Source organism: Onychostoma macrolepis, chromosome 20 (genome assembly GCF_012432095.1).
Source record: "Onychostoma macrolepis isolate SWU-2019 chromosome 20, ASM1243209v1, whole genome shotgun sequence".
NCBI classification, from domain to species: domain Eukaryota; kingdom Metazoa; phylum Chordata; class Actinopteri; order Cypriniformes; family Cyprinidae; genus Onychostoma; species Onychostoma macrolepis.
The window spans coordinates 12,055,941-12,128,029 of record NC_081174.1 but is presented as its reverse complement, the minus strand read 5'-3'; the positions used below and the strand labels follow the sequence as shown (position 1 = coordinate 12,128,029).

The window sequence follows — 72,089 nt, the reverse complement described above, 5'->3', positions numbered from 1 at the left end:
TCTCTGAAAAGGTTAGCGTCTTCTGCTAGAACCAATTACTCGTGAACGCTGCCGTTAACAGAGGCAATCATTAAAACATAACCTTCTGCATGCCAACATGTTTATACATTACGGGCTATTTTCAAATGATGGATCCAAATGTATCGTGTTTTCTTTTTGTGTGTGCGTGCGGGATCTCTGTAATAAAACAGAAACCAGGCACTATACCTCTTTTGGGAGCTCAATATTTACAGTCTTTTAAAAGGAACTGAGATGAAAGCCGGCATTGACCAAGCTTTCCTCGGGCCAGCATAGCAAATGTGGAAGGATCTGAATGCCCCCAGAGCACATGCGCTTTCAGGACAGCAGTTTGCGTGACAAAGGTCAAACCCATCTCATTTGAATAACAGTTTGCGCTGTGGGGCAGGATAGGAACTTTCAAAATGCTTTTTTAATAATGAGATACATGCAGTCCCATTGGAGATACTTTTATCTTTAACTCTGCTGATTAGAGAACCGGCACGCCGGTCAGGGTTTGGAAACAGAAGGCAAGAGCGCCCGTGGTCACAGCGACCTTAGAGGAGGTTACACAAGATGAGCACATGCACTACAAGCACTAGAACATGATTCGGTTTTTTTTCAAAGACGTTAGAGTTACAATTTATTTATAAAGGACATCATGTACTGAATCAAACTGGAAAGGGATCTCTGTAATTTGGCATTTCTTCAACTTTCTAAACATTGTTCAACTATGTTATATGAAGGTCACATTAAACTTGGCATGAAAATAATGAAAAATGATGATGTGCATGGATAAATCATTTATAATAAACACCGCAACATTCCATTGAAAGAAAATAAGAACTGTCAGTTTTGATTTCATGGTGGCTTTAGTGAATCTTGAAAAGTTTTTCATAGCTTCATAATTCATTTATACCATGTTTACTATTTTACCATTATCTGAGACTGTTAATCTTAAATCATGGTTGAACAACTAGGAATTATTAGGCGAGTAAAAATATTGTGAAATACATCAAATATTTTAATGATTGTCATGTGAATATCACTTCTTCTGATCTTTCTTAAAATAAATAAAAAATTGTCCAACATTTGTTTACCGTAATTTACCACACCAAACAAATCAGCCCACAATAAAGCATCTGAAAATAAGCAATGAATTAAAAAAAAAAAAGTAATAATAATAAAAAAATTAAAATAACAGGATATGCTAGCCATGCAATTAAAAAGGCAAAGGTTTTTTTTTCCATGTTAAAAATTCCTCCACAGAAAGCTATTAAATAAAAAAAATAAAAAAATTTGAGATGACAGGATAAATCATTTATTATAAAGACTGCAACAATCCGTAAAAATATAATCTGTCACCATCATTACCTCCACAGAACGTTATTAAAAATAAAACATAATTTGAGATGTCATGGACATGTTGATAAGTTATTAAATATAAAACATGACAGGATAAATCATTTATTACAAATATCATATATATATATATATATATATATATATATATATATATATATATATATATATATATATATATATATATATATACACACACACACACACAAGAATATATATAAAATGCAGCTATTTCATAAAAAAAATAAAATAATAAAAGAGAGAAAGAAATGTGCAAGTATGAATATATACTACTGGACATTATTAAACCAAAGGTACAATAGTGTAGAAGATTGTTGAAGAAACACTATATAAAAGATGCGATGGCAAAAATAATAAGAGTAATATGTAACTATGCTATTCAGGAATTCAGTTTTTATTACCAAGAGTGTTTGTTGTCTGTAAGTGGGTGCTTTGGAAGGTCAAGTGCTCTGGATGTGTGCATCACGAAAACAATTGAAATAATTTATTTGCAATATAATTATAGTATTATGAATATAATTAACTGAAGGAATTAATTAAGATTTCTTCGAGGAACCCCCGAGTTAGCTGAAAAACGTTCTGTAATTAGCTCTGTAATTTTTACCAAGGCTGTGGTTTTTTTTTTACCTGACCTCCTCAGGGAAAACTAGTCCCGTCCAAATACGGCTTATGCGTGATAAACACTTCCACCACATCAGGGTTGTGCGCTTTAAGCACTTTAGATGCACAAACTCACCCACATGCTCACATAAGCATATATTGACATCCACTTAGTCACTCCAATAAGTCATCAGGATATCAAGCAAATGAGTCTGAAACTTTTCTCCCCACTGTGAGATTTTGTGTGTGTGGTGCGTCAGATGGTAGCAGAACGGACGTGATTCCTGGACTGGACCCAGATGGCTGCTGGGTCAGGGAGGATACTCTCCAGATGGTCAGGTAAGACAGCACACACACGCTGCAAACTACAAAAAATATGAGGAACAAAACAAGCAACAGTGGCTAATTTCAGAAATTAGGACATTTAGAAGTATCAAACATCAGGCAATTAGACAGAAGCGAGTTTGAGTAGCATATTGTGACGTTAATGCACAGACGTACCATTAAACCTATCATCCGTGTCTAGCCCCCGGGCTCCTGTTGTGCTCTTCAGACATACTGTCTCCCAGCAGGAGATCCTCTGCTGTATTCTCCCCACAGCCAGATCTCCCATAATCACACTCTGAGCTCCAACCCCCAACACTCCGGCAAATGGTGTTTCACATTACCACAAAACAATACATCAGCTTATGTAATGATCTAGATTAGTGTCAAGACGGTGTTTCAAACCTAGTAGTCACTACACTGTGTACGGATCAGAGTGGGAAGCCTAGCATTCTTTCAAAACACAAGCAGCTGCCTTCTAAGACAGCATCCCACAAGTGACCGATTTAGTGTGCTTCATATACACTACCCTTCAAAATTTTGGGGCCAGTAAGAATTTTATTTTTTGACATTTTTTGGAAGTATTAATAATAAATTAATACTTTTATTCAGCAAGGACACATTAAATTGATCAAGTGACTGATAAATAGACAGGAAATAGAAGTATTTACTAAGACATGTTTCTTGAGCACCAAAATCAGTTTATTAGAATTATTTCTGAAGGATCATGCGACATTGAAGATTAATGATGCTGAAAATTCAGCTTTTCATCACAAGAATAAAATGACATGTTATAACATATTAAAATAGAAAACAGTTCTTTTAAATTGTAATAACATTTCACATTATTACCGTTTTTACTGTATTTTTTGTTCAAATAAATGCAGCCTTGTTCAGCACAAATGACTTGTTTCAGAAATATAATCTAACCAATCCCAAACTTTTGAACAATAGTGTAGACAGCAACCTTGCAGTTGGGATGGATACTTTTAAAATGTAATATACTACAGAACATAAAATGTAATTTGTAACATTTTAGTAATGGACAAAAAAATAACAAGCTTGATTTAAGGGTTTACATATATAGAACAGCAGCCCATCAGATCAGAGAGTATGTGGGCTGCTGTATCAAACATGAAACAAACTGGGTAAGTGCATAATCAAATTTATGAAAATTAAACGATTTTAACATTTAGAACAAATACTTGGTGACTGATACAATGTTTGCCATAGAACACTGGTTTGTCCACAGAGTTCACCGTTTCATTCTTTAAGTTTATTAAGATCTAATTAACTGTTGCTTTCATTATGGCTCCCACAAGAATGACATATGAATTCAAACCATTTTTTATACAATAAAAAAAAAAAAAAACATGCACTGGAGCTAATCATTGAGCTGTCAGCCATGAAGTAACAGAAATAAAAACCATTCAAAAAATAGAATTCCCATGTCATGGCTGGTTAGTACAGAATGTGAGCATTTCTTACATGAATGTCCTTTATGTTCTATTCTTGTGAAAACACCCAAGGCCGTGTTGAGAGCATAGACAAACCATATAATGTCCTGACTGGATTTATACTTCATTTGTCAATGTGCTTCTAAATGTTACGCTGTACTAATAGAAACATGCAATTATTCCTCTATGAACTCCTACACCAATTTGCCTGTAGGCCCGCCCATTTGTTTAAAAGCCCACCCAAACGCCCCTAATTTCATTTTGGTTGGTGATGTGTGAACTTGTGCGAGTGACTGTTGGTGCAGCAGTGGAAGGCGAGCGAGTGATGCTAAAACTAGCGGTGCAGAGAAGTGAAGGTATGCTCCATAATGCATGGTCCACCAACTACCCTCAGGGATTTGCTGCAAGATGGAGTCCAACTTCATTGTCTTCTAACTCAAATCCCAGTTTTCCAAAGCCCACAATCAAAAAGAGAGAAAACCCCTGGGGGCAACGAGAGAACAGAGATGGATAGTGTGAATGAAATAGAAAAGAGAAGGGAGCGGGAGATAGACAATGAAACATCGAGAAAGCAAATTCTATTAACCAGCGCTAATTAAAAGAGTTATTAGATAGTCGCACTGGTCTGTATTGAAGTATTAAATATTCAATGTCCTGACGTGTAGCTGGCTTGCTTCATTTTTTTGCTCATTTCTGTCTTTCATCGTCTGTGACAAGCTTCAGGGTGGGACTGAATGTGTCCATGTCTAGAGAGTGTTTCAGTCCTGAACCTGTAGTTTTGCTGTAGCTAGAGGCTTTTATAGAAGACAGGGTGGAATGAAAGCAACAAACACACTGCGTATAAACCCATAAACGCACATAGGCACACAAATCCAGACAGAAGAAAACTGTAACAGTGATTGTAATGTAATGTTGGAGCATTAAGACCCTCCTCCCCCGTATCTCAGTGGAATAACGCTATAGATAACATGACTAGAGGCTATACTCTAATAGAGAAAGAGAGAGAGACACACACACACACACACACACACACACACACGCAGGCACACACACACACACACACACACACACACACACGCACACACACACACACACACACACACACACACATTACAGCCAGGCTTTACTGGGCACTATTGTACCTTGAAATGAAGGATGAAGAAAAAGGAAAATGGTTGTGTGTGAGATTTTCATAAAGCCATGCATTTTCATTAACTGTTCAGGCATTTAGCAGTTCAAAAAAGATATTTAGATTCTCTTTTTGGTTCTACATAAATAGGAATTGCTGAAAGAAAAAGCATAGCCAACATGAAAAAAATAAAAAATAAAAAATGTTATGTGGGATGGTGGGCTTTACATAACATTATGGAGCTGTTATAGCCAACAGAGGCTAACAAACACATGCTCTCTAGCTAAACCTTGACTTCTTGGGTTGGCTATTCAGCTAGTTGACAGTAGCCATTGACTTTGGAAAAATACTATGGAAGTCAATGGCTACTGTTGGATGTTGGTTACCAACATTCTTCAAAATATCTTCTTTTGTGTTTAACAGAAGAAAGAAACTCATACAGGTTTGAAACAAGCGGAGGGTGAGTAAATGACAAATTTCATTTTTGGGTCAACTATCTTTTCAAGTGGTGTCACAGAAAAAAAATAAATAAATGCATTTTGGGGCCACCTGCCCTTTAAAGTCACGATCAAATGAAAGCAGCAACAGGTATTTTCTCCCATATTGTGATGTACATCTGAGTGAAAGAATATCAGAAAAGGTAAACATGTAGGTTGGGGACTTGGTTCTATCCATCAGCTGTTGATTGGATGGAGGCAGATCAGAATGCAAGCTTAACATCGATTGCTAGTGGTGGGGTTTAACAAACAAAATGATAGAAATAGTCTTGCCTACGTCATCAGAAAGAATATTGAGTTATGACATTTTATCAAAAAATAAATGCGTCAATGAACAATTCACAATAAGATAACATGCATTTAGAAAATAGATTAAATTTCATTTCATACTGACTTTAAGACATCAATGTAAACTGCCACTGCAATGATGGTTAACAATTTTGCATTGGAAATTATCAACAGCCCCTTGCTTATGCACATGGAACTGATGTCAACAAAGTCAAACCAGTATTCCTTAAATATATACAGTATCTCACAGAAGTGAGTACACCCCTCACATTTTTGTAAATATTTTATTATATCTTTTCATGTGACAACACTGAAGAAATTACACTTTGCTACAAGTAAAGTAGTGAGTGTACAGCTTGTATAACAGTGTAAATTTGCTGTCCCCTCAAAATAACTCAACACACAGCCATTAATGTCTAAACCTCTGGCCACAAAAGTGAGTACACCCCTAAGTGAAAATGTCCAAATTGGGCCCAATTAGCCATTTTCTCTCCCCGGTGTCATGTGACTCGTTAGTGTAACAAGGTCTCAGGTGTGAATGGGGAGCAGGTGTGTTAAATTTGGTGTTATCGCTCTCACTCTCCCATACTGGTCACTGGAAGTTCAACATGGCACCTCATGGCAAAGAACTCTCTGAGGATCTGAAAAAAAGAATTGTTGCTCTACATAAAGATGGAGTAGGCTATAAGAAGATTGGCAAGACCCTGAAACTGAGCTGTAGCACGGTGGCCAAGACCATACAGCTGTTTGACAGGACAGGTTCCACTCAGAACAGGCCTCGCCATGGTCGACCAAAGAAGTTGAGTGCATGTGCTCAGCATCATATCCAGAGGTTGTGTTTGGGAAATAGACGTATGAGTGCTGCCAGCATTGCTGCAGACGTTGAAGGGGTGGGAGGTCAGCCTGTCAGTGCTCAGACCATACGCCGCACACTGCATCAAATTGGTCTGCATGGCTGTCGTCCCAGAAGGAAGCCTCTTCTAAAGATGATGCACAAGGAAGCCCACAAACCGTTTGCTGAAGAAAAGCAGACTAAGGACATGGATTACTGGAACCATGTCCTGTGGTCTGATGAGACCAAGATAAACTTAATTGGTTCAGATGGTGTCAAGCGTGTGTGGCGGCAACAAGGTGAGGAGTACAAAGACAAGCGTGGCTTGCCTACAGTCAAGCATGGTGGTGGGAGTGTCATGGTCTGGGGCTGCATGAGTGCTGCCGGCACTGGGGAGCTACAGTTCATTGAGGGAACCGTGAATGCCAACATGTACTGTGACATACTGAAGCAGAGCATGATCCCCTCCCTTCGGAGACTGGGCCGCAGGGCAGTATTCCAACATGATAACGACCCCACAACCTTGCTAAAGAAGCTGAGGGTAAAGGTGATGGACTGGCCAAGCATGTCTCCAGACCTAAACCCTATTGAGCATCACTACTCACTTTTGTGGCCAGCAGTTTAGACATTAATGGCTGTGTGTTGAGTTATTTTGAGGGGACAGCAAATTTACACTGTTATACAAGCTGTACACTCACTACTTTACATTGTAGCAAAGTGTCATTTCTTCAGTGTTGTCACATGAAAAGATATAATAAAATATTTACAAAAATGTGAGGGGTATACTCCTGTGAGATACTGTATTTATAATTTATAGACTTTCTATGCTTTCATGATAGAGTCATCACAACATTTACGTTATGTTGTGAGGACAAATATATTCAAATGAAATCACAATGTGGGCAATTTCAAACATTTTTTTTTTTTTTTTGCAAAGCGAAAACAATAATGGTCCAATAATGATCCCTGGAGAGGGATTTTTGGGTTCTGAAACATTGTATGTTTTTATAACAAAAAGCCCACTTACACTAATAATAGTAATATTCTTATACTTTATTTTACTATATAATTTTATTTATAAGCATTTAAAAGGTTAACAGACCAATTTTATATTGAATACGGACAGAAACAGGCAACACGTCGATTATAGAGCAACAATTTTGGAAAAAGTTTTAATATTTGTAATTTATTTCTGTGATGGCAAAATCAATTAGCTGGTTTGCTGCTCAAAGAAAATTTCTTATCAATATTGTGCTGCTTAATATTTTTGTGGAAACTGATTTTTCAGGATGGGTATGAAAATTTTTTCAGGATTTTTTCAGTAACATCAAATTTTTAACATTATACAGTTTTAGTGTAGTGTAGAACTGTAGTGTATGTCAAAATATTATGAAATATTTGATTCCTCCTGACATGACCTAATCAAATGCTACAAATATAAAATTTTTGACATACACTGATAAGCTGTTTACAATAAAACCAAGAATGTGCATTAAGAAAGCAAACAGAGTACAGCTTTAAAGAGTGTAGTAATATAAAGAAGGTTAACAGAGTAGGACAGAGAAGAGGAAAACAACCAAGGAACAGAGAAAAAGACATGTCATAGGTAATGAAAAGAGACCATTTCTTAGCTAAAGCGGAGAAATGAGAGGAAAAAGGCACTAGGCGTGGGCACCAGCGCACATTAAGCATCTCTGGCTGAATTATTCAAACACACAGACAAACAAGCACTGTGAAATGTGTAGAACCACAAATATGCTCTTCAAAACACTGTCTTCACCTCAGCTGGAATAATAGCATCTGGGAATCTTTCTTGTCCGAAAGCAGAATCTGGCTTTAGAGGTGTAAAGCGGTATTCATGCTTTTGTACCGTGGTATATCCCTTTATAAAAGTCCATTATTCTCCAGGAGTATTCACAGACACAAGGCCTTTATTTCCGCTTGCTAGTTTGATGTAGGTCTGCTTTCTTTCCTTTCACTTGCTTTGGGTCTGCTTAATGTAATGCTTCCATTGCTGGATTATATCATTATGAGCAGTAAGCCACATTTCCCGACCCAGCAGTTTGCTGTAACATGCACACGCCATAAAATTATTCAGCTGTTCACACACACATTTATATGCGTGATGTGGTTACGGAGAGTAAAATTTTATACTGCTCAGAAGCTCTTTAATAGCTCAGTAAAGCGTAATGCGGTTTTCAGTTTTTAAATGCTTCTCTGAAATTCTTTATGAGGATTAAAAAGACACATATGAGACAATTTTGACATACAATATGAGTATAAAGATAGATAATTGTCTTAAAAAATGTCTTCCAAAACTATCAAGAGAAACATCCGAGTTCATACTGAAACCTAAATTTTGATTAAAGAATTCAGTATCTCACAAAACCTGAGCACTGTTTGAGATCACATCACAGATTGTGGGGTCAACATGACTCCAGGGGCCCGTTCTTCGTACATCGCTTATTACATCTGAGATTATTTGAAAGATTCCAGATCGTCTAATCTTGATAACTGATATCTGGCTAATTTGGTTCTTCAAACGAATTTGCGTATTAGATTAAAATATCTGGATTAAATTGTGTAAGATTACTGCGCGTTCTCGTGTTCCCCGAAAAGGGCAGATGTATCGATACTCGAAACCACGATCAGCAATGCACCGATTGGCTGGTGGCAAGACAGCAACGTAATGACATCATATCATTAAAAAAAAAACACCTGACGAAAGACTTGACAAATTTTTGGACTTTTATAAGGAAACAGCCAACCGAACAAAACTACATAAATGTTATAATAGATAAATGAAATGTGCACTGTTTTTAATTTATTTGTAAATAATCCCAATTATTTATATTCATGATTTCTAGCATTTGTACAGGCTTTACATTTTTATTTCAATTTTTGAAATTAGCAATTCATTTAATTTTATCTTTGAAGCAAATTTCTTATGTGACCGCATTAATTAAAGTTTCTTAGAGATCCAGTTATATGCATCTCCGCGCTCCATCAAGCCACTCCCATAATAGCTGTCACCACCGATTCAGATTAACTTTATAGCATGTGTGTTACTGTGCGTTCACACCAGACGCGACTTGCGCAAATAAATCGCGCTGTTCGCGCGTAGTTGGACGCTTGAACATTTTGAGTTTACTCGCTTCATTCGCGCCTGAAACTCACTTCACAACAGACGAAACAGCGAAATGGCTGACATGGATTTTGTTGACTCTTCCACTTCTTTCTGCACACTTCCTCTGAATAAACACATCAACTCAATATGTATATATATATATATATATATATATATATATATATGTATGTATAGCTCAAATTGAGTAAAGAGCGTTTTTTTTTACAACTTACCAGATTGTCCGACCTCCTCACTCACTTTCTTCCAAGCAATATCCTTTTTATTGCTGTTTCTGTAAAAGTACGATGATATCGTACAGCTCCGGCTATCCACATACAGCGACGATGATTTAGTCCTCCATTGTTGTCTCGGATTTCTGTCTCCGCTTGCTACGTCGTAATCACATCACTACTAGAGCAAGCTCCTGATTGGTTAACGAATATTCGCCAAAGATTTCAACTCGCCCGAAACACTCAATTTGCGCCGCAGGATGTCTATTCGCGTCTTTGCATTGACTTAACATGTAAATCACTCGCGCTTAAAGCTTCATGCGCTTCTGGTGTGAACGCACCATTAGTCTCCAATACAATTATAAAGTAATTATTTCATCACTAATAAATCTTTCAATGAGTAAAACTGGCTGTGTCTATAGTATTATAGACTACACAACATAATTATATTATTTTCAAATTCATTTTTTAAATTATTATTATTTTATATTTGGTCCCTGGACCAGTAGGGTACTCTTGTAATAAAGTAGCGGTGGCTAGGACAGATTTTAAGTATCAATTCTGCTTAAAAAGATGCAATCTAATCCTGTTTACATAAAATAAACCTGCTCCCAAGCAGGTTTAAGCTGAAGGACCTGTTGCTATGACAGCAAGTCTAAGTTATGACAGCAAGTTCAAAGAACCAAATGATCCAAGATCAAGCGAAATCGTCAACAATCAAATCCAGCTAACTGAGTTAGCGACGTACAAAGAACGGACCCCAGTTCATGTCTTGTAAAGTAAGAAAATTCATCATTAAGTTGTTAATTTAGTCCATACACCATAATAATGCTTCCTCCAGTGAGTAAACTGTCATCCTCTGACCTCAAAATCCACTGACATGTTTTTTAGAACTGTTTTGGACTGTTTCAGTGCTTAATCTGTGCATATTTCTCTCCTAATTCAGACTTTTCACTGGAGACAGCAATGTTATGGATAGAGGACTCATTTTAGCCAGAGATGTTAATTGATGGACTGGAGTCATGTGAATTATTGTGGTGTTTTTATCAGCTGTTTGGACTCTCATTCTGACGGCACCCATTCACTGCAGAGGATCCACCGGTGAGCGAGTAATGTAATGCTAAATTTCTCTAAATCTGTTCCTTAGAAGAAACAATCTCATCTATGTCTTGGATGGCTGGAGGGTGAGCAAATTTTCATTTTTGTAAACTATTCCTTGAGGAGAAAAACAAAAGAAATCTCATTTGTCATTTTCCTTCCAGTGTCCACAAGCATGCGGTTTAAGATATTCTGATGAAAGACTGATTTCAAGAAGCACCTAAACCACCTGACAACAGGCGGTATGATATATCATCAGAGGACATTTGTCTAATGTAGCCTCTTTTTGTGACACAGCATGGCAAAGTGCTCTGATTTACTTGGCATTTTAGCAGACTACATCCAAAACGGGACCAAATGCATTATGTGAATGACTCTCTCTTCCCCAGAGCTGTGGACAGACCCTGTCAGTACAATGATATAGCTGGCCCGATCTCCCTCTCATGTCCACTCACATCAGTACAGACAGGGAGAGAGAAGCTCTTGTTGACTCTTCAGGCCATTTCTGTGGACAACAAGCCAAAGTAACGTCCTGCATCATTCCCTTTGTCATGTGATCTTGAATGTCCGAGCATGGGGAAGTAACATCTATGCTGATATCCACAAATGTAATAAGATTTGAATCCCAAAATGAAGGGTACATTATGATTTCTAGTACATTATGAATCTACACATCAGTTCTGGACTGGATGTTTCAAATTAATCTGGTTCATTAATGTAGTAGATATGTGGGAGTGCTCAATCCTACTCACCAAACATGCTACCCTCCTAATTCAACCAGCATTTTTATTATTTTGTTACATGATGACTCTTTGTTATTATTTGTGAAATTGTACTAGCATTTTTTGGGTGAAAATTGTTTCAACACCAATCTTGCACAACATTTTTAATAAAAGTGAATGGAGACTGGGGTTGTCAAGGTACAAAAATGCATACAATCATTAAAATAATCCACGTGACTCATGTATTATATTTTAAGTATTTTGGAGCCATATGTCAAGTTTGTCTGAAAAAAGAGAGATAGTGTTTTTGCTAACTATTTTACAAAGTGGTGATTTGTATGTTTGGGGTGTAAGCAGATCATATGAAAACTGAGATTGTACAAATTTATGTGAATTCACCACAAGTTCACCAAAACATAAAATAACACATGAACTGATAGTGTTTTGGGATTTGTGTTGGAAGAGTTTGTTGGGATTTTCACAAAAATGGATTAGTGTTGGAAGAGTGTGTTGGGAGTGTGCTTTGAGAGGGTGTTGGATTTGTGACAGAACATTTTCCCTCTTTGATGGGTTACACCAGGTTTGACAACAAAATACAGTTTTGTGCTCTACAAAAAGAAATTCATATGTTTTGAAACCACATAAGAGTGAGTAAATGATAACAAAACTTTGATTAACCTTTTGAGATTGTTAATTTTGCCTTTCACAATGAATCATAAACAAACATTTTAGTTTGGATTACAGCATAAAGGAAAAACTGAGTCATACACACGCAAACTCATACTCAAATGCACACACTCACAATTGTGTGGGAGTGAGTTTGACCCTGACAGCAATGGCAAAGCAGGAATGTAAAAGGCAGAGTTAAGACCTCGGGAAAGAAACAGAGAGAAAGAGAAAGAGAGAGAGAGAGTGAGATGGGGGGGTGAGAGTTGTTCTCCCTGTATCAGTTGATCAATGTCATCTTCATCCTCCAGCCAGCACTAAGTCCTATTTTTAGAGCCTCAAACTCAAACTCCCCTTCACACACTCTTTCCCTTACATATGCAGTCCTCCCTTTCCCTTTACTGGTCCTTTTGTACAAATATACAGTTGTGCTCATAAATTTACATACCCCTTGCAGAATCCCCTTGTAGGATGGCTAACCCACTTGGTTAAAAATAGGAAAGAACATAAAAGAGTGTTCCTGCACTGATTTTCAGCACCACGCTAAAATAAACCATAGCCTATTTATGTTGTGTTGTGTTGTGAATGAGAGTATTCGTAGTCTGTATACAGTGTGGTACAGAAAACACCATCTACCGCAAAATAATCTCAAGAAACGACTTACTGTTGTGTCGTCCTCGGGGGCTGTACGCGTACATATTTTACGCGCTGAATAGTGTAGTTCGATTTACGTACACATTACTCTAATGAGCCGACCTTATTAATGAATCAATTAGGGAATCCTGACCCAACTCTCGAGACGATCACTTTTATGAGTCTGTATAACCTGATTCCCGTGATGACACATTTATTTAATTGTTCAAACGTCGACTTACCTGTTTAAATTAGTGTAATGACTTATTTTCTGAACTGAATCGATCACAGCGGTTCATCAACTGAATCGACACTTCATTCACTCACTGACAAGTTTTGTGGGCGGTGCTAGGTATGGGCTTCCGGGGCATAGCCTCGAATTTTGATTACTTTTTTTTTTTTTTGTCATTCACGTAATTTTTATGAAGTAAACTCATTCATAGCAGTACTTTGCTCTATAATTCATAAGTAACAAGTATTGCAGATAAAATGAGTAAATCATGCAACAAAGAATAGCTTACTCTGCTAACTTAAGAACAAAGATACAAATCGTCATGACTTCCGCATTTTTTTTGTAAACTGTTCTAAGACTTGATTGATTAAAAAAAGATCTCTGATTAAAAAAAATAAAATGTAAATTTAATGTAATTCTTTACAGATCTAAAATTTCACAACATAAATTTATGTTTAACATACAAGTAGGCCTATAATATTTAAGTATTTAATCAAAGGATGGCTCCCTATGCATCTGCAGAGGCGTGGGCTAAGCCTGTCCACTAAAGACATTTTTGTAGACATCTGCAATCTGTAAAAAAAAAAAGAAAGAAAACTGCATAAAAATGTACTGCCCAGAAGAAGCTGCTTAACATATATTTATAAGACAAAATAATAATAGGCCTACCAAGGGTATATGTAAAGTTTGTGGTGTATCTGAATATATCTGTTATGTCAAATAAGTTCCTTAGAGCAGTAGGCCTACTTCAATTTAGAATTTTTTTTGTATGATTCCTCTTACTTAAAACGTCCAAACAAAAAGATAAAAATTCTCCTACAGTGGGTATGTAAACATACAAACATAAATGTATAGGCCTATCTCATCCTCAAATTTTAAACCTCTTTCCTAGTAAATCCCTGCTGCACTCACTGCCTTTCCTTCTGTCTATTATTCACACACACACACACACACACACACACACACACACACACACACACACACACACACGTACCCCTTTGGTGTAACAAAGGATCAAGTGTTCCACTGGACTGCCCAGACCATTACTGACAAAACCAAGCACAAAAAAATTGAAACAAAGGACAGAGAAAGAGGGGGATAGAACATGGAGTATAAAAAGGAAATAGGAAACTCTAAATATAAAACACAGGAAGGAGTTTTATATGTACATATATACTGTACGTAGAGAGTGTGGAATGAAGGAGATAGCAGCACAGAGAAAAGCTTATTCCCCATCCTTCATGTGACCTTAAGCGACAAGACTTCCACTTTTTAGCTCTCTCATTCTCTGTCACACACAATGGGACATGGGGAGGCCAGGCTTTGATGTTGGCACAATAATCTTAGTCCCCGGAGAACGTTAGATAGAGAAGGCGGAGCAAAGGATAGCCCTGAAGGGAGTACAGAAAAACACAAGTTGGTGTGTGTGTGGACTGTAGACTGACTCAAATGATGGAGGCAGGCATGCACAGACCCAGATAATGACCCAGCTGCCAGTAATCACTTTTAAGGTCAAGGTATGCAGCGGCATTTCCTTTTTCCATTTAATGGAGCCCATTTAGCATGCATATATACAATTATCTCATTCCAAAACCTTGTGAGCTGCATACGTAGGCAGCATTTTAGGGCATCACAGACACACTTCAGACACAAAGGGTGTTCAAAATGTCGGCTAGTTAATTAAGATACCTAATTTTATCCACAGGCAGCAGTAGGGGATCCCATAATGCACTGCGAAAAATAATTTCAAAATGGTGGATAAGGCAAGAGAAATGTTATTTATAGATTAGTATTTTATTCAATACTGAAAAAATGTTCTGTGTAATGAAAAATGTATTATTTTACATGTAAATTAATGTATTTATTTTTGTTATCAGTTTGGTTCGTTGTTCAGTGTATAATGTTCTCAGGCGATAATTTAAAGCAGTTGTAGTAAAAATATATTTCATTGATATTTTAGTTATATTAGTTATATTTCAGTCAAACAAATTGTAATAAATGTTAAACCGCACTAATTTATCATTTCAGCTGAGACCAACAAATTTATATTATTTTACTTTATTGCAGTTTCAGATAAAACTGATTTTTTATTTTTTTTTGCTGTTTCAGCTGAATTATTGTGTGCTGAAATTTCAATGCATCACACATTTTTATGATTATAGGCTGAAATTTATTAAGAAAGCTTTTAGCTCAGCAACATACTAACATCAACTATTTAAATCAATTGCGAGTCTCCCATGTGGAGCGCTATTTGTGATTTGCTTGTCTAAATTGGTCACTAGTGAGGTCCCATGATGCTTTGGTTCCTGCCTTAGAAGCCAACTGACTACCTAGGGACTTGCTAGGTTTTGGAACAGAGCTAAAACACCAATGTAGCAAAAGAAAACCAACATATCAACATTTCCAAAATTAGACTTTTATTGGTCATTTGGGCTGCAATGGGTCATAATATCAACAAGTAATTGCAAACAGAGCCCACAGAACTCAGGACAGCCATCGTTCATTAAAAAGCTGTTAATCATCTTATGGCTGAGCCTCATGAGTGGACTGGCCTCGTACTTCCATCCTGCTCTTTTAATTGGCCCTCTTTGACGGCATCCAGTGATACACACACGCGCACACACACCAACACGGTTCTCTAACAGGCAGAGACGGTTATGATGAGGGCTTCGGTCCACCTTTACAGTTTAGTTCAAACATGAAGATCCCGAAGGATCGTGCATTTAGGAGTATGGCCTCGAACGTCAGTTGATCCATGAGAGTGGCCCGGGGGAGAAGACAATGGAAATGCAGAACGTAGCAGAGAAGAACAAAGGAAGCGGAAGGTCAAAACGGAATCCTTGACAAAGGACGTCAAGCCATGAAATCAGAGAACGAGGAAAATGGAAGGTCATTAACTGGGCCAAAAGGGCGAAGCCAAAAAGGAATGTTATGCATTATGAAAGGGGAGGAATGAAAGCAACAGGTATCTGGACCAAACTTCTGTCTCACTTATTCGCTTTAGTCTCCATTGAGGTGGGCATTTCTTTATTTGTGTGTAAATAAATTTCAGAAAGACTGTTTTATACGGAAAAGATAAAAACATGCAAAAATCCTTTTGTCTGTAGTCCAAATTATACATATACAAGTTCTTCGCGCCCTGTTCTTCTTCGTAGACTACATCAAAAGAGGAGAAACAAAACAAAAAACTATGTACACACCATTTAATTTACAGTGGAGTAAAAAATGAAAGAATACCAGGCATGAAAGAATACCAGGATGACTAAGGCAGATGACATTTGAAAAAAAACAGAACGTTTTCATTTGCAAAATACTAAATCACTTCAAAAAAAAACTGCAGAGAGAGAGAAAAATAAATGAACAAAACAAAAAGTTCTGCTACCAAATAATAACGCTCGTCTCCCATTTTGCAACCGGCTGCATAAGTTAACGTTTTGGTGGAAAAATGGTGAATATATATGTAAAAAAAGAGAAAACGCAACAAAAACGAGAAACTGAAATCTATTTTCTAGCATACTGTACAAAGCTGTTCTCTGTGTAGACGCTCTCACTCTTCCAAAGTCTTTGTTTTGATACGTGACGTGAACGAACAGCGTGACGGTGAGAAACGCAAACAGAAGCGTGTAGAAGCATCAACGTTATAAACAGGCTCACGACAAAAAAACACTCCAAAACTCTGAGCCACCAAAGCCATTGAACAGAAAAGCAACATCATCAGATCAAATGAACAAAGACCGAAAAAGAAAGGAAAATGTAAAAATGAAACCAAAAAAAAAAATGTACAAAAAGGCACGTAATATCCCAGTGCTTCTGTACTGTGAGATTCAAGTGTAACTTAGCATTCATTTAACGTTCTTTAAGCGTTCCTTCATACGTTTTGTACCGATGATCCTTCAAACTTAGGGCGAAAAAACCCTGGACTGAACCAAAACTAGGCAGATTTCCTTCATTAGACCCCCTCCGTCTACAACAGAGGGCCTCGGAGAGACCTGGTTTTGTTGCCATGGTGATCTTCCTTCCACTTTCTTGTCTCTTCGTTTCTCAGTCTTCATTCTCTGTCTCTCTAGGGTATATTGGTTTCTTCATTGTTTTGATTCTGCACACTGTCCACGTCCCGCGATTAAAAAAAAAGTGCCACACTGTTTTTTTGATGTTTTTTCTTTTAATTTTCCTCCTCCTCCAGATCCTCCTTCTCTTTCTGTGGTCCAGCGGTGATGGCGTAAGCTAGTCGTCGTTGCCTCCGTACATGTCGGCGAGTTTGCGGAAGCGAGGGCCCCAGTCGTTGAGGTAGTCATAGTCCTGGTCGCCTCCGCTGCTGGAGGAGTGAAGAGAGCTGAGCGATCCGGCCGTGGAGCCGCTGCCCTCGTAGTCGAACACCAGCAGGGAGTCATACGGAGGGGCCGTGGGATCGGTGTCGGCTGCCTTGAGACCCTGGTGGAACATGACGAGAACGGATGTGGTTTTAAAATAGACACATTTCAAACGTTGTCTAGTACAACTGTTTAAATTACTCATGTGGTATTGCTGTTTAAGCGCAGAGGGGGATGGGATGGAGAAAAAGAAGTAGGAACAAAAGAGGAGGAGGGGAGATGGGAGGAGAGGGAAACGGAGAAGGATTGGGGTCGCCGTGCAAACAGATGCTGGGCTCTGGAACAGGCTAAAGCGTTTATTTATAAGCGGCTGCATTCTGGAAACGGCACAGCTAAGCATAGTCTGAGCTCGCGCAATTAAACAATGAAACACTGAACGCTCTGTCAGCGCACTGGATGAGAAACAACTAAAGTGAGAAGAGGAAGGAAGGAAGGAGGAAGGAGTGACAATACAACTGAAACCCATTAAGTAAAAAGAGTGTGTGCGTCCTATGTTCCGTTTTGTAATATATGTGCGCAGGTGAATCTGAAAATTTGAATGAACACAAAGACTGTGTACTTCTTTAGCCAAAAAAGTCAATGTGTTGAACACTCAACGGTCATTGCGGTCGCTTTTCTTACTAAGTGCAGCATTTCGGACACAAATTTAGATAGACACAAACTTTCTATAGACAAGAAGGTATGTACAACATTTGTGACCGTGGACCACAAAACCAGTCTTAAGTCGCTGGGGTATATTTGTAGCAATAGCCAACAAGACATTGTATGGGTCAAAATGATCGATTTTTCTTTTATGCCAAAAATAAAGATCATGTTCCATGAAGATATTTTGTAAATTTAATTTTTGATTAGTAATATGCATTGCTAAGAACTTCATTTGGACCACTTTAAAGGCAATTTTCCCAATATTTAGATTTTTGCAACCTCAGATTCCAGATTTTCAAATAGTTGTATCTCGGCCAAATATTGTCCCAATCCTAACCATACATCAATGGAAAGCTTATTTATTCGGCTTTTGGATGATGTATAAATCTCAATTTCCAGGAAAAATCCAGGGTCACATTTATGGGCATGGACAAATTCAAATGTTTGATTTACATGTGCCCAACCGATTTTGGTAGTGAATCGAACACCCAAGTGCACATTCAATTTGAATGTTTAAAATACCTCTAGTGCCCAAAAATGTGCTCTAGGTAGGCAGCTCACTTGGTTTTGAGAGCCTGCCATATTATACAAATAAAGTTCTATTCTTGGCATAACACTGTCCAGGCAGAGTGCTAACACAGACTAAACACTGTATAGACGTTCAGTCGCTTGTCCAAACAAATCTTTCTACAGACATAAAACGGCTATAAACCAAACTCGTAAGTGACAATTTTTGTTGGAATGCTAAAAAAACAGCAAAAAATCCTAACGGCTGGGTTTCTTTAAATCACAGTTTGGTCAAACAGATTGGCAAATGCTGCCGTCTACAAAGCTTGCCTGTCTTTTAAGGGAGGCTGATTACATTTAGCAGTAATGTTTAATTCATTACCTGATTTAAGCAGTTTCTTGCTAATCTCACACTGCTTTGAGTGCAGTCGCATTGCTTAGAGCCTGTGAGGTCTGCATGTGTGCGTGTGCGTAGGAGGGCACACATCCACAGACTTTAGCATGAGATATTGAATCCCTGAGCCTGGCTAATGATCAACAAAACTAAAAGGACCTTAGTCCAATTAACCAATCAATCACCATTAAGTCTTATCACTGGTGCCATCGAGCCATTTTATATGGCGCGACTTCGGAGGAGCGGACACATGGCGTACCTCGTGGATGAACTCTCCTATGTCTCCGGGATGGGGTGCAGCCGAGCGGATGGGATAGTTGGGCTCGGAGTGCATTGGTCGCTCGTCCAGCCGGCGGATCCCGACAGGCTTGATCATGTCTGGCTCCAGAGTATCGGGCTGCTGCAGCTGGCTCAGATCATAGTCCTGAAGAATCACAGATAGAGGGAAGAGACAATCACAAATAGGGTTAGAGGTCTGCTCAAAGCCCTTGGTTTTCTGGAAACATCTGCATGGAGAACAAAGAATGTTTTGACCTTAGAAATGTAATTTAAGTTTGCTTTGTTCCATATGAAGGATATTCATGTGGGCTTTCTTTTCAGAAGTTAGCTTCCTCGTTGAAAATGTCAGAATGTCGGTCTTTTTTATTTATTCTAAAGTTCTTTATTTAATTATTATTATTTTTTTTTTACTTGTTTGTTTCTTTTAGGTAAGCAAGTAGTTAAAATGAGTATAAAATTGTTTTTGTATAAAAACAGTCAAACTCTTTACTCAGCTAGTTGATAGCCAAAAATATTCTTTGATTTCTGATACATACATATACATTGTGCAGTTGGGCTGCTGTTTTCAAGAATTAGTTGAAAAGGAAAATGCCAATAAAAATAACCATAGTTAAATGTATATCAAAGAAGGTCAGAATATACCTGCCTTTTACAAGATGTTTAAAAGATGACACATGTTTGTAAGTGCTCATGGTGTATGGAGTATTACTTAGAAGATGCTAGAACACTCAACCATGTGCAAGATGTAGAAGCAGGTGTATAAAACACAGCATACCCCATGCTTAAGTACATTACTAATGGATTTTTTTTTAGATTTAATGTTTTAATTAAAATCTAAAAATGCCAAATGGTTCCTATGGGAGTTAGTTCATATCATTAACTCATAAAAACCATAGAAAAGTCTCAAAACTGATAAAATACAAAACTGAGTGTGTCAGTTGTGCAAAAACCAAAGTTTGGCTCAAATGCAAATCTGTGAGTCTCACACATACTCACACCACCAGGCAAAGCGAGAACTGTTTCATCAGTTTAAATTTAGTCACTTTATAATCAGCATTACTTGCAAAACGAATGCTGAAAATTAGTCATCCGGATTTTAAACTGCACCACGCAGCTCAAATTAAAATCGTGAACATTTAACGACTGGTTAAAATGAAACTTTTAAAAATGTTTTCATTAAACAAGCTAGATTGTCTCGAGTAATTCTGAGCTGGAATAACTGTGTATGTCCAGCAGCAGCAATAGAGAGTGAGTGCATGTACCTGGTCTTCCTCTCCACCGCCCTCCTCGTCGTATTTGAGTATGTTGTCTCGCACATCGTCCTCTGGATCGATCAGCAGCTGCTTGGCCTGTCTCTCTTTATCCCGTCTCTTCATCCACATCACAAACATCAACACCAGCACTGCAGAGAGAGACACAAAGTGAGAGATAGATCAATATAAAACGAGCAAAATGACTTGAGATCAGACAGTTAAAGGTGCAGTGTGTAATTTTTAGCACCACAAACAGAAATCGACGTTTCGCAACGTGCTGCCCCCCTCAGTTACTGTTGCTTGCTCAGACAAGCTATATTATCATGTAATTTTTCCATAAAATGAGCTCATTAGGTAGTAAAAATTGGATTCTACTATTATTCTGTGATATTACTCATGTCAAAGTATTTCAATCTGCTGTTTTTTCAGGGTTAATAGGTAAATTATGTAAGTGAAGTTACTTAAAACTGCAGAGACTGCAAAACTGAGTTAATCACAAGCTATGTTCCATCCATATTGCAAATTTAATTTAACGAAAAAACAAGTTTTACATCCCATGTGCTTGAGAAGTTTGAGCAAAACAGAAATGGAAGTTGTGGCCATTGAGGAAACTACTGTGGCTCTTTTATTAAATGTAATAAATGACTTTAGAGAGCAGAGACAAAACATTCTGAAAAATGTTGTCGCTAGTGAATGACGACAGAAGCCTCATTTTTTAAGGGGCGACGGTGTGTCAAACTGATTTGTAAGGTGATAGTAGCTAATCGTTTTGACGACAGGCTTTGGCTTCCACTGTTTCTTGAAGACCAGAGCCAAATTTATGAAATGATATTGGTCTGAAGTGAATTATTCAATCACATGACTCTAAGCACATGAGGCACGATGCGTTTCCATAATAGTTTGTTTATACCTTCTTGCTGAATAAAACATTCATCCACCTTAAGAGAGCTTCCACGTTTTTTTTTGTTTGTATTTTTTTTTTTTGCACATTTTAGAAATTGGATTTACCTCTTGCTGTTTCCATCCAACATTTTTTTTAATAAAATATTAAATAAAAATACATGAATGGAAGCCCAGCTGCAGTCAACCAGACAAGAGAAAAGCATTGATTTTGATTCAACTGATAACACTGGTGTAAGTGAACAGAACTGTTGCTATCCTTTCCACAACAGCATCACTATGAAATCTTTTGTGACTATATCGCCTCTGCGACCAAAAGCAGATCACATGTGCTCGGCAGAAATGTGACCAACTGATAAGAACTCCACTGCCTGGAAGAAACAATCTCTGTCTAGTGTGTCTTACCCAGCAGAATGATGATGCAGATAAGTATGGCGATGATGGCTCCGGTGCCCAGCCCAGCTGCCATGATGCGTTCCATGTCCACGCAGTCGCCGTGATGATCGCACTGGCATACTTTGATACGCAGGTAGGTGGTGTTGGACATGGGCAGGTTACCCGAGTCCGTGATGCTGATGGGCAGCTCGTATATCCCGCTTTCCAGGTAACTAATCTTCAGACTTAACTGAGCGTGATCGCCTACAAACCAACCACAAAACACATGAGATAAAGTCTGGCAAGAAGAATTAAGTTGTTGTTAATCCCAGAGAAATATTTTCCATGTGGCGTACCACTGATTCGAGTCAGTGTCCAGTTCCTGCGGATGTCAGAGGGTCGGTTGGGCAGTTCAAAAGCGTAGGGCCCAGCGTTGGGGTTGAGATCTCCGTCTACGGCTGTGATATTGATGGCATTGGGTTCGGGGCGCTCGCACACTTCTGTTTCTTGAGGGAAGACTCGAGGTGCGTTATCATTTATGTCCAGCAGGTAGATCTGCAGAGTACCTGTCCCACTCGCAGGGGGGACACCTGTCGATGGACAGAAGGAAAAAGGGGAAGTCAATACAAGCATAAGCTGTGTCCCAATTCAGAGACTGCAGAGACCAAATGCATCACCAATTCCAAACCAATTTGAAGACTCCATCAAATGCAGTCTCAGAATGCGTCCATTGTTTCCCGGGCCATGAAAGATACAACAGATGGATCCTTCATGGCCCAGACTATTGCAAGATTCAATGTACGACAGTATTTTGCAGGCTGTGCACCCTATTTTTTCAGGCAATTTTTAAGTCCAGTAAAAACATTAATGTCACTCATCAACGGCAGCTGTCACAGGCTAGGCCGTCCCATTTAACAACACTCAGTTTTACCTTTGTGGTCTCTGAAATCAATAAATAGTTGACGAATCATTTTAAACGTTGAATTTTAAAACTTCAAAACACTATTTTCAACATGTAGTTTAAAAAATGTATCCTACACGACAAGTTGAGGCTAGAAGGGATACAGATACTGATTTTAAGATATTTGGGGTTCAAAGGACTTTGCCACAGTGTAGGCTGATTAGTTATCAAGTTGTCTTTTTTACTGTCCATTTAATTTATTTTAATAAATTTTTTTTTCTTCCTGTCTATCCGACAAGATTTTGCATAACTTCCGGCCATAGCTGTATCCGTTCCTACACGACAGGACGATTAGTAACAAAACTTGTGCACCTGGAGTCCTGGAAACTGATTCCATACAGCTCTTGACGTTATTGTGTGCAATATGCATCATGACCGTGAAGGGTTTGTGGGCGTGACATCTGAGCCCAACACTAATAGCCGAAAACTGACGATACAGACGAACTACAGCAGTTAACGACTTTAGACTCCTCTCTTCTGGGTTGCTGGGCATGCTAACTCATTTATAAACCATAATGCACAGTCTATAAGATCCAGTCAAGCTGCCCACGTCCATGAAATATCTGCAAACAAGAGCCCCAGCACAGACTGGACCATCACTACTTTGAGCTTAGAGCTTAGTTTCTGTTTCAACAAGAGTAACAAGACCTTTCGACTTCACTGATCTTTAAACAAAGAACAAGAGACGGGCGGTGCAGTGCGGTGGCTTTCTGTTCTACTCCTGGTATTCACAGCACATTTTAATCTGTTCCAGCCCTGAAAACCCCTAACTCAACTACAACTAAGTATCCCTAATTTATTGAATCAGGTGTGCGAATCAGCATTGAACTAAATGCGAAAAGGCTTCTTTGTGGAAAAGGGAGCCCTGCTACTTGCACACAAAGATTCAACTGAACTGAGACAGGAATTCACTAAGAAAGTTAAGTTAGTGTTGTGTATTTGCACACTCTGTCTGCATCGTTTTAGCACTTGATTCACAAATTTACTATAGAAATTAAGGTTACAGCACAGACACCCCCCCAAAGAAATCAGTTCTTAAGACAATTTGCACACTGTAATTCCTTAGGCATGCATTTCCAGTACAACATAATAATTCAAAAAATGAATTAGCTAGTAAAACTGTAGTAACTTTGTTACATATTCGCCATTTAAACCATGTTGCTTCAACAATATAGAACTGTTGATACTAACGTCACAAAGGCAATGGAGTAATAACTGCTATTAAAGAATCACTTTGAGATCGAATTAATGGCAGATTATTGCTGTAAATAATAAACTTGTCATCTAAGTACTATGCTAATTTTGTTTTGCTTTATTTACAGATGTTTGATTCAATCGCAGGTTCTGTCTTATACTACTCTAAGCTACTAAAAAAAGGCACTTTCACTCAAACTAAAAGACATAGAATGAAATTTGCATGAATGTGCATACAAGATATATATATATATATATATATATATATATATATATTAGACTGCATGTTAGCTTGCTTATTTAGCTCAAGAGCATGATCTAGTCTATATGTTGTACTACCAAGAAACGAATCATAGAACTATGGGTTTGGGAAACACTGAATTATTGAACTATATTGGCAACGACAGAACTTGCAACCGTAGTTGGCCAATAATTATGTGTGTTTGGTTGTGGTGGATGCAGCAGACTACTGCAATATGAAATACTTTTAGTACAGCATCACTCCACCACTGCAATCCACGCACCTTTTAAATGTAGAAAGTGTACTTGACTGCACCACACAGCTGGATATAACACTAATCTTCATCATTTCACAAATTGCAGCTGCAATTATCACCGGAAAATTTACATAAACAACCCTTTCAATGAACTCTTTTTACAAATTTTTTAATTAAAATTGCTTAATAAAATTACCCCCTGCTTTTCAGTACAATGATAATTGGCCATGCAGATAGCGTTGAGTTTGCGCAATCTAAGAGTGCTGAACTATAACAAGCCTAATTTACATATAAAAGTGTATTTGTGCTAAAAAGACTTAATTTACACACAGTGCTTCGCTATTTCAGTGCATTTAGTGTCTGGATAACATGGATTACAGGTAGGTTTTTATGCTGAAATACCGCATACAAAAATGGTACAACAGTTTAGTGAGTGTTTCTGGAGACAAGCTTTCAAATTTACAGCGTGTGTGTGTGTGTGTGAGAGGGGGTTTGTTTCACAGCTCTGATGCAGCGAGAATGTTAAACACCACAGCAGAATAGGGCCTAGCAGACTTCTGTAGACTCTTTCACACAGCGGGTAGTGTATGTGCATATGTGTGTGTCAGAAAGAGAGGGAGAGGTTGCTTCAAAGAAAAAAAAAAACTGAGAAAGTGAACGCATAGACATTCAGAATGAGTTTGCATATGTTGTCGTTTTGATCATTAACATGGATGTGTGGGCATGTGTATATCTCAGTTGCAGTTTGTTTGGGTTGCAATTCCTCCCTAGAGCTAAAATCAATGGAATCACTCAATCTCAACTGCTTCTGCATACATACGCATTCAAACACAGTTGCTCCTACCGTTATCAGCAGCCATGAATGTGGCGTTGTAGAGGTTGTTTTTGACATATGGAGACTCTCGGTCCAGGACAGCAATGGTGGAAATTCGTCCATTGTTGGGGTCGATCTCCAGCCAGTTGGCGGGGTCAAACAATTTAGAGTACCTTTAAACACACCATACAAAGATGGTTAATATTTACTTCATTTGTCAAAATAAAAGGGGTAAAACAACTGGGGAATCCTACAATGCAAACTGCAATCTTGACCTTACATTTCCATGCATACATACAAATAAAAGCTAATTAATTTAAAATTATTAATAAATACTACGATAATATATAAATAATACTAAAATAACAATCAGTAAGATGAATCAGAAATATTATCAATTTTAACATTTTATTTTAAACAATTTTATTTCACAGCACAGCCAAATGGCACTTTCAGATACAATTGTATCAATATTTGATTAAAAAAAATAATAATAATTATCAGTGTTTTTTTAAATATGATCAATAATGATTCCATAATGATTTTAACTGAAAATCATGTTAAATAAAAAAAAATAATAATACAAAAATAGGTAAACAAAAATGAAGCACTGTAGTGTTCAAACTTTTATCATTGCATAATGACTACTCTTTTTCATATTATTTTTAAAAATACTAGCCAGTATACAATTTATACTATAAAATATTCAGTAAGTAGTAAGCTAGTATTCCTTTACGAACATAGCCATTAACAATTAATTAAATAGGCCATATTCATGACCATCCATTTTACATGACTAATTTGCAACCTTTTTTTTTTTTGCTACTGTACCTTTAAGACTTTTATATGTAAATAACCTCTGATAGGATTGACTGAGCGATGACTTCTGAGTGATACATTTTTTCAGCTTAGTTTCCATAAATGTTCTGGCTGGACTAGCAAGAAAGCTCTGCTTTGGTCTACATGCTATTTCAAAAGATAATTTCCAAAAATGCATACATAAGAGTACATGCATATAAATGTACATGCATGTGTGTGTTTAAATACCTAATAGTCTGCTGCATGTATCTGTCTGGATCATGAGCTGTAAAAGTCGCCAGCATCGACCACTGTGGAAGTCCCTCCTCCAGTTTGACCTGTTTGGGGTTGGGTTCAAAATTTGGGCTTTCATTCACGTCGATGACACGTATGGACACGGTGGATGTAGCCTGGCGGGTGCGATGGATCCCACTCGCCAACGGCACCTCATTTTCAGCGACAACCGTCAGCATGAATGATCGATTAATCTCAAAATCAATTGGCTGTACAGAAGGACACACACACACAATCCAGTTAACATAGTGTCATAATCTGTTAGGAAAAATAATCAAAATGATACAATGAATGGATTGTGTTGCAATTAAATACACAGAGGAGAAATGTTTGAATAATAATTAATGAATGACTCATTCTCAATTAAGAGACATAAACCATTAACTCAGCTGAACAGCAGGTGGAAGCTGTTTCCATGGAGACCGTCTTTTGCTCCGTATTTGAACCCGTGCCTGAGGGACTCTAGCGAGATTCTAGCGAATAGCAGCGCAACCCAATTAAAGCATTTATACAACAATTAGTTCCGGTCCATGAATCTGATTGGTTGAGCAGAGTCCTGGGACTTTTGACTGTTTGTATCACTCCGCTTCTCTGTTTATGACATTCCAGTATGTACAGTGATTTTCTGCTGCTCCGATTTCTCTCAGGAAGTGTAAAATCCAGAAAGGAAGCACTTAGGTACTCTGTTCCAGACCATTTGTCAGTATGTTTATTTCTTAGTAAGTTTTGTTGTGAGTGTTACCTTCACGACGGTGACGAGGCCTTCGTTGGTAACGGGATCAGTAGGGATGGAGAAGCGTCCGGTTGGATCCCCTGTTATGATCCGGTACACTGCATTCCAGGCAGGAGTCCCCGGTTCATCTTTGTCAGTCACGGTGAGATTCGTCACTATCACATTCACACGGTTCTCTGGGACCTCACCGTGGAACTACAGAGACAGGCAGAGAGAGATCGATTTTCAGCAAAGATGGCTTTGGCGAGACGCGTGTTCAAGTGTCTGCGTGTGTGTCACTCACAGTCTCTCGGGTGAACTCTGGAGCGTTGTCATTGACATCCAGCAGGCGTATGACAGCAGTGGCGGTGTTGGACAGACCATACGTGGGGTTTCCCTCCATGTCGGTAGCCTGAATGATCAGGGTGTATTGAGGCACCTTCTGCTCGGCACCAAAATGAAACAAGTTAGGTTGAAAACGCAAGACATAAATGGTTTACAGTAGTGGTTGACAGGAGGAGGAAACTGGGAAACATTATTTTTGCATCTTATAATTTAACCCTATCAAAACAGACTGGCGGCACTCCAACTCAACATTTGATAAGTTTTGTTATTGTTAATAACAAAAATGAAATGAAATTTAAATAAAATGGTAATTAAAAGAAATCGGAAATAATACAAAACGTATATTAGATGAAAAAAAAAATCGAAATGTTTTAGCAACTAACTGACAAAAATACATCAAAGATAAATAGAAATAAAAAATAAACTTAACTTAAACTAAAATGAATAACTAAAAACTGAAAATATAAAAAAAAGGTAGTTCAATAATACAATTAAATTAAAAATAAAAATAAACACTATAATATTATTTAAATAATACTAAAATCAAAACCTGTTCACACCAAAGATGATAACTATAACGACAAGTTCTAATTCTATGGCAACGATAAAGACAGAGAAACAATATTGTTGGAATCACTCTCAAAACAACTTTTTCTAGCTGATGAACAATTAAAAACATTGACAGCCAATCAGAATCCACCTGAGCTCAAGAAATTAAAGCAACCGACAAAGTAACTGCACCTCAGTGTTTTTGTCCATTAGTGTCAATGCTAATATAGTTATCATTATAGTTATTGCTCTAGGTGTTAACATTGGTTGAGTACCTCTGGTTTACAGTATTGTTGTATATTGTTGATACTAGCACACACTTCGTCGTACCTCACGATCTAGACCTGCAGCTACAGTGATGATTTTGCCGGTCTTGTTGTTGATAGTGAACATGTTGGAGGAGGGGCTCTCTGGGGTCTGGGAGAGGATCTTGTATCTGAGCATCCCATTGGCTGTATTTGGGTCATCCTTATCCTGGGAGGTCACTGTCATTACAAATGTACCTAGAGTCGAGCAAGATATGTCAGTTTTCCCTTCTTTACAACCACCATTTTATCCACATAAATGTGAAGACAGGTGTACCTGGTTTGGCGCCCTCATCCACGGTTCCGTTCCAGATCTGGTGAGTGAACTCTGGCCGGTTGTCATTCATATCGATGACATTGATGATTATGTCGATGGGGTTCTCCATCTGGTTCCCATTGATGTCTACAGCATGAGCACGTAGCTATGAACGCAAAAAGTCAAAAGTTTAAAAATTCAAAAGTTTACGATCAAACATTTCAACAACAAGTCTCTTATAGTCAACAAGGCTGCATAATTTGATCAAAATACAGTAAAAACAGTAGAATCATTCTAAAATGCAGATTTGGTACTCAAGAAACATTTCATATCATTAATGTTAAAAACAGTTGTGCTGCTTAATATTATTGTGGAAACCATGATTTTTTTTCCCAAAAGAGCAGCATTAGTTGAATTTTTCATAACATTGTAAACATCTTTATTCTAATTCTTTGATCAGTTTAATGCATCCTTGCTGAATAGAAGCTTTAATTCATTTAAAGAATGTGTGAAGTAAGTTTTGGAGTCTTACAAGTTTCACAGTATTTTTGCCAGTGTCTTTATGCCAGTGCAACATTCAGAAGTTATTGCGAATAAATTGTAAAACTGTAACTGCAGTACTGACAGACTGTCAGCAGAAAAGAGGCTCTTAACCACCACACTCATTTACAGTGGTTATTCGTGTTAAGCAGCTGCTGCAGCTGACTTGGTTGCAGTTTGCATGCTAGAGCAGTCTTAGGTCTGCTGCATATATGCATGAGCTGACAGAAAGAAGCCTGATGCTCCACCTTTGGCACCATTAGGAAGCAAATCATTTCATATTCATGTAATCTCTGCATAATTTGAATCTGAATGTGGATTAGGTGGACACTGAGGGAGGTTAACAGCCTCTCGGGTCCAGTAGTGAAGTGAAAGGGTATTGAAACCAGGCAGGAAAAGTTTGCAACTACTTCCAGGGAAGATTGAGGATTGTTCTTACTTAGGAAAAGCCAGATTTAGGGAATGCCCCCCTGCGAGCACAATGAATGAATGTGTGTGTGTGTGTGTGTGACTTAGTGTTAGGATAAGCTCCTCCGAGTTTAATTTTGTCTGCTCTCCTCTTCATGGTACAGTGGATTAAAGGGATGTCAAAGGTCACATTCTCAGACTGGCTGCCATGGTAACCCTGACACACGTAATTTATTGGGAGTTTTAGAGAGTTTCTCTCTATCCTGGATGGAATGCATGGATCTAAAGAGCAAAGGTCTGATCTTTAAACAATGTGTGCACTCAAAACGAGCACCGGAAAGTGCATACGCCATCTTACGCATACATTCTTATAAAATAAACTTTAAAGTTAAAGTTTTAAAAAATAAATCAACACTTTTACTGGGTGATTTGGTGACTCTAGTGGCCAAACAATGAACTGAACAATACAAAACTTTCACCTTCATACACCTCTTTTATAATATACAGTATCTCACAGAAGTGAGTACACCCCTCACATTTTTGTAAACGTTTTATTATATCTTTTCATGTGACAACACTGAAGAAATTACACTTTGCTATAGCTTGTATAACAGTGTAAATGTGCTGTCCCCTCAAAATAACTCAACACAGCCATTAATGTCTAAACCGCTGGCCACAAAAGCGAGTACACCACAGAGGTCGCGTTAACCGAAAATTCTTAACCGAATTTTTTTAGCAGTGACGGAAAAATCTGAAGGCTGTCCATCACTTTGGCAGATTACACTGAGGGTGATCTATTGTAATTTATAACTGTAATTCCCATCCCTGTCCAGTTGGTGGCGAGTGCGCTCCAGTGAGGCAGCAGAGCACGTGATCGTTTCCAGAACAAAAATAAAGGTCTTTTGCTATGTTTTTGATTATTCACAGGCGAGTATAGTAAAGCGAATCGCTTGATCTGAGGTGTCTACAGCGATCTATCACGCCACATTAAAGAGCGCCAAAACAGTATTTATTGCTTGAATTTCCTAATAAAATGGACAGAATTTGAAACCTGAGACTGCATTTCATATCAAAAGTAAAAACGTACAAAGTTTAGCCGATTGTCTAACGTTACTGTGCATTCATCAAATGAAAACAGCATCGATTGGGAGTTAAGAAACGATATTGGTTCATAAAAATAAGAATCTATTATTTTTTTTTTTTTATCCAGCACTAGCATATTTTGTTGTTTTAAGTGTCCTCCGCGGTCACTGACGCAGTCTCTGTTCATCTGTTCTCTTCATAAATAAATAAATGCATAAGCATATGCTCGTCCTTTAGGTTCATTATTAAAAATGAAAACGTGAACAAAAATAAAAGCAATTAAATGGGTTATTATAATTAAAATACGCAAATTAAAATGATGGGTAATAATAGATTATGACTGAATTTTTCTGACCCTGTCCGTCAAAATGACGGATAATATTAAAGTCTAACGCAACCTCTGGTACACCCCTAAGTGAAAATGTCCAAATTGGGCCCAATTAGCCATTTTCTCTCCCCGGTGTCATGTGAGTCGTTAGTGTTACAAGGTCTCAGGTGTGAATGGGGAGCAGGTGTGTTAAATTTGGTGTTATCGCTCTCACTCTCCCATACTGGTCACTGGAAGTTCAACATGGCACCTCATGGCAAAGAACTCTCTGAGGATCTGAAAAAAATAATTGTTGCTCTACATAAAGATGGCGTAGGCTATAAGAAGATTGGCAAGACCCTGAAACTGAGCTGCACCACGGTGGCCAAGACCATACAGCGGTTTAACAGGACAGGTTCCACTCAGGACACGCCTCGCCATGGTCGACCAAAGAAGATGAGTGCACGTGCTCAGCGTCATATCCAGAGGTTGTGTTTGGGAAATAGACATATGAGTACTGCAGAGGTTGAAGGGGTGGGGGGTCAGCCTGTCAGTGCTCAGACCATACGCCGCACACTGCATCAAATTGGTCTGCATGGCTGTCATCCCAGAAGGAAGCCTCTTCTAAAGATGATGCACAAGAAAGCCTGCAAACAGTTTGCTGAAGACAAGCAGACTAAGGATATGGATTACTGGAACCATGTCCTGTGGTCTGATGAGACCAAGATAAACTTAATTGGTTCAGATGGTGTCAAACATGTGTGGCGGCAACCAGGTGAGGAGTACAAAGACAAGTGTGTGGGAGTGTCATGGTCTGGGGCTGCATGAGTGCTGCCGGCACTGGGGAGCTACATTTCATTGAGGGAACCATGAATGCCAACATGTACTGTGACATACTGAAGCAGAGCATGATCCCCTCCCTTAGGAGACTGGGCCGCAGGGCAGTATTCCAACATGATAACGACCCCAAACACACCTCCAAGACAACCACTGCCTTGCTAAAGAAGCTGAGGGTAAAGGTGATGGACTGGCCAAGCATGTCTCCAGACCTAAACCCTATTGAGCATCTGTGGGGCATCCTCAAACGGAAGGTGGAGGAGCGCAAGGTCTCTAACATCCACCAGCTTCATGATGTCATCATGGAGGAGTGGAAGAGGACTCCAGTGGCAACCTGTGAAGCTCTAGTTAACTCCATGCCCAAGAGGGTTAAAGCAGTGCTGGAAAATAATGGTGGCCACACAAAATATTGACACTTTGGGCCCAATTTGGACATTTTCACTTAGGGGGTGTACTCACTTTTGTGGCCAGCGGTTTAGACATTAATGGCTGTGTGTTGAGTTATTTTGAGGGGACAGCAAATTTACACTGTTATACAAGCTGTACACTCACTACTTTACATTGTAGCAAAGTGTCATTTCTTCAGTGTTGTCACATGAAAAGATATAATAAAATATTTACAAAAATGTGAGGGGTGTACTCACTTCTGTGAGATACTGTAAATGCCACTTTTATACTTTTATCTTCATGCAGGAGATAAAAATGACATTCATTTTACTGAATTACTTGAAAATGCATTAAAACACAATCTGTAAAAAGGAAAATTTGGTAATGGATTATGGTTTAAAAATATATTTTTTAATAAAAATTTACTAAGAATGATATTTTTTGCCAGGTATAACACATATATCTTGTCTTGCAAGTATAATACAGACATGTATTGGATTACATATCTGTATGTCAATATGCATATTGAAATTATATGCAGATGAGGTCATGCATAGTAAAACATATGGTTATGTCATTAGGGAATCTTCCACTAAAACTGAATTCTTATGCAGATATTCATGTGGTTTCATATAAAAATGTATTTTGTTTTGAGGAAATTTTTGGAAAGTAACTAAGAATATCTATCTATCTATCTATCTATATATATATATATATATATAATATTTTAAGAGAAAAACCTTACGCATAAACCGGCATTCAATTCAAAGGATTCATAAATCTGAAAAATGTTGCAAACATAAATATTTCTGGATGAAATCTCCACTAAAGTTTTACAACTCAGGATGTGGAGTCATAAACACACACTTACATGGAAATTTGGGATGTGTTCTCTGTCCAGCGGTTTGGTGACGGACAGGATTCCTGAAATGGGGTCGATGATAAACAGGCCGGTGGGGTTCTGGTCGGCTCCTGGTCCGGTCACGCTATAGCGCAGTGTGTTACTCTTGTCCTTATCTGACTGGATCTGAAACACACACATTTTGCAGGGTAAACATAAAAGTGAGTTACTCTGCACTCAAATAACAACCCGATGAATGAATTACCATTTATTTTTATCGTACGTTTTTGAATACACTTCACATGATGAACCAGTGTTGTATATGTTTGTGTACACACTCACTTTCACAAGCTCTTCAGGGAATTGTTTTCTGGAGTTCTCAAGCACGTTGACAGGAGGAATGACCCAGTCTCTTTTCACGCGATTCACACTGCCGTCGCCCTTGACAACCACACTGTGCCGCGGAAACAGTATCTCTGGCACCTGGTAAAGCAAAAAAACAACGAAAAGAACAACAGTTACATTCACAAACACCCACACACTCAATGTACATTAAGGAATGCACACACACACACACACACACACACACACACACACACACACACACACACACATATACACACTGCGGCACTTTCAACACATCTGCCCCGGCCCCAAATAATTACAGAATTAATTTTACCCTCTGTAATGGGGTCATAAATATCACTGCAGCTCCATCGTTAAATCCCTCAGCAGTAACACCCACATAGTGAATGTGAGAGTGTGTGTCGAGTTTGCAGTATTGTTCCATTTTCTTTCTCCCTGAGCCTTGTTATTCCTGTGCCAAAGGCAGCCAGAGATGTGCTTGACCAGACATTTGCCCTGCTCTTAGTGTTACAGAGAACAAAAACCCCTGTGAGTGTTCAGTTGAGACTTCATGTCCAGCTACCAACACAATACAAAGACTGAATTCTTTATGCAAGTACAGAATATCTGTTTATAAGGTGATTCAATATTTCCTCTAAGTTGATATCATCTTCTCTCTCTTCCTCTCAGTGGTGAAATATTGCTGGTAATGACAGACACATGGGGGTGGGCGGCAGTTCTGTATTGACGAAGCGAGGTAGATACACTCGTTTTTCTCTCTCAGTGTTGTGACTCAGGTGATGAGCTAACTCATTACCCCTGTACCTTCTCACAGTCGCACCATCTCTCCAAACGAACTCACCGACAACATAAACATCAACTGAATTGATGGAAAAACGTCTTTCACCTCTGTTCCTTCTCGTTAACTTTTCACATCTCCCATTTCTCTCTCATTCCACATTTCCCGCCTCTCTCTTTCTTGTTATCTCTAGCTATACAAAACAGGGCCGGGCTTTTGATGATGTTCGATATATATAAATATATATATATATATATTTCATTTGTTTATTTAATTACAGTGAGATTTCATTTCATTTAACAAGTTTATTGTTTATGGCATTAAACATTCAGAATGTTCAATGCAAAAGAGCAAAACAATAAAAAATTACTCAACAATCAGGGCAAGGCATGTTTTTCATTAAATAAATCCATGAATATACAGGTATATACAGGGTTTCCATACATTCTGGTCAACAAATTTATTTTATATCCTAGAATTAGCTTGACAATAATTTTTTAAAGAGTTTGCACCTTATCAAGTCATCTGTCTCTAAAGAGATACTTGATCTTAACTAGAAATATTTAAATTGTTTATGGACCATGACCGTTTAAAATGTTATTACCTTCCATGGAAAGCACATTTTTGATTTTTCCAGAACATTGAATTGCCTGATGTTTTTCAAGATCATGAGAACCCTGAATATAATTATTTTCATTCATATGCACCAATAAATCAATACATAGTAATAAAAAGCTATATTTATCTACACTACTGTTCAAAGGTTTAGTGTCAGTACAAATTTTTAAAAGAAATTAATACTTCTATTCAGCAAGAATGCATTAAACTTATCAAAAGTGACAGTAAAGATGTAAAATATATCGCAATATTACTGTTTTTTTCTTCTTTCAAAGACATTTTAAAAATCATACCGATCTTTTCAACTTTTAAACGGTAGTGTACATACATTTTACTTAAGTTAAAGGCAGGCTTATACCACATTTTAAATAACGACGAATCGTTAAGTTTTGAACTGATTCATTAAAACAAATTAATCAAACATACCCATTTTAATGTGGCTACTTTAAATCACAGACGCAGTTAAATCTCACAAGACAAGGAAGGGGACCGGTTGAAAACTAGTCTAATGACATGTTCTTTAGGAAACTTAATGGCCAAATTAAAAGCTCATTAAAATCGTAGTGATGTTCCCAGTGTTGCTTGGTTTGAATACTGCAGCAAACTCATCAGGAATGCATCATGACTGGCCAGCATTAGTCTAAACCCTTCACCCTCTCCTCCTTTGCCTCCTCGACCATCTCAGCCTTTATCTCGCCCTTATCCGCTCTCTCCCCCGCTGGCTCCTCTCGTCCTCCTTCCCCTTGGCGGCAGTGTGTGGGCATGTGTGTATCAGTAATAAAGAGTAAATTCTCCTTGTCTCCGAGCAGAAGGCAGGGCTATGAGACATATGGTTAGTGTTCCCAAGCTGAGGGTCCAGATCTCCGCTGTCTAATGTATCCTCCTGCCTTAATGTCTCTTTAGCATCGTTAAACATTAATTACAGCCCTACTATCAACGTGTTAGTGCTCTGCTAATTTTCTAATATAGTTTTATTAGAGCTTTGGCTTTGTCACAGAGGGCCTACGGATGAAGAGAGACATTTTTGTGAGCTCACATTCGTACAATGGCTGTTTGATAGTGTAATTGCAGCGTAAGGCTAGTTTAGAAACACCATGCGCCCGTTAGCGATCTGACACGGATATAATTAGTGCGAATTCGCAGTCACACAGCCGCCGTTCACTGTTAACGTGCGAGAGCGCATGACTTCCTACCTGCTTGGGTTGGGTGAAGTTGACGTGCACCAGCCATTCCTCTTGAGACTTCACGTCCTTGGCCTTAATCTCCAAGCTCCGCCCCTTCCTGTCAGATAGCTGCAGGGTTCGCGCTGCGAAAACCGTCCCGTCGGCCTCTATCCGGAAATCCGCAGGGTCTCCGCTCTCGAAACGCAAGCCAGAACCTCTGCCACAGTCCACGAAATCCACTGCAAAAGAGAGAGAGAGAGTGGACTGAGTGCAGGCCTGCTTTTGTTTTTAAACTGCAAACATTTTTTTTTTTTACAAAAAAAACAAGCACACAGGAAATCACATTCCGCTCCTCCACAAGGGAATAATGGTCTTACTCGAAAAGTGAGGACAAGGAGAGCGAGAGATGGAAAGTATGCACTGACAGAGCGAAAGAGAAAGAGAGAGAGATGGTAGGAAAGGAGAGCAGGTACAACTTCTGAGGCTCTCCTGCATTATTCATGCTGAGACATCCCCTGCAGGCCCCCAGGTGTGCTGAGGAACGGAGGAACAGGAGGACGAGGAGACAAAGAGAGAGAGGGATGAGGGGAGGGAAAAAAGAGAGAAAACTGAGAAAAAGCCGAGTTGAGAGGTATCTGCGGCACAGCACTGGAGGGAATCGCATTAGAAGTACAGACATAAACAAATGAATGTGCTTTATTTATTATGCCGCAATTAGAGAACACAGACAGACAATTACACGCCCAGAACTGAGAGAGACGCCGGGACGCTCTCCTATCAGGACGCATTTGTTTGCGAGGAGCCTCGTATTGACTGGGCTCATTTGTCTGACATTTTTCATCTTTCAAGCAGAACGCCAGCTCTCATTATCTAGCCCAGGTGGACGGCGCACGTGATTTCTCGCCGAGCGTTAACGTGACACAGTATGGCTGCGGTGGACGTACGATTACTGACAGGGATTCATTTGACCAATTATCAGTCCTGTCAGGACATGAACTATTAATATAAACACCTGTAAGCACACTAAGGCGGGTTTAAATTTTGGCCGCCTTGATGTAAACATGCATAGACCGCTGAATATGCATGATCAATTTGCATATCATTTAACAAGAACGTTTACAAGACTAATCATTGAAATATACATGAAATCTGTCATGTGCAGGCAGATACGAGTCATCCTGCAGGGTTAATTAGCTATTAATAGCGTCTAAAATTTGTAAACAAATGATCATCACAAGGCTCATTGCAGTAAATTTTCCAAATAACATAAACATAATATTTTCTCAGATAATAACATTCAAAATTTTCAGCCTGCAGTCCTTGCGTGTTGTATGCAAAAACACTCACAGAAGTTGACCAATGTAGTCCAATTTACAAACGACTCTTATGAACTGAATCTTTTTAGTGAATCAAAAATACACAGTGTGACCAGCATAGTCTGATACCTCAAATTAAAACTCTTATCAGCTGAATCTTTTTCAAACAGACAAATTAGATTTAATCAGTCTGAAATACAATACAACAATTATATAGGTATAATTTACAGCATTTTTTTTATATGTCAGAAAAAAGAAATATATCCAAATGAATTGGCATCAAATTGAATCAAGATCATCTGAATTGAATCAGGAAATCTGTATCAATACAAAGCTCTACAAACTACACAATTGTGCTTTGGCCTAGCAGTAACACATTGAATCATAATGTTCATACAGGAAAAGTTGAGCTCATGTCACTTCCTGAACATTTCCGTCCTTTCTCTACTATCAGTTTCAATAAAAATGGTGCAAAAGCCCATTTTCCATCTCCATGGAAATTTCCATCCTTTCTCTCACAGAGAAAAACACACCAGCGAACACAGACATTTCCTCCTCACAGATGAATTTCACTCACATAGGTGGCTTTCAACCCATCTGCTTTCAGTGTGCATGTGTTGTTTTTGCAAGTGTGATTCCTTGCTCTCATGCATATGTCTGAGGTACAATGCTGATTTGCCGTATAGCAATTAGGCAGGTCCGTAGGTAAATTACACCTTTCACTCTTGTTAATCACCATTTATTACGTGAGGACCTCTCAGGGTATTACAGTAGGCTAAAATAATCACTCACTATTATTAGACATGGCAACCAATGAGACCTTATTACTGATTATTAGATAAAGACCTGCTGAAGGGGGTGAGCAATTATTACGTTTATCTGATTGTTAATATTGGTAGTCCAATCGTCCTTGCGTGTTACTTGCGTAAAGCGCCTCCTATGTTGTTTAATTTTGGTTCTTCAAAATGAAAAGACTCCTCTTCGTGGCCCCTGGCGCATTGGTACCCATCACGGAGTAATGCGTTTAATGTAACGCGATTGCCCTGATGGCACAAGATGTGCCGCTCGGCAGGTGTGAGGTAGGTGCTTGTGGTGTGTGTGTGTCAGTCTAGCTTGACGAAGTGCACAGAGTACGTTTTATTAGATGGCTGCACCAGTTTCGCCTGCAGCTGCATTTTCTCGTGCAGTTTTCATGAGGACGGGGGGAGGGTGTTGTCGAGCGCTATATGTCTACCGCGCTGTCTCCTTCCATTACCAAGTGCTGCTCTTCTCACGGATGAAACAGAGAAAGCAGTGTCTTTGAGTCTTTCTTCTCGTTGCAATCTCTTTACGCGTCCCTGCAAACTCGGCTTAATGCGGCGCGTAAAAGCCACATTACTCATCGCGTCTCACAAGTAAACACGGTTACGGCGAAAACAGTGGAAAGTGATTTAATTATAAGGGTGATTTAATGTAAGACAGAGTTTGCTTAAAATAATTCATTCATTTACGTCTGAGGTAGCTTGCATGTGTTTTCTCAAAGCCCTCAGCAAATGAGCGCATATATGGGTCTATATCCTAATTGATTCGGATAAACAGATTTTTTTCTACAAACCTGAAAATATTTATCAACTTTATCCGTACTGAAGCGTGAAGTGGTGTTATTTAAGTATGTAGGATGCACGGCATAAAACATCCAATCCTTTAGCTAGAAAATCATGGGACAAACAAGATCTTGATTTATCTGTAATGAACTGATACAATCTAAATAAAAGCAATTAAAGAAAAAACATTCATTTTCTGTCACCTTGACCATTGAGATGGAAAATAATATGTCAAAGTGCTAAATGCAAGCAAGTAGGCTTGATATGCACACGCATGCGTGTCTAAGAATGTGCGAGAAGGTGATCAGACACCACAGACGTGTTTGAGAAGCAAGACGAGAGTCGCTTGCCCTTCACTATGTCTCTTCAAAATCACCTGAATGATTTTTAAGAGGCCGATTGAAGGGGAACTGAGAATTTATAGCAATTCTGCTATTATTTACTCACCCATCATGTCGTTTCAAACCTGCATGCTGTTATTTCTTCTGTGGAGTACTGAAGTACAAATCTTTGAAAAACTGTTATGCAATTCTTGTCCTACACCACACTGTATTTTAACCAGAGGCTGTCAAGCTCCAAAAAGGACAAAACACAATAAAAAGTATCATCCATATGACTTGTGTACTATATTGAACTGTTCTGAAGAAACACAACAGCTTTATGTGATGAACAGACTGAAAAGTCGTTATTCGGTCATTTCCCTGAAGCTCTCAACTAGCCAACTTTATGGACATGGACACAACACAAGACTTTCAGTGAATAATTGGACTGGAACTACTTTTTTTTGGAAAGTTTTTTTTGTCTTTTTTGGGGTTTGAAAGTCTCTAAACTGGTTTAGTATGACAAGAGCTGCATAACAAATGTCTATTTTGTGCTTAACAGAAAAAAAAATACAAAAATATTGAAACGGCATAAGACATGGTGAATGTTATGTTTTGTTTCCAAAAAAGCACAAATGAAGACCTGGCCATGTGTACACATTGAAGCTGAAGTGCTGATTTGGTGAGCCAGCAGAGGTGTGATGTGCTCCGTAAGCAATCTCTTTTTCCCATTAGCATTTAGCATTCAGCACCAACATCACATCTTTACTGCTCAAAACGTCCCCGCTATTCCCTCCCAATGGGACTCTTAGTTCATTTTAATACGAGCCGGCTTCGACTGGTACAAGCTTTTAGTAACAGCAAGACATAAATGAGGGAAGTAATGGAAAAATAGTTTTGTTTAGCCCACCACCCCCATGAGAGAGCGTAAAATAGCTGTCTTAATGTCGTCGTTTGGGGTTTCATGGTCTCCAAGACATACTGAGCCTTCCTGTGAAAGAATTCAGATGGATGTGGCACTTAGGACCCCACTCCGAACCGAGCAAAGCTGTCTTTTGTACCGCCTGCCTATAATTGCCCTTTTTCCATGACTTTTCTAAGGGTGAGCTTCCTCTAATGGCCACATCGCTCAGGCACATCCCTCGGTGGACATGGCAACTTAGGTTTAACTCGTATATACTTCCCTCGCCAAAAATACACACACAAAAAAAAAAGATAGACATTCACAAACACACCTAAACACAGACTGAGAAAATGCACCAATGGGAACTAAATCAATTCGAAAACCAAAGTGCACATTAAACTGTTAGAGCTTTTCAGTTCATAAAGGGATTCATTATCTCTTTTGGAAACCAGCACAATGTGTAGCTCCTATAATGAGCCAATGGCTATTGATTAGTTGCCAAAATGTTATAATGGTGAGTAACAGCTGCTTTTATGTGTTTCTCTGTTAATGTGAATCATCTGAGTCTTTGATCCAAAAGTACAACTAACAACATAACGTATCTACTCGCCTCGTGCTGTTTCCCCTCAAACAAAGCGAGTAAAACATAGGAAGAGAATATGACGTTCCCTCTTAAAACATCCTCTCGTCTCTTTCCTCATTTGTTCAGATTTATACTTTAGATCAAAAGAACATGGTGAATCTCACGCTTGATTAAGCTCAATCTCAACCTGTTAAATGACTTGATCACATGCAAATGCATGCATGCTCAGATAAATACATGTAGAGAGTACAGCGACATTACCTTTTTCTCACACTAATGCAATGTCAGTGTAACAGAAGGCTTTATTTAATTCATCCATAGGACTGGGTGATCTGTATATAAACGCCACTAACAAAAATAACATTTATTCGCAGCTCAACAGTAAGTGTTCGTCATTTTTTAACTGAATATTTTTTACTGGCTCCACTATTAAAAAAAAACACATTTTATTTTTAACATCCTACTATGATGCTGTCATTAAAATATTTGCTGTCATAAAAACAATAGCAGCTATATTGTATATTATCATGTAATGTAACTCCAGTAAGTTTTCTTTCAAATGAAATGAAATAATAAAATCAATAGAAGTTATATTACACAACTTTAATGTAACTCCATGAAATGTTTTAAAATAAAACAAAATAAATATCTACACTGTGTAACAATTTAATGTAATATTTCATTAAATGCTACATTAAAAAAAAGAAAAAGAATAAAATAGAATCAATAGTAGTTCTATTGTATATTATATGTGACCCTGGACCACAAAACCAGCCATAAGTAACATGGATATATAGCCAACAATACATCGAATGGGTCAAAATGATCGATTTTTCTTTTATTCCAAAAAAATCATTAGGATATTAAGTAAAGGTCATGTTCTATGAAGATATTTTGTACATTTCTTACTGTAAATTTATCAAAACTTAATTTTTGATTAGTAATATGCATTGTTAAGAAATGCGATTTAAATGCGAAAATCTCAATATTTTGCACCCTGAGACTCCAGATTTTCAAATAGTTCTAATTCAACCAAATATAGTCCTATCCTAACAAATCATACATCAATGGAAAGCTTCTTTTTTTTCAGCATTTAGATGACTGGTTTTGTGGTCCAGGGTCACATATAACTTTAATTGAAATGGGCACTTTCTTACAGATGGTTCTAACTCATTCTTTTAATTTCTACAAATTGTTGAGCCTTGGAGCCATGTACCATGATATTAATGTGGGATAGTACCCTGCAGTACTTTATGCTAATCTAATGAGTGCCATGTAAATAACATATGGTAATCCAATTACCATCTACCATCTGATACCGTCACTGCACCATGATCACACCACAGTATATTTCTGAATGGGTCATTTGGTTACTCCCTGCTAACAAGTCTTACGTCATCATTTGAATATTTTGGATTTACATGCAAATGCTGAGTTTCCACAAATGCTTTGCACTAGAAGAAGGTGTGTAGTAATGTTTTGTACAAAACGTGGATGCTAAACCCAGAATACAACTATACCCCACATTTCACATGCACAGCACTTGTCAGCTTATAACCATAAATGGCAATACAGCAGACACCTCCAAAATAGACACAAATAAAATGTGCGATACTGAATGCTGTGAGAAAAAAAAATCATTTTCTGGCATTGAGCAGATAATCCCTGTCACAGACAAACTCAATTATTCATTCTGCATCATAATAGCACTAAGGGCCTTTAGGTTACTTTTTCAATCAGAAATTTTTAGTGTGACGCTCCAGTTTTGCATGTGTGTTTGTGTATGTACGCATGCGTGCGATGTCATTTTAACCTCTGACCTCGCTAGATTGGTGGTGTCTGCGAGGACTTAGGATTTATGACCGTGCGCAGAGCCACACACACATAAACACACGCCAAAGCACACACACACACATGCAGCATATGGCAGGGGCGCCACGCCAGCCCGATCCTGAGGACCTAAAACGGGCAGCACATTCCTTTGCTGTCTGTCCTCACACACACAAAAAACTGCTGTTTTACAAACTATATGAACAAAAACTGATGTGTAAGACCTCTGACTAATTGTCAAGCACATCGTGGGTCAATATTCCTGCAAGCACATTTCAACACCTTCACCAGAAATTGTGTCAAACACATCAGAACGTGATATAGCAAATGGCTCCATCTTTTCTGAGCTAATTCAAACATTAGGCAAATTAATTGCAATAGTATTCATTACAGACCACATAATTCCATATTACATGTTGTTTGAGACTTTCATTCTGTATTTACTCATATAATTGCACTATAACATGGAGCCTATTATAGTGTGTGACCAAATGTCCATGACAATTACTATTATTTGGGTTTGAAAACCCAGAAAATTGCTTTTGTGACAACGCTGCCTGTGGGGACGCTGACTGGGTCACGAAATTTGCCGCGTCAATGGATAGACATTACAGTTGCAACCTTCTTTCCCTGCCTCCTGTACGTTATCATGTCTCCTACACGTACTTAAAGTACTCGCATTTAATACAGCATGAAAATGTGAGAAATACGTCTTCTTATTAGGGATTCAGAAAAGCATACTTAAAGATAACATAAAACGGTATTCACAACTCATTTAAGTGCGGTAATGAGGGTATTTCAGGGTGAAACAGAACATTCAGCAGGCAATAATGTAGAGCAGGATTATATCTCTTAGTATTTGATTGGGTCATGCAAAGTGAAAACATGTTAGATTATGATATTAATATTATTTTGCACCTGGCCTTGGGTATGTTTCAAAGGTAGAAGAGGCCTAGAATTTGATCAAAGCACACAATTCTTTTCAACACTGATGTGCAATATGACTAAGGGACATTTATTAATAAACTAAATTTAGTTTTGATTTCAAGTTGTCTTTAAAGAATCTCTCTGCTGCTGTTTCTTAAATGTGGTCGGGTTACTGTAGTTTGATCTGAAGCAAGGATGGTTCATTGAAAATCATATTGATCTGAATATCAATATGTCCCTCTCAATGCATATGGTGGTCACAGCCCTGATTCAGTTTAAGGATCAGAAACGCAACGAGCGAACCATGTCTGACAGTGACACGACAGAAAAACACTGATCTGCTGCATTATAGCAGCACAAAGCACTGCAGTATCATGAATGGACATCGTTACAAAGACAGGACTAGTGCAGTAATTCAGGGAGAGGTTCTTTTATTATTGTTCAGCAACAAAGGAGAAAAAAAAATAAATGGGGGGAAAAAATGACATGTTGACTTAAAGCACAAGAATAACACTGACAAGTTCCCACCCCTTTTGACCAATGAATTTCCATGACATTTCACTGATCTTTACCATATGGATTCATGCATTAACAAATTATTTAGACTACATAGATTTTAAATAAATAAATTCGTTCAAATTTACTAAAATGTTTTACTGAATATCTAGGTGAAAAGGCCAGAACATTCTAATATATATATATATATATATATATATATAACATTTATTTTATTGCTACAGTTATTACTCATTACATTTTAAGGCCTGTAAAACACAATAAAAATGGTGATATTTCCAGTTTCCAGCCTTTAAAAAAAGGATGTATATAAATAATTTAAAGACTAGCATTTTCTGGGACGTTGTGAACCTGCACACACTCTCTCAAGTGTTCAGAGTTTGATGTAAAATGGATGGTAAGCCACAGGAATCATTAATTGGAGGTTGATGGAGGGAGGAGGGGATTATACAGGCTTCAGATTATGTGTGTGTGTGTGTGTGTGTGTGTGTGTGAGTGATTGAAGACTCCCTCGGGTCAGTAACGCTGACCACTGTAATCGCTCTTCATTGTGTATCACAAAGACTGACAGGAAATAACAAACGGCAAATAATTGCAAACATCTGCACTCCCTCTCACAGCACTGAACGCAGATGATACTGTAATTTACCAAGATTTTGAAACAGCAGTGTGTATGTCAACATATCTGCCTGCCTGCCTGAGGTAAAAACAGTCACTTTAATCTACGACACATTTCATAATCTGCCTGTTCTACAAAACATGCCAGTATTTGTGCATTTACCTGAGTGCCGTGAGTGTTTTCACGGCTTCTTTTAATCTGTATTTAGAAAGCACAGATTGAAAAAGCAAACTGCAAACAAACGAAGACAAAAGCAGGATTAGACTTCCTCATATCTTGAATTCCCGGGAAAATAATAGTGATTTGAGCTCAAGCCCTGATTAAATTTATAGTGCGTGCGTGCCATGTGCGTTGGCATCCTGGCGTTATTTGTTTAAGAGGTTCTTCCTCTTTGATCTCTTCATCTGACACACAGCAGCCAAGGACGAGGGTGATAAAACCGGCTGTGTCAATAAAGGTACGTTTCACACAGACAAAAGCAAAAACGCAAACCGCAACACAAAACCAAAAACCACTGTTGTATAGAATCACGGTGAAACCCTGAGGGAATGATATTTTTGTATCTGCATAGCGTCTAAATACGATGCAAACGAAATTGTGAACGAACCACTTTTGCTATTTCGCACACCCGGATGTGGTGAGGGTGCAGAATTGCGGATATGGATTTTTTCGGCTAGCAGAAATCCATAACCTCCTGTTCATAACAGATGCCCATTAGATCCTGCAGTTCAGAGAGAAACATCCCTATTGTGGCCACTAAAAAACAGAGCTAAAATGTTTTTGAACAGGGTGTGTGAGGAAGTGAAGTACCTGTCCTCAGGTGCGTCAACGATACAGGCAGACTGTGTGAAACACGACTCCAGCGAGCCTACAGAGGTTTCAAATACGCTCATAGCGCGAAAATGAGCAATGGAGGATCGTCTTTCATTATCGACGCTCCTCTGCGAGACACTCGATACCTTTTTAAAGGCGAAGGGAGGGCTACAAATGCTAAAAGAAAATCGAATCCCATGCAGTTAAAAAGTAATGCGTGTGCCTGAGGTGTTGTTTCTAATACTGGGTCAGAACTACATTACCCATAATGCATCAGGATGGCAGACTGGAGTGTAATGAGATTTGTACAGGCACTGACCCAGATAACCAAGCCCGCAGTGGAGGAGCGTGTGTGAGCATGAACGCATTGAGATTTGCCTTTGCGAGTACAAAAAAAGCAAATGTCTGGAATAAAGTTACATGTGCTTTTGTTTTAGCGGACTTTCGCGCATCCGTTGTGAGCAGAAGAACAAACACTTTCAGTGTCTGTTAGCATAAGTGTGTCAGCTTCTGTGTGTGAATGGTGACAGCTGGGGAGACAGTGGGATACAGTATTGCGGACAAGGGCGGACTTAGTACTTTGATATGTGTGCCGGGAGGTGTGTGTGTGTGTGAGGATTATCGCCAACCGAGCAGAAGAAAAATAAGCAAGAGATATATTTCAAAATTCTCAAATTACATAACTATGTGCAGATGTAACACGCAGATAAAACTATCAAACATCCCTCCAGGACAAGCATACGCTTTTGATTTGTAGTGGACGTCAAAGATTCCTCTGGCTGTGCGGTCACGTTTGCGCCTGGCTAGTTTTCTGTTGACTCAGGAACAATAGTCCCTGCGCAACCGAGCTCAGCCAAATGGGACGAATTAGGCCAGGTTGCCTAGCTCCGTGCTGGTCGCCCCTGACAACCCCAAGGCCTCCAGCTTGGAAGGTTTTTTGCAAAGGGGCGGAATAGAGTTTCATTTGGCCACAAAACACCTCCCCCCAGGCTCGCAAAACAATGTCGGCCGTGTCAAATCAATCGGCAACGCCCAAGGACATCAATATGGGGCCAATAAATCTTGCTCGAGGGAAGCCCACTCTCTCACCTCTCCGGCCATATGGGAAACATTGCAATAACGTAGCCACAACGCTGGGCCAGCGCAGATATGCCAGCTGAAACATTGCAGCACATGGGCGGCACCGTATTAACCGTGGCATTCGCACAGGTGATAGAGTATCGTGAAAATAAAAGACAGAAAGGTGATAGTGGAATAAAAGTGGGGCTCCGAAAAGGGGCGACGGAGAATGTAACAAAAGACACAAAAGCTTGTCTCCTCTGAGGAACGGCTGAGTGTAAAAACCGCGAGAGCGTACACTAGTAAACGACGCTTCAAAGGAAAGGGTGAGACAATACAACACAAAGACGGGAATATCAGGATGAGACAGACAGTGGCGAGTGAGAAAGAGAGAGAGAGAGAAACACGGCGATCAAGGCGGAGGGAGACAGACCGAGATGATGTCAGCGCTGTAAGTTTTGAGATGGCCCCTCAGAGGAAAGCCGGATTCACGTCCAAGCTGTTGTTTTTCGTACAGTGAAAGTCAATGGTGATTTATAATGCCAAAAACCATAAGAGTAACACTATCTAAGTCTTTTTTTGACAATTTTTTAAAGAAATTTGCAGCTCACAAATTAAATAAGTTGGCGGCTATCTTGGAAACCTCAACAGGAAGATGTTTATAGTAATTACAGTGATTGTTATGTGACATATTTCAAATCAATTATGAAAATCTAACAACAGTGTTTTTTCTAAAATATAACCGGCTTTTTTGAGTGTTCATGACAGAAAGATATTGCATATTAACAGATAAATGAGAAACAAAAAAAATATAGGCTACAGAATAAGACTTCAAGCAATAAAAAACAGGAAGACGGTGAATATTATGGGATTATTAAAAATAGGAGAAAAACATAACAAAATAATAAGGGTAAATGTTTACAAAAGTCACAATTAATTAATCAAATTCAGTATAAGAAATTCAAAGCCATGAGGCTACACACTTCACTATAGTAGGTGTGTTCACAAAAACCATGGCATAGTTTGTTATTAAATATTTGCATATTTTGATTTTAATGAAATAATCATCTTTTCAAAATACATTTATTCAGACTGCTAAGAAGCAGCATACATTTGTTGATTGTGAAAATTAAATGTATTCGCTTAAAAAGTATAAACAGTTCAAATATGGCTTGCTGTGAACAAGCACAAATTATATAGTAAAAATGTATAAGATTGAAGTTAAATGTATTGATGATAAATACAAACATTGTTACTCTGTGTGTAAAGCACATGCACTTTATTAGTACTATTTCAAAAATGAAACCTGTTTCTTATCTGTTTGATGTATGACTGCCAAATATGAATCAAGTTTATTAGATTGTTTATGTTAAAACTGTAATCCAATTTTATATGCAATTCAAATATGTCTGTCTTAAATTTAGGCCATGGCAACATCCACCCTTTAATGCTGGATGTAACCAGACATAAAACAAAGAAGATATTAAATGATTTCAGAAATTATACAGAATACAGCACACAATTAGTATGAACTACTCTGATACTTTTCTGATAATTTTGTGCTGTTCAATGTTTAACGTTACAAACCACCATCCACTTTCATTGTAAAGACCTGCTTGTCCATTCCGCTTAACATCTCCTTTTGCATTTTCACTTTTGTGTTTCACAACACAGTTTTGGACTGTCACCAGACTAACTAAATGATTTTTGGGTGAACTACTGCTTTAAGCTGGAGAACAGAAGTCACATGAGCTGGTCCAATTATCACCTCCTGCACCCGCTAACTCCTGTGCCAGCTATGTCTTTTCTCATTAAACACCAGAGAAATCATTTTTAATCGCCATTTCTTCCTCTCCTGTTGTGCGTGTGTGCGTTTAAAAAAGCAGACCCATATCGGGCACAGCTGCGATCCATTGTCCTGTATTAAGGTCATGCTAGCTTTACCCCGATCCAAATATATCCCTCCATCTTACGGGAAAACGCAAGAATTCCACTTCACACTCTCTCCCCTCGCTTAGCTGCTGACACACCTAAATCGGTGAGCAAGCTGATAGCAGAAGTAGAGGTGTGAGGAGAAGGGGAATGAGTGGAAGAGTGTAATAATGATGGGATGAGAGCATTCGTATTGAAGTGGAGATGGATACATGCCAGTCCAGCTGTCCCCTCTCTGATGTAGGCTATCCTAACTCCTGTAAAAACATATTCACACACACTTAGACGGATGGGGAAAAAATGACGCATTTGTCTGAGACATACCAATCTAGGCTTATCCTGATTGTCGGGGGGGCTTGAGGGTAGGGGGTACTTACAGCTGTCAACCGGTGGGCTCTGATGGCATTATACATCCATATATATACACACACACACATATGTGCAAAACGGAAATCCAGTGTTGTTGTCAGATGCCATTGGGATGGGATTAACCCGTCGTTTACCATTATCAAATAATAGCTCCCACACTCATGCACAATTACGTCTACGTCTGTAACCCTTTATGGATGAAGATTAGAATAACACAAATACCAGCCAGATTAGGGGTGAGGGGGTGGGTGTTTTGGACAGGCGGCGAGACGGAGACAGGGTAACGTCTGCTGGGTTCGCTGGAATGTGTGTGCATTTGAAGTGCGTCGACTCGCATTTTTCAAGTCTGCGGTAGCCGTACGCGCCACAAGTCAAGGCAACATAAACACTAATAAAGCATTAAAAGAGCTCCTGCCAGGCATTTTAAACCATCCAACACACACACACACACACAACTGTACGCTAAAAGTGTGTGTCCCATATCTTCCCTCTGCAGGATGGGAGAAGGAGAGATTTGGCAGAGCATGAAATAGACCACGGCCATAGGAGCGCATCTATACACAAACACACACACACACACACACACACACAAGGAGAAAAGCATCGCTCCATTCAGTGGGCTGTTTTAGCACTGTGGTGTTTTGTTTATGAGTACTGTGAATCACTGGGATGGTATTGATGACATCATAATTGGCCTTTCCATGTAACTGCGACACACTAACAGGATTCAGGAATGATTCATAAATTCACAACCACCATCTAAAATGAACAAGAAAAACATTAAATCCAGTCATTTGTTTCTGTCCAGTTTTCCTGTCTGAACTGTTTTCTTTCTTTCAACTAGAGATGTGGAAAATAACCTATTAAATAGTCAACTAGTTAAAAAAATCTGTAATATGTGACCCTCTCTGTGAAATCCTGGCTAACGTCTCTAAATCTAGGCTAATTATGATAACAAGCATTAAAATTTGATTTTAACCATTAATTTCATTATGATTTAATGTCAATATTAAAGATATCAAGGTTGTTGCTGTTAAGATATCAAGAATGTTCTTTACCTTATGAAAAAATTACCTTTACCAAAAAATTACTTTAGCTGGGTTTTCACATACACACACACACATTTGTTTTTGTGAAAAGTGGGGACATCCCATAGGCGTAATGGTTTTATATACTGTTCAAACTGTATGTGCTATTGCCCTACACCAACCCTACCCCTTACAGGAAACTTTGTGCTATTTCAGATTTTCAATACACTCCATTCTGTGTGATTTATAAGCGTTTTGAAAAGTGTGGACATGGGATAATGTCCTAAAAGGTCACCTTCTCCTTGTAATACCTATGTCATACCCTTGTCATTATACAAATTGATGTCCTTATTTGTCACAAAAATGCACGCGCACACACACACACACACACACACACACACACATTTAATTATTTCTATAATTATTTATAATATGTAATTATTTGCTTTGCATTGCATTCAAACATATGCAAACTAAATCCTAAATACATAAAAACCTTAAAACATTAAAAACTATATAAATCAAACTATAAATAGATATATAGAGATATACATAGAATGTGTGAGGAATAGTAATAATATTATCATTATTATTTGTTATATATATATATATATATATAATTTAGTAATTATTCATAAATAATTAAATAATAATAATAATTATTATTATTTTATCATGTCTCATCACTCAAATCAATTATTATTTTGATTTATTAATCAATTAAATTATTGTTGTTATTATTATTATTATATAAACACAATATATCGTATACTTTATTATTATTATTACTATTATTATATGAAAAATAGATATTGTATACATATATAAAACTAATAAATAAATTATCCTTCTTCTTAATAATAACAATAATAAAGGAGAAAACCATCTGGATGAACTAGTCCTCACTAACTGACTGGTTGGTTCTTGGACTAATTGACCATCTTGACCCATCCCTTGTAATATGCTGTAAACCCTGACTGTGCTCTCCATTCCACTCCAGCATTTGGATCAAACCTTCATATCTCTCAATCATCCTCTCCCCCAAAAGCCCCTGCCTCGGCCTGATGATTGAAACCAGACTTCAGTGTAGTTCAGCCGCCCCCACATTCTCCCAGCGCTGCAGCACGCAGTCACCCAGGCATGCACCCAACCACAAACTCCAGGCACGTAGAGGTCAGTGGCGCTGACCAGTGTGTGTGTGTGGGAGAGATCGTGAGCAGTGGGCTTCTGAACCGCGGGCTCTGTTTAGCAGTGGTCAGCCTACGATGACACAAAAACAGCCTTTTACAGCCAGTGCTGCATAAACACGCTCAGAAACAGAGCGCGAGTCGCGATTCAATAGGGATCTCTTAGTCTCACCGCGTAACCACGCTACGATTAGCATATACGCCACATAATTACCCGTTTCCTGCGGTTAAACACCATTACTGCGTAAATGATGTTTAAAATGCCTTCTGTTCAACGATCAATAATCCTCTGAGTATGAAAACTCAAACCACACCCATGTTTCCTCTTTTTCTCCTCTGTTTTTCTCCTCTACTCTCTCCACCCCTCCCCTCGATCCAATATGGTCAGCACAGTGGGAAGGAATCCATCATTACTACGGAAACTAGGGCATCCCGTATGAACTCGCGTAGTGCGTTTGAAAGCATGCGTGTGAGAAATAAAGTTGTGCGCAAAATTAGAAACAACAGAGTTTTTGGGTCACCTGACCTCTGACAACAAAAAGCCTTAGAGAATGGAATCAGACAGTTGCCATGACACCAAAGCACCCAATAATAATCCCCCAACAGTCAAAAGGGGCTTACGTGTGCACGTGAGTGAGAGACAGACAGAGAAGGACAGAATGACTTGTGATTGTGTTTGCTTAGCGTTCCAACACCCTCAAGCAGTCTTGAAAAAATGGTTCCACAATAAAGACGGCCCTGGGCCCAGTGGGAGAGAGTTTGGGCCAGTTGACAGGACAGTCGCTTGCTCTGTTGGCCAACTGTTGCACTGTCACTAAGTATTGTGTTTGTTATTCAGGTGCTTTTATTTTTTTTTTACATTTATTAATTTTTTTGATGTACTGAACATGATTGTTGAATTCTTAAATGTCAACTTTTTATTATTTAATTAAAAACATTAAACAAAAATAGTAATTTTTATTTTATATAAATATATTTCAAATGTTTATATATTTTATATACTGTTTTATATTAACATTAATATTATCATATAAAATGTATTATATTTATAAATGTTTTCATTATATATTTATTTATTTGAATTATAATATATTGTATTTTATATCAATATTTCACTTTATTTAATTATAATATTATATATTATATTATAATTATTATAGTATTTTATAATAATATTTTCTAACACATTTAAATATGTCACCAAGGTAAATGCTGTTGCTTGTGATAGTCTTACACAAGTTAGAATGGGTTAAAAATTTAACAAATCAGTAATATGTTATTTTTTATTAACTATATTGTTAAATGAAATAAAAATATATATATTTATACACATTATATATTTTATATTTCACGTATATTTCATAGTTTATTTATATTTAATTCTAATAAATTATATTTATTTAACATAAATATATTAATATATTTTGCATTTATGTTTTCTAGCACATTTAAATATGTAGGTAGGTAATGCTACGACTTGTGACAACTTTTTCTGCTTTTTTAATTATTTTATTCAAAATGTTAAATATTAAAAATTAAACAATTCATATATACATTTGTTTCTCATTATCTATTAAATATAATATTTTTATATTATATAAATTTTTACTTATAATACATTTATATTATTTTACAATTTTTTTTAACACTGCTGTTTTTAAACATGCTAAAAACAGAAATCTTATTTGTGATGGGGCATTGCGAAAATGTTGGCAGAGCGAGCGCAGATCTGATCTACTGGCCAGACTGGGCCATGAGAAAAAAATCCTTATTGTTGATCCCTGCTTAAGCTTTGCCAAAACTACAATCCAGCTTCATAAGCAGCCAATGATAACCATTGAACACAGATTGAGTCGTGTCTGATGTCATTCTTTACTCTTCGAAAATACAGCCTATGTGTTAGAGCAAAGCACTTCTCTAAAAATATCTGTGGAAAGGGCTGATGTCACACTGGATGGGTTCCACGCCTCCCCCCGTCGCACCAAACCTTGAGACCAGCTGACTAAAGAAACATTGTGGTGCTGAAACTGAGATTTTTACAGCGATTTAACGCAACATTAACAGGTGCACATACACACAGACGCTAATGAGAGAGCGCCGGATCTCGTGGTCCACAGTAATCCTGGTATGTCTGGTACAGACCACCCCAATTTATATTGAACTGTAACTTCCAAAGGTTTATTTTTTGTCTTTCCCAGGTTCACTACCTAAGGATTAATCCTTTCTTTCTTCTCTCTTTCTTTCGTTTCTCACATGCATCAGCTCTGTCATATATGCATGCTCTGATCAATACTCTTAGGGTCTTTGTTTTGCCAGATCGATTTAGGGTAATGAAGTCCATGTGGCCAAATCCTACAGGGAAGGAAAGAGAGAGAGAGCGATTGTCAAGCCCAGAGGTTTGACCGTATGTGGATCAGAGCTGAAGCTTTAGAGAGGTCACGTTTTACTCTCATCTGTTCTACTTTACCTCTTTAACACAGACTACCTCTCCACACGGCCATTAATTAAGCAAGTCCCGTCCTCCTGTTGCATTTAAAGAATTGGTTTGTGCATATTTTTCCAGTCTTAAAAAGTCTTAAATTGTCATCCAAAATCTGTATGACTTTCATCCTTCTGCAGACAACATTGGACCCTACTGACTTTCAATATGCATATATATTTATCTACATCTACATCTACATCTACATCTACATATATGTGTGTGTGTGTGTGTGTGTGTGTGTGTTCCAGAGGAAATCGAAAGTCATACAAGCTCAGAACAACATGAGGGTGAGTAAAAGATGACAGAATTTTTGGGTGGACTACAACTTTAAATGAAAATCAAAAGTGCAGTCATTGGTTTAAAAAAAAACTGTGACAGTAAAGGCCAAAATGGGTGAATTTGGACTGAACTGAATTCTGAGAATTCTTGACTTTCAATATATCGAGAAAAAAAAAAAAATTTCCGAACATTTTTCTCCTTTTGTCTTGCACAGGTAAAGAGAGTCACAGTTTGGAATGACATGAGGGTGAATAAATGGTTTCATTTTTCATTTTGGGGTTAACTATCGCTTTAAATGAAGATGGAACTCTGTTCAAAATGAGACTCAAATTGCGATATTCAAAATTAATTTACCCCAAAATTGAAACTTCTGTATTTATTTAGTTACCTTCATATTTTTACAAACCTATATGACTCATTCTTCTGTGAACAAGACTGAACCTCTTTTACTTTCAATAAATGGACAAAAAACCCCACTGAGACATTTTTGAAATATATATTATTTTTTTTTCTTCCACAGGAAAATGAAAGTCACACAAGTTTGGAACGACATGAGATTGAGTAAACGATTTCATTTTTCATTTTTGGCTGAACTACAGCTTTAAATGAAGATCGAAAGCGCAGTCTTTGGCGATGTGATCTTTAAAAACTATGACAGCAAAGGCCAAACAGGGTGACTCGTGCTGTCACTCAAGTAAACGGGCGAATTAGGACTGAACTGAACTCTGTGACTCAAATTTTGATGGTGAACTAAGTAGAGAACAATCCACTCCTGCAAAGCTTCCTCTCACCCGGGGTTTTTATGTTTCTTTTTTGGTTAATTAAAAATGTCAGCTCATTATCACATGTATACGCACACAACAAAGAATTTCAGTGCCTGAACAAATAAGACAATAGCACACTTGGTAATCTTTAGACAGCTCATTAGGTACTTCATATTAAATTTAAAAACACTGAAGGGACAAAGCACCAGGAGTGCCCACCCCCCAAATCTACCTCTCTCTTTCTCTCAGTGTTTTGTTTCTCACTCGCTCCCTTTGCTCTCTGTATTCCCGTAACCGTTCTTTAATTCCACCTCAGTCAGCCCATTGAGGGGCAGTGACCCGCATGCTGATGACCTCACAGCCGCGTTCTGATTGGTCATTCTCAGTGACCAACAGCCCCCAAATGGGCCAGACAAAAAAGCAACTCTGTCTCTGTCACTGTCTCCCCCCTCTCTGTGTTGACTAATTATTGTTTTTCGGCTCTTTTACTTGTTCACAAAAACAGGCAGAGCTGAAAGTTGGGTTTTGTTGGCTCTGATCGGAAGTGATCAAAAACAAACACCGCCTTCCGGCGCGGTGCGATGCGTGCGATACGGTAATCACCTCTCACCTACTGCATCTTCCTCTGATCATTTGCTCTCTCCTGTTTTAAAACAGATCAAACGTGGTAAAAACAGGTTCCTGTGAACACAAGGAGGACACGGAGAGAGAGAGAGAGAAATTCGTGGAGTGCACATTCTCAGCGGTTAAAAGAGGCTTGAGTAAGGTATTTCATGGGAAAAAAGTTACAAAATGACTCCTCTAGTAAAACAAGTTTGTCTTAAAACTTCAAAGCAGTATCTCTGTTCAAAAGAGATGGGAGAATTATATGAGGAAAAGAAAAATAGATGAAAGCTGGAGAAGAGGCTTAGGAGGCCCAAAAGGGGGTAAAAAAAAAAAAGGTTTATTGGCATGTAGGGCTGTGCATACCATGAATATTCATGATATGTTTCAGATGGTTTTGAAATATAAAACTAAGCAACTTGGAAAACACAATGATTTTAACATACTTTTTATTTGGTCATTAGGTTTCCATAAAGGATGTGAGACTAAACTTTTCATCTGAACACTTCTACACACACACACACACACACACACACCACAGTTCTGTTAAGCAGTGCAACTGTTTTCAACAATAACAATAATAACAATAAATGTTTCTTGATCACCAAATGAGCATATTAGAATGAAAATTCAGCTTTGCAGTTTTCTGATCAAAATAAATGCAGCTTTGGTAAAGAAAAGAGGTCCAAACTTTCGAACAGCAAAAATAAAAACATTAGATGTGTATTTATGTAAATACTGCTGTTTACTTGTATGTATTTATGTATATTAATGCATATAAATGAAATTATTAAAAACTATTAAACTATTAAAAATAAGATGCTTTGATTTTTTTTCACTATGTTTACTGTATTTTATTTCTTACATTACTCGTTTTAAATCTGCTTAGCAAACAATGGCTGTTGTCAATTGACATACAAATATCGAAATACAATAAACAGTCAAAAGACTGTGTTTTTCACTATCTATCTACTTCTTCCAGACCCACAGGAAGCAAATTAAAATCCTTTAGAACAGCAAAGACTGCATAAGCACATTTTTTGGGTAGGAATCACCGAGTGGGCTCAGTGAGACAGCACTAACTGTACATTCCTCTGTCCCACTTAAAAAGAAAAGGAGGGACTGAGGGGGAGAAAGAGTGAAAGAGAGGCTGCAGGGGAGAGGAGAAAGTCTTCATCCCTAAGTCATTTGCCTAAAAAGGATGTGATGAATGAATGTCAGCGACACAAAACATCCACCTCATGTTTAACAAGAGACTCCCCCAGTCCTCTGTCAGGAGGGGGGAGATGGAGAAAGAGTGAAGGGGGAGGGAGGAGGATAATGGGAAGCAAATTTTTGCGTCCTTTGGCAAAAGGCACTGTGCGTAACGGAGTTCACATTGGCTTGCTAACCGTACAGGCTGAAATGGTAATGAAACGAGAGCCGCTTTTGTGTTCATGTGGCCACTGCGATACAGCTCACCTTTCTACAGAAAAGGGCATAGGAAGTGAATCAGTGAGTCAACTGTGAGATCAAATGACCAGTCTTTGTGAGTGCGATACAACTCGGCCATCAGCAGTTCCTGACTCACACACACTCACTTGGGAAATTCCTATCAGGGTGTGACATGTCGACTCTTAGTGTGAAATTTAAAGCAAGTGTTATCACTTTTATTGTAATTGTCACAGGTGTGTGTGCGTGCATGTGTGTGTGCGTGTTTGTTTGTGACTGAGTGTGTGTCCCACAGTTCGCAAATAGACCTCAAGAGGCACAAAGCTACAGCTTGCGACCGTCTGTTCGAATTCCACGACTCTCTCTTCCACAGTAACCCATGAATAAGTCAACGATATGGAAATGTAAAAATATGTCGCTTGTTAGAAGTCGCGTAACACTTTTAGACAAGAAAAAGAACAACTCCGAGGCTCTCCGGGACAAAAATATTTTGCTTAGTGACGCACATCCAAAAAATATTCCGCCGAAACAGCAAAAAAAAAACAGTTTTGGTTTCAGACTAAACCTCTATTTCATCCACACAACGTGGATAATCTTCTCTGTGACCAAAAAACGATGCTACAATTGTAAAGTTAAGTTTATTGGAGCATAAGAAAATACCTTTCAGTCTTTCTACTTCAAAATGTAATGTTTCAATGTGTTGTTATTTCTTTGTAATTATTTGTGAAATTTACTAGAAATTTACTAAAACTAAAATTTCAGCTAAATAAAAGATATTATTAGTGTTTCGGCTCAAAATTGTATTTTGGTGCGTCGCAAATTTTGCAATAACGTATTTCGACTGAATCACAAGTCACGGGTGTAGCTGGTGGTTTAGTTTAGTTTATCTACTAGAAATGTAAAACACATAGTTATGCCCTTTTTACGCTGTTGTAATTAGACGTGACGCACGGATGTTACAAGGCCTCCAAAGTTTACAACCGCAGCACAAATGTGGCCCATGCCGGATTGACTGAATATATTGAGATGGCTGACTGGGATCTGTGCCATCGACTGACTGTATGGATACGGGCTGGTCTAATCAATGCTATTGATCACAACAGGGGGGTTTCGAGCACGGTGGGGGAGGGCGATTCAGCCCCCCAGATATTTCACACTGTGGCCCTTCAAAACACATTCCACCAAAACACTGAGTTGTTCTCCTCCTCCTGCTTTTTTCTTCCTCTCACACACATATCCCCTTTACAAACACCCCCGCTAAAGCAACCCTAACACTTAACCCCCTCCCCCCATCTCGTTCTTTCACATACACACATAAAGCCCACCCTTCCCCCATCCTCCCTTCTCTCTCTCTTTCTCTTCCCAATAGAATCAGGGTGGAAACCGAAGCCTGGTGAGGGAGCGTTTTGCCGCACCGGTTTGATTGGTGTTTATTAGGAGAATAAATGCAAACATCTCTGTTTACCTTTGAGCAGAACTTGTCCCTCGGTGATGACGTCGGCGGTCATGACGTTGTACTCGTTCTCTGTGAAACCCGGCTGACACGGCATCGCCCCCGTGCCCTGGACCGCCACCTGCCAAAAACATAAAAGCACCCGTCAAATGAATCCCCCGATTAATAGTGATTAATAAACAGCACGGGCCAACCTACACCACAGCGAAAGCCAAATATCCAGAATCCCGAGAGGAATCGATGGACATAACGATCACGCTCTTTCACCATAAACAGAGGAAATGAGGCAGAACTCTGCTCAAGAAAAGCACCATGATGAGACTTTCCAGAGCCGCCGAGTCCATTGATCAGGCTCCAAATGAACTCTTTGAATTAGCAATCCTATTGTATTTTTCACCGATTACTCGCTAATTTGCAGCAGATCGGCGAAATTAAATAAGGCTCATTGCATGACGATTTACTGCGTTGCTCCATTTCTTTTCATTCAAGGATAGCGAGGGGTTTCTATCTCACCTCCTCCCCCTCCGGCGCTGGGGCATCTGTTATTTTGAGGTGGGTGTAATTAGACTGATGAGGTCAGGAGGGTGAGACGTTAAAAAAGCAGAGCTGACCAGGCTACGCACACTCTACCTTGAATGGCATGGTCTGGTGGAGCACTTATCACATAAAAACACAAACACACACTCGCGCAGCTGGCGAAAGCACTCCGGCGACAAGTCACAAACCCTTCTTTATGGTTTACGCTTAAAACAGGCGCACACACCTAGCATTTAATGCTCAGGACAAAGCTTTATTCATACTTGCCTTGTCTTATTAGAAAAAATAAACGACCAGCTTTGAGTCATTCCATCTTAATAACATCTGATATGACACACAAAGTCAGGCTCTCAGTGTAGGCAAATAGGTGAATTTGGTTTTTAAAACAGGCTTGAGAAGATCAAAGGTGACGTCTACTGTGAAACAGCCTCTTTGTGTTGGAATAAGATCAGAGGCTTGAAGAAGACGGCTGGCTGTGTTTGTTAATGGCCCCATAGACGATTTATCAAACATGTTAATTACTTGTTAGCTCAGTGGATGCTGACTTAATGTCCTACACACAACGACCCATCAAACATTTGCTTTTGTGCTAACAAAGATCATCATCAACCAAGAGCTGATCGGGATTTTGATGTCGTCATCTCCAGCTGCCTCACTGATGATATATCTGCAGAACGCCTATATAAAGCTGGCACTACAGGGGTGCGTTTGAAAATCTGACTTTAAACTGTCCTGTCAGCAATTGCTTAGCAATATGCTGCCTCTGCACATCCACACAGAGCGAATGATTCTAGAAGGAGCCGCACTAGCGGCCCTGCTGACATGAAGAATCAAGAGGCAGAAAGAAGCATATAAAGCGGGGCTTTATACGGCGTTATAGTGCCTGAGATAAATTACAGTGAGATTTGGGTTTATAAGTCAAAATTAAACCCATTTAAAAATGCAGTGAATAGGTTTTGCAAACAGGTCACTTCAAATAATCTTTTTTTATTTTTTTTTATTTTTTATAAATGATTCTTTTACATCATCACTTGGTTCTTGACATTATGGTGTTGTATATTCTATGCTCTAAATATTCGATTAATTATGATTTTATTAATAAGTCTGTTTATTATAATTACAAGTGTTTCAGTTCAGTTTGTTGCAGTCATGATTCAGTTCATAAAAACATTAAGCCATATAGAACGCAAATATAATTTGTATTTACATTAAACGATATAAAAATCATTCGTATCTCTTGGATGAAAGCGCTTTTGCTACAGCTGTGCATTTTAATCTTTTTTTCCCAGCACGTTTAATTTTTAACAGGCACGTTACGAATCGGACGATCCCGGTTCAATAAATCAGCGAGTTGTTCGCTCGAGAACAACTCCGGCCAATTCGCTCACATCACCAGTTCTAATGATTCACTGGAAAGATTCGACTCCGAAGAATGACTCGTTCACCAATCGCACGTCGCTATCAAACAGCAGCGGGTTTTTAAACATGTGGAACCGTTATATCACACACAAACAGTAGTAAAACGCGACATTAATGTTACACTTTAAAAACATGCCGCAATAAGACATTTACGAGGTCAGGACTGCAACTTCTGCAACTGCAGACCACAAACACAATAAAAACATTGAAACAAGGGCCAAATGGCCGATGGCCAAATGTTAACTTTATCGCCATGCAGATTTTTCACACGTTTGGTTCCATCGCAACATAACAATTTGCTCGCAATTTCTCATCTGAGAAAGCTGGTGGAAACATAGCATGACTGCTCCCTGCGTTCAAACCTTAATTCTTGCTGGACTCTGCATTTTCAGCAATTCAGAGGGCAGCGGACCCAAAATCTGACAGCACGATTCATTTCTCCGATCGCTGATCCGGGTCAGAGTGATTTGTCATATCTGGGTTACGCTCAGAGCCGTTGTTCGCCGTGAGATCTCGCATTTGCACATCTAAAAGAGTCAGCGGAAGAGGGCACCTCAATGAGCTGTTCATTAACTGATTATTGTTACATTTGTTTCATCAGTCGGAAAGGGACCATTGTGACCTAATCACCTCCTCGAGGGCAACTTTTCCATCTCGTGCCAAAAGAAGCGAGAGCGCGTTTGAAAACCCGCATTCATCTGCGACTGGCTCCGGTTCAGCACGGGACGGTTTAAACGGGGCTGCTATCTAACACAATCTAACGGCTACACAACATAAAGCCATCGCACACGGAGTCCAAACCTCTTGTGAATAACTATGAAGCAAGAATAATAAAATCAAGACTCTCTAGAATTGCATAGCAAGCAAAATAGATGCGACATGAAGTCGAGACAAACCGAAAAACCTATAATACTGAATTTGATCTAGGCACTATCGCCCTATTTAAATATCCTGCCACTAAGCAAAATCGTTTATTTGTATTCTGCACACCAACAATTTCTCCACAGTTTACAAACGCCACAGCAAATACGCCAAAGCTCAAACATAAAGCAGCATCGCGCCCGAGCGCACATCGCATGTCGGACCCTCGAATTTAACGTTAACGTACCTGCAGAGCGGCGAGAAGCCCCAGCATCACGCCTCCCGAACGGTACATCGTTTAAATTCCGTCCTTTATGAAGAAACCGATAGAGTTGGCCGTTTTCCGCTGCGTTATAATGTTCCGTGCGGTAGCGGCGGCATGTAGCAACAGAATCGTTCCTCCGTCTCTCTCTGGCACCGATCCGTGCTGCTCTCGGTCTGGTACTGACGCTCCGCTCGCTCGCGCAGTTCAACGGCAGAGCAGCGCTCTGAGCAGCGCCCTCTAGCCGCGCTCCGTGGTACTGCGCCGGAGAGGGGGCTCCTTTCCTTATGTCACCCCCTCCATCTCCGGAAGTCACAGCGAAGAAGACAAGACCCCGCCTTCTTCACTACAACAAAGGGAAGATCTTCTTTCTTTAACCCCACCCAACCCCTTAATGCCCACTAATCGGCAAGAGGGACTGAGAATTCCTGGATTTAAAGTGCATGTCTCGTGCTGGTGGGCTACTTTGAAAATCTAATGTTGTGTAGTAATTCTGAAAGCATCGTTAACGACCTCATGCGAGGGGTAACGCACAGTCAGCGGGTCATTAACGTTACTGTAAAATAAACCTGAAAGGGTGATCAGGACCCTCAAGAAGTTCATCTGCTAATAAAATAAATAAATATATGCACCTGAAGTTCAAATTATTTTATTATGTGAGGGGAGACTGAGAAGTGTTGGGAGTTTATTTTGCTGTAAATTTTTAGAAATAAATGCATGGATGTGAAAATGTATTTGTAGTAAACTCAGCATATATGCTCTTAAAATAATGGCTCCATTTTTTTTAACACTCTTAAAAAATATGTTTCAATATTTCAAAAAACAGGTTTTCACGGAGATGCCACAAATAACTTTTTTTGTTTTGTTTGCTTCCACAAAGAACCCTTCAGTGAACAGTGTGAAGAACATTTTAATAATAAAGAACCTGTTTCTACTATAAAGAACCTTATGTGGATTGGGAAGTTCCCTGGAACCATCAATGACAATAAGCAACATTTATTTTGAAGAGTGTAGTAGAAGAACCATTCGTGGGTTCCTCAAAGAACCATTCTTAAAGTGTCATGAAACCCCCCTGTTTCAGCACTGGCCTTTCACAGACTCCAGAAATGGGCGTGTAAAACTGCGGAAAAGTGGGAGTGTAGTGGGTGGAAGGAGGGGAGAAAACAACCAATAAAACACAGAGCTACAACACAATCATTATACAGACAAATTAATATTAAAATATCTTTAAAACAGAAAGAATAAAGGCAGTTACATTCTTTTTACTCTTCTTTGAATTTTCGGTCTGCATAACCATTTTTCACTTAGTGTAAAGAATACTTTAATAATCTAACAATACAATAATATTGGAATCATTTAAATCATATTTTTGCCTGATATGAAGGACCCTTTATATACTATTAAAAATAAAGTTTACACACACACATATATATATATATATACATATATATATATATATATATATATATTTAATTTAATTTAATTTAATTTAATTTAATTTAATTTAATTTAATTTTATTTTATTTTATTTAATTTAATTTAATTTAATTTAATTTAATTTAATTTAATTTAATTTAATTTAATTTAATTTAATTTTATTTAATTTTATTTAATTTTATTTTATTTTATTTTTTGCAGCAATGCAATCCATATTCTTCCCGTAAAAATGTACGGTCTCATTAGCTTGCTTCCGGTTTTATTAGCTTCCAGCTATTTTTAGCTGTACAAAACAGCTCATTTTGGTTGCTTGATAGTGCAAATTTGTGTCTTACCATATTATTCTAATATATTATTTTAATATTTAATATTATTTTTATCTTAATTATGAGCACACTGGTTTGTAGTGCAAACCGTTTTACCATTTACTGTACGTTGTTATTCTTCTCGTTATTTCCCTATAGTGGCTAAGGAACCGGAAATCTCGCCCATAGGCTTACCTGCGAGTTTAGGAATAAGGTGGATAGAAAAACCATTTTGGATTTTACTGACAAACCTTTCAGTGAACAGTTTTTAAAAGAACAATCTTTTCTTAGTGTGAAGAACATTTTAATAATAATAATAAAAAAAAAAAAACTTATTCCACTGTAAGAACCTTTGTCCATTGGGTTCTATTATATGTATGGGTTCCAAAGTTCTATTATAGATCATAGATGCCAATAAAAAGGTTCCATGGATGTTAAAGGTTCTTTATGGAACCATAAATACCAAGAACCTTTATTTATACATGTCAACATTGGTTTTCGAGATGGATGGTCAGAATCAGAATCAAGTATTCCAGCAATCTCTGTAATAAATTCAAATTAAGTAATTCAATATAGGCCGATTTGGTTTTAGTTACGCCAAAAATCTCATGAGTATCAGATGGGGGAAATTATGCTTGTCTTATGCTGTGAATCTTAAATAGTGTGAATTGACAATGTAAATGGATTTTATGACAGTGCTGAAACTTGATTAGGGAATTTGCTCAGGTGATGTCTTATTCCACTGCTGTCTTGTGGGCATGACTGCGTCTCTCGTCGTGACAGGCAGGGACAGGGACGCGGAAACTGGCACTTGGAGTGCCTGTGACAGCAGCGAATGTCTACGGAGCAGATGTCCTGCGCGCTCTGAGAGAGTCTCCGGTCATCAGCGCGCACCACCATCTGCTCATCATTACCGGCCCGGCCGAAACACACAAACACACACACGAACCGTGGAGCCGCCGGTCTGTCTGAGTGACGTCAGAGAGGTTGGCCTTGATAGAGAGCGAGAGAGATAAGCGACAAAGAGGGAGGAACAAAGGGGAACCTGTAGTCATACCATAAATTTTTAAATGGGTTGTTCACCAGAAAAAAAAAGAAAATTGAACCATTTACTCATTCAAAACCCACGTGAATTTATTTCTTCAGTGGAACAGGTTGAATTGAAACAGGTTGTTTCATTGACAGCTCCAGTTCTTATTTACTTTCATTTAAAAAAACTAAAAAATGAAGATATTCACCCAAAAATTTCCATTTTTGGTTCCACTGAAGAAAGAAAGAAATACAGGTTTGGAATGACATGAGGTTGAGTAAATGATGACAGAATTTTCAAAAACTGTATTCACAAAGCCCATCTTTGTACATTGGTGTTACCTGGGAATTTCATCACATTCGTATGTTTCATGCTTTTGTGTATTGTTTTTGGCAGCGTTATTTTTCTCTGGATTTATTTTTGACCAGTATACTAACAGAACTGGACGAGTGATGCCTTGTGTTCTTTATAAGATGGCTTAAGGAAGGTTTTAAATTGACCTGGACTACAAACCAAAAATTAGTTGTAATATTATCTTCCTTCCATCTCATTAAGGAAACTCAAACTGCTTCATGAACCCTTATTACATTATATCAGCTCATTACCTGATACAAATTTATACTGAAATAAAGAAGTGCTACCTTGCAGGATTAGGCAAAATTCAGAATGTAAGAACTGGCCCCATTCATATAATGAGTGTGAATTTGAATTCAATTGGTATTTCCATTAAAGAGGAATTTTCTCTGTTGTTATTTGAAGGAATTTAACACAGTCACAAAACAAATGAATACACCCTCAATTTACAGATAATGCAAATATATTTCCTGATATGTAGAAAACATTTTCTTTTAAATCCATTTCTTTAAACTATAGTAAATACTGGCCTATAACTATAGTAACTATAGTATAGTAAATAAAAAGGTAACACTTTACAATAAGGTGTCGTTTGTTAACATTAGTTAATGTATTAACTAACATGAACAAACAATGAACAATGCATTTATTACACTAGTTATTAATCTTTGTTAATGTTAGTTAATGAAAATACAGTTGTTCATTGTTCATTCATGTTAGTTCACAGTGCATTAACTAATATTAATGTTAATGTTAATGCTAATGTTAATGCAACGTTAATGTTAACTAATGTTAATTTTAATAATGCATTAGTAAATGCTGAAATTAACAGAAGTATTGTAGAAGTATTGTTCATTCTTAGTTCATATTTACTAATGTTTTTAACTAATGTTAACTAATGAACCTTATTGTAAAGTGTTACCTAAAAAACTATAGTAAATAAAACTATACTATATAGTAAATTTAACTATACACTCTAAAAATGGTGCTATACAGCACTAAAAGTGGTTCTTTGGCTCGTAATCATAACCACTTTTGGTGCTTCAGTGGTTCTTCAGCGGTTCTTCACCGGTTCTTTGGCATGACTGAGGGGCTATATAGCACCACTGCTGTACAAAGAACCTGTTAAGCCCCTTTAAAGGTTCTTTACGAGCCGAAGAACCAATCTCGGTGCTGTTTAGCACCATTTTTGTTGAAGAAATACAATGCAATACATGACCTCTTATGGTTCTACATAGCACCATTTGACAAAGGTGCTGTATAGCACCTTTAAAGATATGGTGCTATTTAGCACCAAAAGTGGTTCCCCTATTATTACGAGTCATTTTGTCCCTTCATGTTTTTTTTTTTTTGTTTTTTTTTTTTGCATATTTGTCGCACTTAAAAGATTCAGATCATCAAACAAATTTTAATATTACACAAAGATAACCCGAGTAAATACATTTATTAAAGGAAAAAAGCTGCCCAAACCTGCCTGGCACTATGTGAAAAAGTAATTGCCTTCTAAATCTAATAAATGGTTGTGCCACCCTTTGCAGCAACAACTGCAATCAAGCGTTTGCGATAACTGGCAATGAATCTTTCACATAGCTGTGGAGGAATTTTGGCCCACTCTTCTTTGCAGAATTGTTTTAATTCAGCCACATTGGAGGGTTTTCGAGCATGAATGGACTATTTAAGGTCATGTCACAGCATCTCAATCGGATTTAAGCCCAGACTTTGACTTGGCCACTCCAATACCTAAATTTAGTTTTTCTTGAGCCATTCAGAGGTGGACTTGTAAGTGTGTTTGGGATCATTGTCCTGCTGCATAACCCAAGTGCACTTGAGCTTGATTTCACAAACTGGCTGGACATTCTCCTTCAGGATTTTCTGATAGAGAGCAGAATTCATGGTTCCATCAATTAAGGCAAGTCGTCCAGGTCCTGAAACTGCAAAGCAGCCTCAGACCTTCACACTACCACCACCATGTTTGGCTGTTGGTATGATGTTCTTTTTATGAAATGCTGTGTTGGTTTTATGCCAGATGTAACGAGACACACACCTTCCAAAAAGTTCAACTTTTGTCTCATCAGTCCACAGAATATTTGTCCAAAAGTCTTGGGGATAATCAATATATTTTTTTGGCAAATGTGAGACGAGCCTTCGTGTTCTTTTTGGTCAGCAGTGGCTTTTGCCTTGGAACTCTCCCATGGATGCTGTTTTTGCCCAGTCTCTTTCTTGTTGTTGAATCATGAACACTGACCTTAATTGAGGCAAGTGAGGCCTGCAGTTCTTTAAATGTTGTTCTGGGTTCTTTTATGACCTCCTGGATAAGTCGTCATTGCGCTCTTCAAGTAATTTTGGTAGGCCGGACACTATTGGAGTCCCTAAGCCTTAGAAATGGCTTTATAACCCGACTGATACATGTCGACTATTTTGTTTCTCATGTGTTCTTGAATTTCTTTAGATCGTGGCATGATGTGTTGCTCTTTAAGCATGCTTCACTTTGTCAGACATGTTTTGATATCTTGATTCAACAGGTCTGGCAGTAATCAGGCCTGGGTTTGGCTAGTGAAATTTAACTCATCTTTCTAAAATAATGTGGTTAATCACAATTCTTTCATGAGGGGGCAATACATTTTTCACGTAGGGCCAGGCAGGCTTGGACAGCTTTTTCCCTAATAAATGAAATCATCATTTAAAAACTGCATTTTGTATTTACTTGCATTATCTTTGTGTAATATTAACATTTGTTTGATGACTTGAATCTTTTAAGTGTGACAAATATGCAAAAAAAAATAAATAAAAACTTCAAAAATCTTTTCACGGCACTGTATATATCTATATATATATATATATATATATATATATATATAATAAACTATATAAAATAGTGTAAATGTAGTGCAATTAATACAAAGAATATGTATACAAATACATATTTATATTCAAGGATTTTAAACATCAAGATATTAATGTCGTATAATATTTCTAAAAATATCTCATAAAACCTAAACTTATACCTAGCAGTTATAGCGAAGATTTTTAAGATATTCAACTCACTATTATTTTAGATAGTATTGTAATTTTAGCAATATATGTAATAAAATCATTGTATTTATATAATTTCTGTTTTCATTTTAATTTCAGTTATTTTTTAGACATTTTGTTGTGTTTTTGTCATTTTTTTTTAGTTTTTGCGGTAACATTTTCTATGAAGCCCGTATTTATAATACATTATAAGGGTATTTTAAGGCATTATAATGAATGCATAATGCATTATAAAAAACCTTATAATGTGTTATAAAATCTTATGAATAATCATAACAACACTTATAATACATTATAGAACTTAAGTATTTGTGGTTATAACTTTTAAGAGTATGATTATTTATAACACACAATGAACACCATAATAAATCTACTTCATTTATAATGGGCTATATCATAGCTTGACATTGTTTATTTAAGATCCGCACAGTACCGGATGTTAAGAGAAACTACATCTCTTGAGTGCAATGTTTATTCATATATATAACTAATTGTATTAGTAGGGTAGGTAGAATGTTCACATACTTGCAATGTATCCTATACTCAGTATGTCTGTTGAGGAGCCATCAAAATAAAGTCTTAGCATACAGTATATTCAGCAGACACACTACTAATACTCTCATGAAGGATAGTTGACATGTAGTTGCAGAGTTCCTTATCAACATCTGTCTAAAGGGTGCCAACAAAATAATCAAACTGATATTATAAAAAAACAATTATTAATTATTATTACTTATAAGTGGTCTTTGTCTGCTTTAAGTAAAGTAACATAAGTAATGTGGCAAGATATGAGACTTATAATACATTATAACTATGAGAAATATAATCCATTGTAACTTAAGTGGATGGGTCGTGTTCATTGTGTGCTATAAATCATCATACTCTTAAAAGCTATAACCACAAATAAGTCAATATTATAATACATTAAAACTGTTCTTATGAATATTCATGAGATGATACAACACATTATAAAGTTATTTATAATGCATTATGCATTCATTATAATGCCTTAAGAATACCTTTATAATGTATTATAAATATGGGCTTCATAGAAAGTGTTACCATTTTTTTTTTTTTTTATTGTCTATTGTTTTATTTATTTATTTTAAAATTGGTTTTAGTTTTAGTTCACTGTAATAAACTTGATTTAATTTCAGCTCTACTTCTTTAAACTCAAACTGAGATTCTGCTCCCTGTATGTCTACCTCATTTCAAATTCAGGAAATGAATTGGAATTTAACATTCTTAATTCAATTCTTAAGACAAGCAATTCTGCAACCTTGTGCTTTACTTGATCATTATGGTAATGACAATTCATTGAGGTTGAAATGTTGATTGGCCCATTATGTACAAGTAATAACAGCGACTACTTAATAGTCACACGTATTTAGCGGCTTACTGAATAATTTGAGAACAAATGACCAGTGAGGTCCTCTCAAAATCCATATGTAGACACAGTCCACTACTCCTGCAATGCTAAAAGCATTATGGTCAGCTAGCTAACTAGCCATCTCTCCTCATGGGAGGTCAGCCCTCACTTGAGCTTCAGACTCCCTACAGACTCCAGAAATAATTTGTTTTCCTCCAGACTACGTTTTCCATGCCCTGTACCATATTTCAACCAGACCATGTTTTTCATGCCCTGGCGTCCCTTTGAGTCATGAGTCATTGTGAACTGCAGCATCTGCTATATGAATAAAGTGGAATTGTGTAAATATTACACTGTCCCATAAGGATATATGAAGATTTATTATCTGGTCTTCACATGAGGTAGAAATATTTAGAATCCATGCATTAATGATGCAGGAGATGTGCCGGAAACTGTAGCTCATTATTAATTTACTTCATGGTGATTGGCTTTTGAATGGGGACGCAGAGTCTCATTGGTCCACTGAGGGATGGATATGGATGTATTAGAGTACTTTAACAGTTATTAGGGCTAAAGGTTGAGCTGAGAGTGTTTCTGTGTATATCGTAAGAGCTTATATGAGATGGTTTTCACTAGTTTATTGTCTTATAGAGGACTGTCTTAAAGAGATTTTTTGTCATCATTTACCGTTCCAAACAGTGGCGAATGCAGTACTCCGACTGACCTGAGGAATGTTTTCTGTGTTATTATATTTCAGCAGTTTTTTGTTGACTTTCTTTTCAGTGAACTGGCCAAACAGGTTTACAAACGAATGTATCGATTCACATTCACTCTGACCGCTCTCTCACTGACACATCTGATGTGGTTCATCAGTTCGTAAAACAGAATCAGGACACTTAACAGAGAAAATACACAGAGCTGGATGTTGTGAATATTTACCTTCAAACAACTGAAACAAAAGAAGTTTTAAGAGGTAACCTTGATAAATTTTAACTACTGCTGTGTCATATGAATAAGCACATAAGTTTGTTTCTTCATCTCAACAGTTTTGGAGAAATTTAGTATTATGTCACTGCTCACCAGTGGATCCTCTGCAGTGAATGGGTGCCGTCAGAATGAGAGTCCAAACAGCTGATAAAAACATCGCAATAATCCACAAAAAATCCACACAACTTCAGTCCGTCAATTAACATCTTGTGAAATGAAAAGCTGAGTGTTTGTGATAAACAAGTTCATAATTAAGAATTAAGACATTTTAAACTCAGTCTATAATCCAAAATAACTCTTCCTCCAGTGAGGAACGCTTCCTCTCACATCAAAATTCACTGAAATATTAGTTTAGAAAAGTTCTGTTTTCACTTATAAATGATGCATGACCTGTGCATATTTCACTCCTGATTTAGACAAGATTATATTTTCACTGGAGAAAGAGGATAAAGTGCTTGTAGCCAGAAGCAACATTCTCTTCACAAAACGTTAAATGATGGACTGGAGTCGTGTGGATTACTTGCAGATTATTGTGATGTTTTTATCAGCTGTTTGGACTCTCATTCTGACGGCACCCATTCACTGCAGAGGACGAGCATGTGATGTAATACTAAATTTCTCCAAATATTTTCTGATGAAGAAGCAAACTCATCTACATCTAGGATGGCCTAAAGAGATATGTTAAAGAACGTTTGTGTCAAGTCAAGTCACCTTTATTTATATAGCGCTTTTAAAAATACAGATTGTGTCAAAGCACTTAACAGTATCAAATTGGAAGATAGAGTGTCAGTAATGTATAATGAAAGTGAGTAATGTATAATGATGTTTGTGTCCCACAGTGAAAGTCAATGGGGTCCAAAACAAAACAACAAAACTTTTTATCTATCCTTTTAAGACTAAATGCGATTAAGGCTATGTACGGTCAGTGACTTCAGTTTCATTCTCTTTATTTCTTTTTCTGTAGTGATTGTTCCCTGAGGGAGGTAAGTTATGAGTAAGCTCTGATCCTATCTCCTACTTATCTCATTAGCATGCCACTGTGTGTTTTCTAGTGAGTTTGAGATGCTCTGCATGTTGCGTATACGTGTGTGTGTGTGTGTGTGTGTGTGTGTGTCTGTTCGCATTGAGCTAAGTGGGGTCACATTCTTGTACACTTCACTACAGTGTGTTTAACAGTCTACATTCTAAATCCATTTCTCCATTAAAGCATCTCTCATTTTTCTTTTCATGGTTTCCTCTAGCTTACTTTTGAGTTTCACCTTAGGCCTCGAAGCACCTGAAAAAGACAATCCAGTTTGAAAGGCTTCATAACAATCTCCTAAAAGTCACAGTCAAAAGAAAGTATCATCAACTGTATAAAAACAACAACAAAACAACAACAACAACAAAAAAACCCAACAACAACAACAACAATGGCACTGCCTGATCAGTTCTGACCTAAATGTCAAGTGTCTCTGTCACAGAGGTTTATATGTGTGAGTGAGCTGCAGAAATGCACTTGCATTCAATGCTCCCCTCTTCATAACCATTTGTAAATCATCATCTTACAAGCTAATTTGGCATGCTCACCTTCACATGCCTTTAAGCATCTCTTTGCATCTTTGTATATTAAACATGAAGTAGATTTGCTTTACCATCTGACAAATTGTGTGCAATATTGGCTTGTCACATCCAGGCTGTAAAAGGGAAATCTGTCATAACAGTGACTGGAAATATCATCAAACACTTTTAAACAATAACAACACTCCCACACTTTAAAACAATGAACTAAAACATTACAAAAAGGTATTTTTGTAGAGTCTGATGCCATATGAAATTCTTATTAAAATCAGTTGTTTATCAGAAAACCATCTGGGTTGTTCAGACAAATCAGGAATGCACCATTCATCAGGAATGATATATTAAAACAACATTTTAATATATCTTAAAATTTAATTAATTTGATGGCAAAGGTGAATTTTCTGCTGTCACTACTTCAGTCTTCATTGTCACATGAGCCTTCAGAAATCATTCTAATATGCTGATATTGTAAACACGAATTATGCCAGTTGATAAGGGTTTTTTTTTTGTTGGTAATGCCTAGCCATTGATTTTGTAGTATCAGAACAACTTCTCCTTCTGCTTGTCTGGACTCAGAAATGCTGAAAAGCACAAGCTGTCAGACAGCGTTCAGTCACACTCACAGCACTCATTCAAACAGAGGTCTTGCCAGAGGTCATGACAGCGAAAAGAAACATCATCTAGAGTTATTTCACTCCACTAAATAATGACAAAGCTAAATGTGGCATCTATCAAGGGCTGATAGGTTTCTGTGCTGTTTGACTTGTAGAAATGTAGAAGTTGTTAATTGATCATATTCTAATTATCAATAATTGGAAAGCAAAGAACATACACTGACTAAAGGTCCCAGATCACGTTATTTTCACCAACTTTCAAAACTGTTTTATGGAGGTTTTTTTTTTTGTTTGTTTGTTTTCTGAAAGTTTTTTTTCCCATCAGCTGAACA

General features: G+C 37.9%; 1 protein-coding gene across 1 annotated transcript; it reads right to left on the bottom strand.

Moving 5' to 3' along the window:
- Positions 1-16,225: 16,225 nt before the first annotated feature.
- Positions 16,226-61,298, bottom strand: cdh2 (cadherin 2, type 1, N-cadherin (neuronal)). The gene is made up of 16 exons (XM_058755066.1): positions 61,054-61,298; positions 58,002-58,110; positions 36,022-36,230; positions 33,409-33,549; positions 33,097-33,252; positions 28,685-28,829; positions 28,433-28,605; positions 27,513-27,650; positions 27,239-27,424; positions 26,452-26,705; positions 25,435-25,577; positions 22,295-22,528; positions 21,969-22,202; positions 20,673-20,812; positions 19,391-19,555; positions 16,226-17,646 (listed from the first exon to the last, which is right to left on the bottom strand). The coding sequence occupies exons 1-16, from the start codon at positions 61,099-61,101 to the stop codon at positions 17,440-17,442; spliced, it is 2,682 nt and encodes an 893-aa protein (XP_058611049.1). The 5' UTR covers positions 61,102-61,298; the 3' UTR covers positions 16,226-17,439.
- Positions 61,299-72,089: the final 10,791 nt, after the last annotated feature.

What these genes read in the sequence shown, in the direction of transcription:
- cdh2 (XM_058755066.1), bottom strand. Translation starts at nt 61,101, where the DNA reads ATGTACCGTTCGGGAGGCGTGATGCTGGGGCTTCTCGCCGCTCTGCAG. An exon ending in GGGACAAGTTCTGCTCAAAG is followed by an intron (nt 36,231 to 58,001) that starts GTAAACAGAGAT and finishes TCTCTTTTGCAG; the next exon opens with TGGATTTCGTGGACTGTGGC. An exon ending in AACACATCCCAAATTTCCAT is followed by an intron (nt 28,830 to 33,096) that starts GTAAGTGTGTGT and finishes TTGCGTTCATAG; the next exon opens with CTACGTGCTCATGCTGTAGA.